At 43.1% G+C, this 59,877-nt stretch overlaps 1 protein-coding gene across 1 annotated transcript; it reads left to right on the top strand.

The window, feature by feature from the left end:
• The first annotated feature begins 274 nt into the window (after nt 1-274).
• On the top strand, nt 275-41,303 carry LOC142400777 (rap1 GTPase-GDP dissociation stimulator 1-B). The gene is made up of 14 exons (XM_075485987.1): nt 275-545; nt 13,723-13,827; nt 19,985-20,107; nt 24,047-24,172; nt 24,740-24,868; nt 28,157-28,282; nt 28,805-28,948; nt 33,432-33,563; nt 34,004-34,138; nt 37,724-37,849; nt 38,530-38,669; nt 38,774-38,900; nt 39,098-39,226; nt 40,586-41,303. Exons 1-14 carry the CDS (start codon nt 533-535, stop codon nt 40,699-40,701), a joined length of 1,671 nt encoding a protein of 556 aa, XP_075342102.1. The 5' UTR covers nt 275-532; the 3' UTR covers nt 40,702-41,303.
• Nucleotides 41,304-59,877: the final 18,574 nt, after the last annotated feature.

The raw sequence follows: 59,877 nt of genomic DNA, 5'->3' as shown, positions 1-59,877 counted from the left end.
ATTTTCAAACACTGTTCTCTCACTAAAAATTAATTACAATTGTGGCCTCAGTTATTTTCTAAAGTAAAATATTTACAAAAAAATCCATCCTCTGATTAATGGTAAATACTTGTGAATGTTTTTTTTTTCAATTTGTTGGTTATAATATTCTTATATAAAGTAGATGCTTTGACACAAAGCTTATCTGAATTTGTGATTTCAGGGAGAGCGTTACAGAGCAAGGAGGAAACAGAGCAACTGAGCAGAGAGACAGAACGCAAGCGCAGTGAGAGCAGGAAGGGGGGAGCGACAAAGATAAGTCGCAAGAAAAGGAGAGACGGTTGGATGATGGGATTAAACAAAGCTGAGCAGGAAGTAAAGAAAAACAGAGGCAAACTGAGACACACAATCAGAGTGCACTTAATTATAAGAGGGGACGGTCGCTCCTTTGGTAGCCACACTCCCAAACGAACCTGCATGCACACACACACACACCCTCACACACACACACACACATACCACGAGCCAGCAGAGAGCCAGTCAACCAGCAGCCATGACAGACATGGGTGAGTAGCATCATTGATAACATCCTCCTGTGTGTGAGGGTCAGTATGATATGGATGGATGAATGGATGGATGGATTTATGGCTGGATGGATTACTAAATGCAAGGTAACTGACAAGTCGCACACATTTTATACCGTAACCAGTGGTTGTCAAGCTAGTGTAAACCATTCCCCACAACCCAGCCTCATCTTAAGCTGCTGCCTGTTCTGACTACTGCTGACTGCTGTAGACATGAACCCAGAAACAGGCTTTCTGAAGCAGAGTAGAATATTTTAGTTTGTTTGCAAAGTTTGTTCTTAGACTGATTTAATAATATAAACACCATAATCATTTTTTCAGCTTTTAAAAGATTAGAAGTGAATCAACAGCTCTCTGAAACGAGCTAAACAGACTACCTCTCAACATGGATTAGACGGTACAGTTTTCCTGACAGTGTGTCCTGCCCCCGCATTCATAAATAGCTACATATGATTGTTTGTTTTTCTATGTGGGAACATGCAGCATGAACCCTGGGGACTCCCTGGAAGAGCACAGAGAGTGATTAGGAAATTGCTCGCCCACACTCTCTTGCACACACACAGACCCACACAGGTTTGGTTTGTATGCCTATGGGGACTCTCCATTGACACAATGTATTTCATAGCTCCTTACCCTATAATTACCTCAGTTATCTCAGTAAAATGTTTAACCCCAACCCCGAGCTCAGCACCAGGTCTTTACCCTCAAAAGTCCTTTTGTTCCCATTGGGACAAAACTTCTGTCCCCACGTTTACACAAAGTCCCCATAAGTTGGTGTGCAGTCACATTTTCATCCCTAACATGTTGGCAAAACAAAACAATAGCACCAATACCAACACACATGCATGCATTTGGTCACAAACTCACAAGGACATGGGGTTAGATCCTGACGTAACAGGGTGTGAATCAGTTGAATAGCCCCCTCTGCTCAGGCTATTTTGGTCTGACTCTCAAGGGATTAGCTGTGGTAATTACCATCGGCAAGACTCTTCTCACTCAGTGTGTATGTGTCTGCAATCTATTGTATTGTATGCATATAAGCAGCAGCTGAAGCTTTCAATTGAATTTCACTCCAAGTATGAAATCATGTCTCCAGTTTACTCTAGTTAGCCCTAATCAAGCTAATGTGAGCTATAATTATTCTATTCTGTCCAGCCTCCAAACAGTTTTACAAAACATTATTCTCACTTTCAGTTTTTACCCACCACAGGTAATATCTGGTTAAGATAACTTGAATGCTTTTTATTTATATAAATAAGTTATAGCCAGTTCATTGTTAAAGGAAAGCAATTAAAATGTTTAGTTAAGGTTGGGTGGCTGTTAATGAAAAGATAAAAGTTAACTGCAGGTCTTCTACAGAGGAAAACTCCTGTGAATCAAATGTGCTCCATGACAAAAATCCTTTAAACTTCTTTCTGATGTAAAGAACACACTTTCTCTGTACTCACGCTGTATGTTGGGTACAGGAATTTTAAAAACTTGCCACCGTGGCTACTACCGTGGTGGCCGTGGCTCAGTGGTTAGAGTGGTCCAATAACCGGATGGTGGTTAGATTCCCACTCTTGCCGCTCAAAAGAAAAAAGATTGGTGGACTGACAGCTGGAAGGGTGGCAGGCAACCTCCTTGCCATGGCCCTTGAGCAACCAGGCCCCCCATGCTCCCCGGGCGCTGTGATTGGCTGCCCACCGCTCTAGTGTATGGCATCTGTCTCCATGAGTGTGTGACCCTGAGCATGAGCATGTGTGTGTTCAACAACCTGCCAACCTGGATGTGGAGGAGTCATTTTGTGTGACTACGTGACAATAAAGTAATCTTAATCTTACCTGCCAAGTGATATGAATAGCCAACTCTTGCTCCTGCATGGTAATCAGGTGTACCTTGCCTGGCTACGGTCTTAGTAACACCTTCCACCTACAGGTTTAATGATTCTCCTTTCTTTTGTTTTGCCCACTTTAACCTTTGGTCTCAAGGCAGAGCAGCAGCAGCAGTCAGCAATGGGTAATGGTCATCAATCTAGACAGAAATGTGATGAGGGCATTGTTGTTGACATTGTTGTTGTTGACATTGTCTGTGCATGTTCTCCTGAGAAAATCTGAGCTCACAGAAGCCGGGCAAGGAGTGAAAGAATATCTGCAACAATTTAAGAACATCAGTTTGGGACCACAGTTAACGATGTCCAGTTGGCCCCAAACCTAACAATGAGATCTCAACTCAACTCAATTTTATTCATATAGCACATTTCAAACACAAGTGTAACCCAAAGGGCTTTAGAGAGCAAAAGCAAATTTTAGACAGAACAACGAAGGCAAAACGATGAGAGTAAAATTTTGAGAAAGCATTCTTAAAAGCAGTTGAAATGGCAATAAAAAGTTGAATAAATAAATGTAAGTTTACAAAAGACAAACAAAAGAGGTACATTAAAGCAAGTAGTTCACAGGCATATCAATGAATTCACTTAGAATAGGCTCTGCCTGAACAATCAACATGGGTTGAAAGTAAATAATTAAACATGGCCTGCTTCATCCTCCTCTGCACAGTAGGTACATGCCCTGTTTGAATTGACAAGAGTCGGCTTCCATCCCATTGAACAGAGGGGGAGCCATCTTTGTGCATCTCCAGTTTCCAGCCTTTGTCTATTGGGTGGTTCACACTCCCTCGTTATCATAGCAAACTACCGATTTGAAATTCTAGTCATATCTAACCATTTGGACCTTACCTGATTTTTGGGTATGGTTGCATTCCAGACTTCCCTAGTTCTGTTGTGCTCATCAATTCAATTCAATTCAATTCAATTCATTTTTATTTATATAGCGCCAAATACAACAAATGTCATCTCAAGGCACTTAGATAATAAAGTCCAATTCAAGCCAATTGGAATTCAATTAATTGTAATCATAATTATTCATAAAATAATCCAATTCGTTCATATAGAGCCAATTCAAAAACAATTTCCTAGCTAAGGAAACCAACAGATTGCACTGAAACTTTTTCTTTTTCGGTCCAATCTCCCGTCCTGAGCGTGCCTGAGGCGACTGTGGAGAGAAACGACTCCCTTTTAACAGGAAGAAACCTCTGGCAGAACCAGACTCAGGAAGGGTGGCCATCCGCCTCCACCAGCTGGGGTTTGAGAAGACAGAAAGGGGGGGCTATAGCAGCTTAACTATGGGATGTTTCAGGATCACCTGAGCCATCCCTAACTATAAGCTTTATCAGAAAGGAAAGTTTTAAGCCTGGTCTTAAAAGTGGAAAGGGTGTCTGCTTCCCGGACATTTACTGGCAGCTTATTCCACAGAGAGGGGCCTGATAACTGAAGGCTCTGCCTCCCAAACTGGCAGCTTATTCCACAGAGAGGGGCCTGATAACTGAAGGCTCTGCCTCCCAAACTGGCAGCTGGTTCCACAGAGAGGGGCCTGATAACTGAAGGCTCTGCCTCCCAAACTGGCAGCTGGTTCCACAGAGAGGGGCCTGATAACTGAAGGCTCTGCCTCCCAAACTGGCAGCTGGTTCTACAGAGAGGGGCCTGATAACTGAAGGCTCTGCCTCCCATTCTACTTTTAGAAACTCTGGGAACCTCAAGTAAACCTGCAGTTTGGGAACGAAGTGCTCTGTTAGGAAAATATCTTACAATGAGATCTTTAAGATATGATGGAGCTCGGTCATTAAGAGCTTTATATGTAAGGAGAAGAATCTTAAATTCTATTCTGAATTTAACAGGGAGCCAATGAAGAGAAGCTAAAACTGGAGAAATATGATCTCTCCTGTTAGTTCTCATGAGAACTCTGGCTGCAGCATTTTGGATCAGCTGGAGGCTTTTCAGAGAATATGTGGGACAGCCCAATAATAAAGAATTACAGTACAGTGGAAACCGCTTATAGTGGTCACGGATATAGTAATCAACCGCTTATATAGATCAAAAGGCTTGGGACAGAATCATTTCTGTACAAATGCTGTTTAAATAATTTGTTTATACTAATCAAGAAATCCGCTTATAATGTTCATTTTTGGTTATTTATGAATGTAAACATGTGCAAAAATAATTTTAAAACTACGTGTAGCTATTTTATTTTTTACTCCCTTTATTCCTTTCTGGACATTTGCTTCTGCCCTATGCTTCTGCCTCGCTAGCTAATGTAACGAGTTGACACCGGGCAGCAAGCGCGCGAATCATGGCTGGAAAAAGGAAGTCATTTTCTCTGAATGAAAAACGTAGTCTCCTCGAGGCGTATGACAAATTACCAAAAACGAGCCAACGAGATGCTGCGGCGAAGCTTGGCATTCCTCAGGCTACCTTGTGTAGTCTAATTAAGCAACAAGAGACAGTCATGAATGCTAACGACGGAGAAAGAAAACGACGGCGGACTGCGCAGTACTGTAATTAAACTTGCATGATAATAAAATTCAGTAAATGCTGAAGCTATCCGTTTCATTTCATTTTTCTCATTGAAAAACGATACAAATGGCATTTAGATGATATTCTGCATAAAAAAATAAGTGAAATACCTGTACTGTAATACAAATTCGGTTTTAGTAATCAACCGCTTATAGTGTTCAAATTGGCTCTGGACCAACGTGATCACTATAAGCGGTTTCCACTGTAGTCCAATCTTGAAGTAACAAATGCATGAATTAGTTTTTCTGCATCACTCTGAGACAAGATGTTCCTGATTTTAACAATATCACGAAGATGAAAGAAGGCAGTCCTAGAAACCTGTTTTATATGAGAGTCAAATGATAAGTTCTGGTCAAAAATAACTCCAAGGTTCCTCACTGTAGAACTAGAAGCCAAGGAAATACCATCTAGAGTAACTATATAGCTAGACAATTTCTCCCTGAAGCGCTCAGGTCCAAAGATAACGACTTCAGTTTTGTCTGAATTTAGAAGCAGACAGTTCTGAGTCATCCAGGTCTTTATGTCTTTAAGACATGCTTGTAGTCTGACCAACCTATTGGGTTCATCTGGTTTCATAGATAAGTACAACTGAGTATCATCAGCATAGCAATGGAAATTTATGCCATGCTGTCTAATAATGTTACCTAATGGAAGCATGTATAAAGTGAAAAGAATCGGTCCAAGCACAGAACCCTGGGGAACTCCATGACTTACTCTGGTGTGTGAGGAAGATTCTTCATTTACAAGAACAAACTGAAATCTATCAGATAAATATGACTTAAACCAGCCTAATGCAGTTCCTTTAATCCCAATAACATGTTCAAGTCTCTGTAATAAGATACTGTGATCGACCGTATCAAATGCAGCACTGAGATCCAACAGGACAAGCACAGACACAAGTCCGCTATCAGAGGCTAAGAGGAGATCATTGGTAACTTTCACCAGTGCAGTTTCTGTGCTATGATGCTCATAGCCACCAGACCCCCTTCATCCTGAAGTCCCTCAGTGTGTGGTGATGTTATGTTGTGCAGGAGAAAAGAACTAAAGTGCAACTGGTAGGTTGTTTCTCACTAAGTACACACAGTATATAACAGCAAACAAAAAGTGTTTGAAAAGTTACTCATTAAGTTCATGTATAACATGCAGAAAAAGGACCACTGGATTACCTGGAGGATCGTGTACTTCAACATTTCATTGAGTTCCAAATTTTTTTTTCAAATGCAACAAAAGCTACTTTTGTTGTGCTTTGTAAATTCTTTTTAACCTTTATTTTAAGGTATTTTTTCTGCTTTATTTTCTACTTGGGTTGTGTGCGGTCCTTGAATGAATAGTAGGTCTTACTCGCAGAAGACAACAGTCAGAATGCTGTAGACTTCCTGACATGCAAGCTAAAGTTAAGATACACTATATTGTCCTGAGCCTGCATGCAGTGAGTCTAAGGAGCTTAGTTCATGGTTTCATTCCACCTGTCTGACTGATTTGGACTCTGTAGCTCCAATAAAAAAAATCAGGCAGTCTAAAACTAAATCTGAGCCCTGGCTGAATGACATGACACGAGCACTCAGACGTGAGTGCGGCTGAGCTGAGCGTCAGAGGAAAAAGGACAAACTGCTCCTTATCAAACAACTGTGAAAAACGCCAAAAGAAAGCAATTTTCTGATATCATTCTGACTGTTACATTTTCGTTTTAGACTATTGACTGTGTTCTTAATGCTCTGCAGACTAATTTTATTGATTCATCTTCTGCACCTTGTGAAAACTTTCTTAATTTCTTTATTGATAAGATTGTATGAACTCAGGTCTCATTCTCACATGCTGGTTGTGAGCCATCAGTCTCTGTTACCTGCTGTGCTGTTTTTGACCAGTTTGAGCCTGTGACTCTTACAGCCTGCAGATTCCCCATATGATCCTATTCCTCCTCCATTTTTTAAAGATTAAAAAACCTCCTCTAGATCCCACAGTTACAAAAATCATTGAGAAGGTGGTTTATGATCAGTTGATGGCCTTTCTGGAAGAGCATAATATGTTATGATAATATTAATCGAAACAAAAACAAGGGTTTAAAAAAAAAAAAAAAAATCCAAAATTTTTACCGCACCGGTGGACGGGCGGTAGGTCCAGCGACGTGGGACGCCAGACGTCCAGCGACAAGGAAGCTGCAGCCGGAGCCAGTCTGGTGGGCGGCCAGATGTTCGGCGACATGGAAGCTGAGGCCGGAGCCAGTCTGGTGGGCGGCCAGATGTTTGGCGACAAGGGAGCTGGAGCTGGTCTGACGGACAATTAGACGTCCAGTGGATGGCCAGACGTCCGGCGGTGAGGAACCAGGCGCTGGAGCCGGAGCTGGTCTGGCAGACGGCCAGACATCCGGTGATGAGGATGCGAGCCCCCCTGGGTCCCCTCCAAAGCAGAACCAGAAAGATCCTGCTCTGGCTCGGCCCCCTCCGGAGCAGGATCCGGAAGTTGCGAAGCTGGAAGCAGGAGGTTGTGGTGCAGGAGACTGCGATGCTGGGGACTGTGGCTCTGGAGACTGTGACTCTGGAAAATGTGATGCTGGAGGCCAGTCAAGCACACACACTCTATATGAAGCCACGCTGTTGGAAGTCGTGAAGAATGAGGTCTGGCATCGTCCTGCTGAAACAACTACGGAAAGGACATCCCCTTGATGGTAGCATATCGGTCTCCAAAATTCCAGTACCGACCTCTGCATCAGATGGAGCCAAAGCCGAATATGTTATTCACACATATGAAGTCATCCATGCCATGGACACTGATATTTTGGCACCCTTCTCTGACAACAGGCTGGATGCTCTTTCTCATTTTTGGCATGTCAAAGCAGGTTCGGTGCTTGGTTCTGAATGGTGGAGTAAGGTTAGCATCAGATGAATGGAGGCTGCGGGATGGATTGTGGCGATGGAGAGCCTCAGTGAGGTAGGACGGGGCCTGGTTATAGAGGGCTTTGTGTGTGAGGAGGAGGATTTTGAACTGAATAAGCTGTGGAATTGGGAGCCAGTGGAGGTTCTGGAGGACAGGAGTGATGTGATCACGGGTGTGGGTGAGCAGACGTGCAGCTGAGTTTTGGATGTACTGTAGTTTATTTAAAGTTTTGGATGGTGTTCTGTAGAGGATGCTGTTGCAGTTGTCAATTCTGGAAGTGATGAAGGCGTGAATGAGGGTTTCAGCAGCAGAGAAGAAGAGTGAGGGGGTGGAGTCGGGCAATGTTCTTGAGATGAAAAAAGGCAGTTCTGGTTTTTTGGCTTATGTGATGGTCAAAGGAGAGGCTATTGTCAAAGATGACTCCAAGGTTGCAACTGTGGGAGGATGGAAACAGGGCATAGTTGGCATGGTGAGGCGGAAACTGGCTGTGGTTTTGGTGAGGGATTTGGGGCCGATAATGATCAGGTCAGAGATCAGATCAGAGTTTGAGGAAGTTGGTCTGCATCCAGGATTTGATGTCGGCGAGGCAGTTGGAGAGAGACGAGTGAGTGGCGGGGGTGATGGAGACGGTGGAGATGTATAGCTGGGCGTCATCGGCATAACAGTGGAAATAGAGACCATGGTGGCGAATGATGTTGCCAAGGGGGAGAAGATAAAGTATGAAGAGGAGAGGACCAAGTACCGAACCCTGGGGGACACCTTGGGACAGAGGAACAGTGGAGGAGGTGCAGTTGTTGATGTGGATGAATTGTTGTCGGTCTGTGAGGTATGATTTGAGCCAGGAGAGTGCAGTGCCAGTGATGCTGAGGGAGGACTCAAGGCGGGAGAGAAGAATGGTGTGGTGGATGGTGTCGAAAGCTGCAGTGAGGTCCAGGAGGATGAGGATGTCGTTGGTGACTTTTAGGAGGGCTGTTTCAGTGCTGTGTTGGGAACGGAAACCAGAAAGATGAGGAAGTGAGAGTGCAGGTCGTGGGAGCAGGAGAGGGGGACAAGTTGTTATACATGGTGTCAATTTTTGTTTGGAAGAATGAGAGAAAGGAGTTGCATTTGTCAGTGGTGAATGAGTTGGAGGTATTGTTGCTGGGCTTGAGGAGTTTATTTACTGTAGAAAACAGAGCCTTGGGGTTGGTGGAGCCAGAGTGTATGAGGTGAGAGTAGTAGGTGGACCGGGCAGTACTGAGGACATCCTTGTACTGCTGAACTGTATAGGCTTGTAGGTGGACAGTTAAACCGGTTTTCTTCTGAAGTCTTTCAAGCTGTCGTTTTCGTGATTTCATTTTGTGTAGTTCAGGAGTGTACCAGGGGGCAGAGTGGGTGCATGAGACAGTTTTAGTTTTGATGGGGGCCAGCTGATTGAGACAGGAGGAGAGTATTTAGTTGTAGAATTTGGTGAGGCCAGTTAACAGAGGAGGGGAGGCAGATATTTTACTTGCAAGAGGGGCAGAAAGAACTGAAGGGGAGATGGTTTTGAGGTTTCTGAAAGATATTGTCCGTTTATCCTCAGCGGTGGGAACGGGCATGTCAATGTCCATGATGTTTCCCAGGTGGTCGGAAATGTTGAAGTTGAAGATGGAAAGGTGATGTATGGTGAGGCCAGTGGAGCAGACCAGGGGCCTCATGTACAAAGCGTGCGTACGCACAAAATAGTGGCGTACGCACCTTTTCATGTCAACGATCAGATGTATCAAGAACGAAAAGACCGTGGAAATGTGCGGTGCCTCACGGCAACTTCAGGGCTGGCGTACGCACTTTTCTACAGCTGTTGATTCTTTGGCGACACCTAAGGTGATGTTGGGAAACTGTTATAATAAATAAATGTGAAAACAATTAGTCCTCAGACAGTGATGTGCACATTTGAGACACATGAACAATTAATACTGATAAACAATTAATACACCCATGTGTCTCCATTTACACGAGTGGATATAAAAGCATGCGCAAAGTAGTGCAATGCATACCATTAAAAACAATGGCTGCTTTAAAAGTATTAGAAGACTTTGCAAATGGTGCAATTCGAAGAGAGCGTGTGTTCACTACAACAGAGAGTATTAGCTGGCATATGATGGCGACTGATTACTCATTAGCCGTTTTGAGGGAAATCCTCCTAGAACTGTGCGCAAAGCTGCGGCCGGCGTTGGAGCGCAACACAGCGAGGAGCCATGCGCTGCCTGTGCCCACAGGTGATGTGCACACTGGGGTTCCAACCGGAGCATTCCAGGGGCAGGTGGCCAACCGATTGGGACTGTGCCAGCCGAGCCATGCCAGCCGTGTGGGACAGAATTATCCGCATCTCAGCCACGTGTATCAAATTCCCAACAGGCCAACATTAAAGCTCAATTTGAAGCGAGAGCCGGTTTTGTAATCGGAGCTATCGACTGCACACACATTGCTATAAAAGCGCCATCACATGATGAATTTGTATGTTAACAGGAAACATTTTCATTCATATGTGATGCGTAAATGCAATTAACCAACATTGTGGCGAGGTGGCCTGGTTCAACGCACGATTCATACATTCTGAGTAACAGCATGTTGGGAACAGACTACAGGCTGGCACTGTGCGCGATGGCTGGCTTCTTGGTGAGTAACTTTATTCTTGTAATGGTCCTAATATTATTCCCGTGACGCGCATTGAGTATGTGCGCCCCCAGTTTCTATCCCGTCTTCACAGCATCATTATTATATTATATATATTAGTCGGTGGTTAAAGTTAGTTTCTTGTTGTTTTTTGCTGGTTAAACTTCAGTTTAAGATCTTTCTAACAAGCCCCTGATCGTCTGTGTGGGCATATATTAATAACCCTGTGCGTAAAGTGTGAAATGTCTCAATCAGCCTCACCTTTCCCCCGGCGCTCTTCTGCACGTTACTGTATGAACACGTTGTTGTGAGTTACACAAAAACATGGGTATTTAGCTTGGGGGTAATCAGAGTCACCCACATGTGCTCCCACCACCCCAGAGAGAGCAGTGTCACCCATAGTTGCCCTGACTCTCTGTTCAAACAGGGTCGGTCACCCCCCCCCACCCGCCTGTTTTGGCCACACTGCAGTGGTGGGCAGCCAGTCTCCGCTTCACCTCCAACTTAATCTCGGACCACTTCTTCTTCACCTCTGCTTGTGAGGCTTCTCAGACCCCCCAGCATTGACAGCCTCAGGCTCTCCCACCCACTCCTCTTGCGTTTGCTGCTTATGCCGGAGGACAGCGTGCCAAAGAACACATTTTTGCGGGCCTTCACTTCAGAAAGTAGCACCGACATCTCGCTTTCCGTGAAGTTCTTTTGTGCCAGGTTTCAGTAATACATTCTAATTCTGAATGAATTAGACTTTTATTGTTGAGTGAGCGGGTGTTGAGCAAAGCCAGTTTCAGGGGACTGCTTCATGATCGGTTGTGATGACTGAGCAAGGAGATTTGATATTATTTGATAGATTTGATAGGTGCACATGTCGTCTGTTGTGATGACGTAATGAGGAAGTTGTGGTGCGTGAGCAGGACCAGATGGATGGGATAGAGTCAGGAGTCAGGAGTCAGGAGTCCGGGCGCAGATGGTTGTTGAGTGAGTGGAGGTCGGTGGTGAAGTACAGCGGGGGCATGATCCAGGTGTGGAGTGCTGGCACGGAGCTAGTGCTAGTTTGTGACCAGGAGCCGGGTGTCTGTGGAAGGAGAAGTGACGTGTACCCCAGGAGAATTCACGGGATAATCCACAACATAACCACAGCAGGCAAACAGTAGTCCAATGTTGAGGAGAGGAGCCACCGGCCTGCTAGCCCGGCAGTTCTGGTGAAGACACGAGGTTGTCAGCCCGATGTGGCCAGCGGAGGAAACCAGCCAATGGCCGACAGAACCGACCACACCTGGACGGAAAGATCCCGGGAGGACAGGCAGAAGGACTCGAGCTGGCAGGGGAAATTGCAGGGAGAGACCACAGGAATGGCCAGCCCGGTGGCGGGCGACGAAGCTGTGCCGAGAGTAAGTCCCGGGAGTCCTGAGGCTAGCAGGACATACTACAGTCTGCTACAGTAGCAAGTGTAGCAGGGTGGTGGATACTGGTACTGGTGAGAGACCGGTAGCGATTCTCTCCATCAAAGTTGCAATCACGTGATAGAAAAATGTGTCCAAAACAGACCGTGAAAGCTATAGAACCAGTAGAAACTGTAACGGTCGAGAAGTCTGCAAAAAGGCCAACAGAAAGTACAAAAACCCAAGATTTCCAGACAGAGAAGCGGGGAACAAACCACGCCAGCATCCACTCACATCCGGGTCATTATGAACCTTCTGGATGGAGTTACAATGGTTTTCCAAAATTCTTATTTTCTAATGTTTACTAATATATGATTTTATTTTATTTTTTTAAACTGCAGAAGAAGAAAAAATCCTTGTCTTGATATGTTCTGATAGCAGACACTATATTGTTGAAAACTGATTGTTGATTTTTAAGGCATATTTGAATTATTCAACACAGTATGTGCATATTTATTTTTCAGTACAATATAACGCTTGAGATTTATAGATGTGTTTATATATTTATACACATTAATATTATCCCATTGCTTTTTGTTTGCTTGAACAATTTGTTCTTTTTATTAACCCAACAGTCAAACATTGAAAGCCCACCAGAAGTGCAGGGGATCTATGCAAGGTTACTCAATACTTTCCAATAAATCCTAAACATATAAAAGCCATATAAAGTTCAGTGTGAACTTGTACAGGACTTTACCGTGAATTTCCAGGGAAGAGAGGGATTTTCATAAACTATAGAGCTAAGCATGAAAATTGCTAAACTGGGATAGATAATAGAATAGAACAATACTGGTAGTAGTACTACCAGTATTGTTCTATTAGGAGGTTTAATAATATTCTATTATTAGGAGGTGAACACTGTAGAGATGTGACAATAAAGCTGTGGGCATAGGCTGGACTTGAGATCTGTGTAGCTGGAGGCAGGGGAGACCTCTGTTAACGGTTGTTCTTAATTTACAACAGCACAACATTTTCAGATCACAGGCTTTGTCCAGGGAAGAGGTTATTACTCTCAGTAGATAGTACGGATGGAAACTCAGTTACCAGTTAAATATCTCGTTTGCTGATCTGTTCCTGTTAACAAGCACTACAATACCTTCTCCTTTTTTCTTGAGGAGAACAAGAAGAACTTAGAAACTAGTGAAAAATGTTCTTGTGCGCGCAAAATGATTAACCAGCCATTATTTATTATTTATTTATAAGAGTCTCAAAGCACGGAACCAGCATGTAATGGTGAAAACTCAGCTAAATCATTTTTATTTTCAAATTGCAATGTTGGCAATGTTGCTGTTGCACATGGACACAGGTACCAAGGCCCTGACAATAGATTATGTAACCATATAGGACATCAGGGCGTCTGACATACACATGTAAAACGTGTCTGATTTGATTCAACAAAGATCATAAATATATACCCAACTAATCTGTTTCAGCCTTCAAGACACTGAAAAGAAAAAGAAAAAAAAAACACATTTCTGTTGTTTTTCTTCACTGCATATTCATAATCATATTCAACCAATATTATACAATCAATTGCTTCTCAGCATTATTCTGCTGATGTACCCAAGCTAACCTAATTTACTCTCCTCCATGACCTTGCACTTCTTCCACTTTTGTTTTACTGTTTTACTGTTTACCTTTTGCCTACCGATGTTGAACGCACTTATTGTAAGTCGCTTTGGTTAAAAGCGTCTGCAAAATGACCGTAATGTAATGTAATGTTTGAACTAATATTTGAAATTCCTTGATTATTTGGAGATGGGATAATTAGGAATTTTTAATTTGGCATATCTTTTATTTTTTTGTGCTTATCTTACAGACTCTCTTAGTGAGGCATTGGAGGCCATCAGTGTGAGCACAGAGCTGATTGAAGAGGAACTGAAGCCTCATCTGGATACAGTGTTGGCTGTACTGCTGGAAAAGAGTAGGTCATGTAACATTCAAATACACACACGCACAGACTTACATTACTGGAATGTGACATATGAATGGGGGGGGCGGTCCCCCACTAACACTACCACCACAATTGATTCAAGTACACTGTTTGCAAAAGCAGAAGTAAATTTGAAAGAACAAAATTTTACTGAGATCTGAAAAGGTTTCATCAGCGAGTTACTCACAAATACTGTGTGATTAATAAGATTAGTGAACATGGAACAGGAGGTCGTTTTTATTTCTCCTCACTGTCCAAATTCCAAAGAGAACTTAAAAAAAAAACATTTAAGGCCTGCAAAATATGCTCTATTTGTTTATTATTTCACAAAAATGTGAAAGTGCACAGAGTAATACATCAAATGCAAATAAAAGTAACGAATCCTCAAGGACCTAACACGACAAAATAAAATAAAAAACGTAAAAAGTTTGGCCCAGTTCAAAAGCTTAGCTGTATGGATGGCATGTTTAACTATTTACCAATATGTTCTCCATATCCGCTCCACCATTTTGGTAATTTTATTAAATTGTTTTCTTAGCTTACCATTACTTGACATGTGATAATGTCCAATCTTGTCTATTTTAACTTAAATACAAGACATAACTTATGAAACCAGATGAATTCATCTGGTTTTTCATCTTTTTTTAACTTAATCTAAAGTTTGGTCAGTTTAGTATATTTTAACCAGCAAGCGTATAAGATTCTGGATTTTTTTTTATAGAATATTCAAATGACACAAAGATGGTCTTGAAATTTAATAAAGATACATTTACAGTTGTTAAAAATCCATATCAGAAAACATAATTTCATGGATCATTGAATTTTATGTTATATAGTTTTACAAACTAAATAGAAAAAGTTTTTTTTTAATAACTTTAAATGACCCTGTCTCATCAGATTGGTATTAATATAAAAAAAACCTCCAAACACTGTGACTTGTAGAAGCAACAGTTTGATCGTTGCCTAAGAGAAAATGTAAAAGTCCTCTGAAAATGTCAAGTGAAAGTTATGTTTGCCAAAGTCTGACAAAGCACTTTTTTGAAGTTACAGAAAAAGATATTTTGTAAATGTTACAAGGTGGAGGTTTTGGACCCAAGGAGGAGATCGACACTGAGAAGTAAGGCTTAACAGGTTTATTGCAGTTGGGGAAAGACAAAAAACAAAATAATACTTGATTTCCTATAGGAGGAATATCCAGAGAGTGAGAGTTGGCAGCGGTGAGTGGACAGTCAGGTGAGTGCAACAAGTGAGCGAGTCTCTCGGTTTGCGGGGTATGGAGGATTCCAGGAAGGTCTCTCCACAGGGTGTGTGTCCAAACAGGAGGAATCCAGGAGATTTCCGCAGGATTTCCAGGTCCGGGGGGTCCGCAGGATTCTGCTGGGAATCCTCAAGGTGGAGCCTCCGGGTTGGTGGTGAAGATCGCCAGGCAGGCAGCGACTTGGCAGCAGATAGGTTTGGGATCTCAAGGTCTCCCAGCACGATTTCCAGAATTGGATCTCACTTAGGAGTTACAACTGGCGATTAGTGAATGTCAGCCCAGGGAATATAAGTAGCAGGGTTGATGAAGTAGATGAGCATAAGCTGTGCCGAGATAGTCTGCCGAATAAGTAGGTACTCGCTATGCCCACACTCACACACACAGGTACACACTGCCAACTCTCAGCAGGGGGGGCAATACAATGCACACACGGGGAAAAAAGAAGGTGGACACAAGAAGGAGAACACCAAATGCCAGAGACAGTACCCCCACCAAGACAGTACCCCCACCCCCACCAGGAAAAAGCGGAGGCAGATAACTCAAGGATGCCTTCGAAGGTTCGGGTAAATCCGTTGGCAGAGGATGTGAGGGTGTATTCCACCCAGCACAGGTGATTACTAGATTAGCAGCAGCGACACACTACACAGCGGACTTGAGCTCCTGGTTAGTCCACTCCGCCTGGCTATTGGTCTCGATTGAACTCAAACTGATGGTCTACAGAAGGACCTCCAGACTTGTGAGATGAACTGCAGTCCACGATCCGAGAGGATGTTAGCAGGAATCCCATGAATGTGGAAGACGTGTTGAGTGAGGATGTCCGCTGTTTCAAAGGCTGTAGGAAACTTGAGAAGAGCCACAAAGTGAACTGCCTTAGAAAAGCGATCGATTATAGTAAGAATAACAGTGTTACCTTTAGAGGGTGGCAACCCGGTGATGAAATCCAGGCCTATGTGGGACCATGGTCTGCTTGGCACAGGGAGCAGGCAAAGGAGCCAGGTCAGAGGCTGGGTGGAAGTTTTCTCACGGGCACAAGTTGAACAGGCTTCCACATACTCTCTAACATCTTTGTCCATGGTTGGCCACCAGAAGCGCCTTCGGAGGTGTGACACGGTCCAGTCGGATCAACTGTGACAGGCTATACCAGAGGCGTGGCCCCATTGGATAACCTGTGAGCGCACATTCACTGGGACAAACAATTTGTTAGGTGGAACCGTACCTGAATCAGGATGAGTTCCAAAAGTCTTTGGAGAACAAACCAGACATGAGTAATGTGTTCAGCCAGGTTCTTAGAAAAGATGAGATATTGTCAAGGTAGACGAAAACTAACCTATTGAGAGAGTCTCAGAGAGCATCATTCACTAGGGCCTGGAAGACAGAGGGGTCATTGGTGAGGGCAAAAGGAATCACTAAATACCCAAAATGTCCCAAGGGAGTATTGAACGGCGTCTTCCACTCATCTCCATCCTTTATGCGGACCAGATGATAAGCATTCTAGAGGTCCAACTTAGTGAAGATGGTGGAGTCCTGGAGGGATTCAAAGGCTGAGACGATAAGGGGCAGAGGGTACTTATTCAGAACCGTTATCATGTTCAGACCCCAAAAATCAATGCAGGGCTAACAGGTCTTTTCCTTTTTTTAAACAAATAAGAAACCCACCCCTAAAGGAGACAACGAAGGTCTTATAATGCAAGAATGGAGTGACTCATTTATGTACCTTTCCATTGCTAATTTCTCTGGTCGAGAAAGATTGTCTAGGCGACTCCTGGGTAAAGATGTGCCAGGCAAAAGGTTAATTGCACAATTGTAGGGTCTGTTGGAAGTAAAAGACAGGGCTTTTGACTTACTAAACACCTCAGCTTGTTCACGATATTCTTCTGGAACAGAGGTTGAATCAGGAGTTTGACTCTCGCTGCTCTGAGTTTCAGTGAGGGTCAGGGCTGACTTTAAACAGGATTGTTGACACTTAGAACTCCAACTAAACACTGATACAGTCTCCCAGTTAATCAGTTAATATGTCTGTTTTGGAAAGACAGAGGCATGACCATGGACTAATGGTGATTCAGGGACAGAAATTAGTTTTTCTTTTGTTTTTTTTACATATTTTTATTGAGATTTTCTCATTGATTTAAACATTGACATTGAAACATTTTAAGTGACATGAATACATTATAACCCAATCTGACAAAAATGAAAAATAAATAAATATAATGAAACAAACAAAATGATACTAATACTAATACTACTATTACTAATACTACTACTACTACTACTAATAATAATAATAATAATAATAATAATGTAGATAAATGATGATAATTCAATAAAACAAAAATAAATTCCAGTACGATCACAGCAGTGCATAAATTGCAGAACTTGTACAATTGATCACATTTCAAAGTTGTGAGTTTCAAGAAAGTCTATATAAGGTATCCATAGGTGAGCAAAATTCTTTTTCTTTTTTACAATATATGTTGGTCTCTCCAAAGCAAAACATGACATCAGTTCATTTGTCCACATTCCAATACAAGGTGTGTCCATACTTTTCCACAATAGTGTGATTATCCTCCTGGCTTGAAATCCATGTCTATTTTTGACAAAGCAGTTTTGATTATTGCCAACAAGATGGGGAAGATACGACTCCAGTCTTCTGGCCAAGGCCTCGCAGAGTATTTTAATGTCACACCCCATCAAACTAATAGGCCTGAAAGAGGAGCATTCGTTTGGTGGTTTGCTTGGTTTCAGGATTAAAGTTATTATCGCAAGTCTCAAAGTCGGAGGGAGTATTCCCTTTATATAAGATTCCTTATACATGTCCAATAATGGGACCAGAAGTTTCTCCCCAAATCTCTTGTAAAATTCAATTGGAAAGCCGTCCGGCCCTGGTGCTTTTCCGCGCTGCATTTTTTGAATGGCTTCTGCTAATTCCTTTGTTATTAGACTGCAATCCAATTTGTTGTCCCCTCTTTTCTGTCGTCTCAAACCCCAGCTGGTGGAGGCGGATGGCCACCCTTCCTGAGTCTGGTTCTGCCAGAGGTTTCTTCCTGTTAAAAGGGAGTCGTTTCTGTCAACAGTCGCCTCGTGCACGCTCAGGACGGGAGATTGGACCGAAGAGGAGTTTCAAAGCAATCTGTTGGCTTCCTTAGTTAGGAAATTGTTTTGGAATTGGCTGTATATGAATTAATTGGATTATTTTGAAATTAATTAATTGGATTTTGATTACAATGAATTCAACTCCAATTGGCTTGAATTGAACTATATTATTTAAGTGCCTTGAGATGACATTTGTTATAATTTGGCGCAATCCATCCATTTTCTATACCGCTGTATCCGTCGGTCGGGTCGCGGGGGGGCTGGAGCCTATCCCAGCAGCCAATGGGCGAGAGGCGGGGTACACCCTGGACAGACCGCCAGTCTATTACGGGGCCACACAGAGACAAATGAGACAAACAACCATACACACTCACACTCACTCCTAAGGACAATTTTAGAGACACCAATTAACCTAACATGCATGTTTTTGGACAGTGGGAGGAAGCCGGAGTACCCGGAGAGAACCCACGCATACACGGGGAGAACATGCAGACTCCACACAGAAAGGCCCCAGCCGGGAGTTGAACCAGGGAACCTTCTTGCTGTGAGGCGACAGTGCTAACCACCACACCACCGTGCAGCCCTAATTTGGCGCTATATAAATAAAACTGAATTGAATTGAATTGAATTCCTTCCACGTCTGAAACCTCAATTGATCAAGAAAAGAATTTTGACTGTGTAAATCATCTAAACGCTCTGATGTATACAAGGCCTCATCGAAATCCCTAAAAATGTTATTAATCTCCACTGGTTCTGAAGTCATATCGCCTGGAGGCGTCTTGATGCTGTTGATTGCTCTTTCTCACTGCTTTTTCTTAAGTCTCCAAGCCAGCAGTTTACCGATTTTTTTCAATGGATAATTTGTTATATTAATTTCTTTGCTTGGTGCGGGCTGTAATTACACTCCTAAGTTCCTCCTCTGCCGCCATCTCTCGGTCCTCCGCTTCTCCGATGCTTTTAGTGTGCTCCGACACGTCCTGTTTAACTTCAGCCACTTTGCCTTCTAATGCAGTTATGGCATTGGTTACCTCTGAGGCGGTTGTTCGTGCCATCCAGTTTTAGTCCGAACTTTGGGCGGAGCGACTTTAGCTCTCTTGGGCCATCTGCTATGTCGGCCATGCTACTAGCATCTGCTTGTCCTGGTGAGGCCCCTTTCTTGTTTTAAGCTGTTTGTTTTCGAGCTCTGGTAAAAATGTCACATTCCTTAGCCGTGTGAGATGTCGACATAGTTGACGCTGAGTGGAAAATCTGAATTCCAAGCCACTGTCCGAGGAATAAAAAGATTTTTGTGCACGGTTGATCAGAGCCTCTCTTCTAAGCTGCCATCTTCATCGGGTCACGTGAATATCCGGGCGGAAATGAATGTCCTCATACTACTGGCTTTTAGTAAGCCATCCTAAATAAGTAGGTTTTTAGCCTGGATCTGAAGAGGCCCAAGTCAGAAATAAGACGCAGCTGGACGGGGGGCTTATTCCAGAGCCTGGGGGCAGCTTTGGGAAAAGGCTTGGTCACCCCATGGTTTGTATTCCGACCTGGGCACTTCCAGCAGAAATGTATTTTATTTGATTGATTGATTGAGTAGGTTCAAGGTTTCTGATCAAATACCAAAGAACATTGTAAAAGGAACCCTCAACATTTACCCAGCTCCCCAGAGAATGGTTTGAGAATCATGACAGTAAACCTAAAGCAGTCGACTAAAACTGACCTCACTTATTTCTGCTATTTTCTGTGATATGATGATATATTGCGGTTATCTTGATAAAGTTATCAGTTTCAACAAATCTATTTGTGTGTCCACAGAGAAAGATGCTGCTGTTGAGATCGCCAGAAGTGGGATTCTGCCCACCCTGGCTCAGACTTTACAGCGTAAGAGCAGCCTGAGTTGCCAGGTGGCTCTGGTGGTGGCAGAGATGGCACGAGAAGGTATAACACTCAGTTATTTTTATTTATTATTCTACCATAAATAAGCTTCCAATCTTTTAAGAATTCACTTATAATATAATGTCTTATTTGATAAATTAGAGGAAAACATTTTTTTCCTTTGCCCCTAAGATTTGTGTTGTTGTTGAAACTTTCAAAGAAGCTGTTCTTTTTTGAGCAGCCACACTTTAGCTGAATCTAATAGAATCTTTGTATAAGGATGAAGCATTCGGCAGAGGGTTAGTGCGCAACCATAATTTCAGTTTGAGTTCTTCCAATTTAAGAAAGACAAACTTCTACATATTTGAATGGTACTAGTTAAAAAACATGTTGAATATTTACTACAACGCTAAATGTGCTGCAGATGAAATTATATCCTAGTCAACATCATTACTAGCATTACTCTGATGAAGAATTGTAGCATACTGCAACAAAAGCTGGATGTGTTCTATATGATGCCATTTTGGATTACAGTACATCACAGTAGAATATTTCACGTGTAGGAGATGGCGAGGAAGGAGGACCCAGGTGCAGACACAGCTTGAGAGCCAGGAGGTAAAATGAAAAGAAACTATTTATTTTAAACAGAAGGCGCGGCAAAGCCAGATAACTATTTCCAAAAAGAACACTAAAAAACAAAACCCAAAAAGTGGGCCAAACTAGGAAAGCAGGAATAACACTGAACTGAAAAAAGACAGCAGCGACAACTTATGAGGACAACCTGAAGAAAACAGAGGATCTGACAAAGAGAGAATGAAACCAGGAGTTTAGATACAGAGGAGGGGGATTGGTGAGTGAAGACAGCTGAGGGAAATAACACAGGTGAAGGAAGACTGGACCGAAGAGAGACTGAGGAAGTGAGGAAGCCAACACAACTGAGACAAGACCCGAACAACAACAGAATAGAAATACACGACATGGAAAAACCAAAAACAAAAAAAGTACCAAAAGACACAGATTATGACAGAATAACAATGGTTTCTTTTCTTTTCTAACAATATGAGTGAGCATGTTACCATTTTCCTACATGGAATCATAAAAACTGCTTCTTTTATCTAATTTCATTTTTATAAACCCCTTTCAAATGAATAAAGGACAGAAAATAAAGGACAGTTTTAAAATCCTCCATCCTCCGTAAGAGGACTTTGTGGCTTGTCAAAGTGGATGTGGAAACACTCACATTTTTTATTACTATTATAACCTTTATTTAACCAGGAAGATCTCATTTTTCAAGGGAGACCTGGGCAAGATAGGCAGCAGCAAATACAAAACACAGTTACAAATTACACAGATAAAAACACAAACAATGAAAGAAAAAGTATTGAATATACAAGCAAATGATGAAAAACAAGTACATGTAGTGGAATCGGCCTCAAGTGTCGTCAGTTTGGATTTGAAGGCACTCAAAGAGATTAACCCTGTTAGTTTCCTGTCCTTCTGCAACATATTCCATGCTAGAGCTGCAGAGTAGCCAAAAGCCTTTTCACCCAGTTCAGTATGGGCATATGGAACAGAAAGCAACACGTAGTCTGGAGAACGGAAGGAGTAAGGACCAACACCTCTCTGTGCAATGAAGGAACAGATATAGGAAGGCAGTAGGCCAAGTGATGCCTTATATATAAAAGTATACCAATGAGTGAGTCTTCGGGTGGCCAGAGCAGCCGTTCCAACTCGAGTGTATATCACAGTGGTGTGTCAATGGTTGAAGTAATGAGTGCTGGACAACAACAGAGGCTTTCTGCAGGGATTCAATGGCCTGAACAGGAGTTGATCCGCAGCAGTAAATAACTGTGTCATCAGCATAGAAATGCAAATTAGCATCTGTCACATTTATACCCAGATCATTGATATAAATAAGGAATAAGAGGGGACCTAACACAGAACCCTGTGGCACCCCGTTGTGGACAGTAATAGAATCAGAACACAGGCCATCATATTTAATGCATTGAGTCCTATTACTAAGATAGTTGGTTAACCAAGTAACTGCTTGCTCCGAGAGTCCTGATTGCAAGAGTCTACATTTTTTAATGTATCAAACGCTTTCAACAAATCAATAAAAAGAGATGCACAATGTAGCGTCTTGTCAAATGCAACAAAAATGTCATTTACCACCTTCCTGTGATGGTACGATGCTTTTTCCTAAAACTACATTGATATTTCGATAAAATGGTATTAGAATGTTAAAACACCTTTACTTGCTCAGTCACAAGAGCTTCAGGAACCTTCGCCAGCACTGATGAATTTGATATTGGTCTATAATTAGTTAAAATGGCTGGGTCACCCCCTTTTAATAAAGGGAGAACAAAAGCTGATTTTCATACAGAGGGAATTTCATTCTTTTCTACATGGAAGATTTAAAATGAATGCCAAAGGTTCTGCTATAAAATCAGCTGCCAGTTTCTAAATCTTTAAGGGCTTTATGAACTTCTTGAACGGAGAAGGGTACAAAACTGAAAGGGTGACCACCATTGATTGGAAAGTTGGTGGGGGGTCTCTCTGAGTCAGATCCCAAAGAGTCAAATAGAGAAGCTATCTGTCATAGATGGGGACAGAATCCTTTAGAATATATAGGTGGAGCTTGAGTGCTTTTACTCACAGAAAGAGAATTTATAACTTTCCAAAATTTCCATGGATTATTTAGGTTCTCAGTGGTGACAGACAAATAATATTCAGATTTGGCTTTCTTGATAAAAGAAGAGCATTTGTTTCTCAGTTGTCTGAAAACAAGCCAGTCAATAGGAGAACCTGTTTCCCTTGCCTTGGCCCAACCAGGTTACGCTCATAAATATTTTCTACCAGCTCTGGAGAGAACCAAGGGTTTTCTCACCCTTTTACCCTAAATTCCCTGATAGGGGCATGCTTGTTTACAATTTGCATAAAACCATCCCTAAAGAATGTCCAAGCTAACTCTACATCAGGGATCAGACCTATTTTTTTTCCAATCAAAATTAGACAAATCATGATGATAGGCTTGCTCAATAAAAAGTTGAAATGATGCAAGACGTTAATTTGGGCATATTAGTGTTTCTAATAGCAGCAACAACACAGTGGTCACTTAAGTCATTGCAGAACACACCCAAAGAGGAGAATTTATGAGGAAAATTCGTCAAGCTCAGGGGCCAGTGTTAGGTTGCACATTGCCAGATAAAAGTAATAATAAGAGAATCAACAATCTCTGCTTAGTATTGAAGATGAACACAAGAAACTTGTGCTAAAGAAAAAAATGGACCAGACTCAGTGAATAATTCCCTATTATATAGATCAGTGAGCAGTGCTGACCAACATGTCATTGGGGTCATCAGGTGGGAACCTCCTTTCATCAGTGTTTCGTCGAGTTGGGCCCACGACACCTCCAGGAGGCTAGACAATGACCACTGGCATTCCAGAGTCACGGCATCGCGGGGGGGTAAAAAAAAAAAAAAAGATCCAAAGAAAAAACACCTGTCCAAAAAAAAGCGGCAGAGCGGCAGGGGCGGTCCTAGAGGCGGGCCGATCGCGGGGGGTGAAAAAAAAAACAACAAAATAACACCTATCAAAAAAAAAAAACTCTCATTCTACTCCTAGACCACAAGACTATATCAGGCCTTAGATTTGTAGAGGCTATTTCCTGGTGTAGATTCAGCGCACAGCACAAGCCAGTATAGCTAATGTAGCAGACTTGCTGCTGCAGTTCCAGGCTAGATGCACACCACAGTGCAGCAGGAGATGGGACTCTGTATAGCTGTAACAGTTCTAGGTTGAAAGCAAACCTCACTGCATGTCTTCCCCATCTATCTGCCCCCTGCTTCCTGTCTCTCTCAAACTGTCCTATCATTAAAGGCATAAAAAGCCCAAAAAAATACTTTAAAAAAAAGATGTAAATGTAACTTGCTATATTCATTTGATACGATTAGATTCTATTTCAATGAAAGAAGTTGAATCTTTTCCATGTGTGTGTTGCAGCTGCCGTAAGAGATCCATGCATTGAGGCAGGCCTGGTGAAGGTGTTGGTTCCCCACCTGAGCAGCAGTAATCAAGAAATGCTGCTGAACACTGGCAGGGCCATTGGACGGATCTGCTTTGACAACAGTGAGTCAGTCTGACAGCACTGACTGAGTCAGCAGGGTTTTCTGTCAACAGGGAGATTTTTAAACATGGTCCATGTTATTCTGTGGGGTCAGAGAGGGAAAGATTACATGTTAGCCTTAAGCTTTAAGTAGATATATCATTAGTTTATGATTCTCAGATCTTAAAATGATCACCGGGATTTGGTAAGTTGAAGCTTTTAAACCCTTTAAATCTTGTTAACAAGAAGGAGCAAACAATTCAACAAAGATCAAAATAATGCTCAGAGGACAGTCGTCTGAGCATTATTTTATAACATGTCATTTTGTCATGTGTATCTGAGCTCTTTAACTACATCACAAACTAATTTCTTCCTCTGATAACTAATGTAACATTTCCTCATGTCCATTCACTGAGAGTGCCACTGAATCTGAATGGAACCCCCCTGCTCTGAGGCAGTTTCAGAGATACTTAAACAGTCATGCTGATGTTGCTGAAATCACACTGATGTAAAAAAAAAAACAAAAAAAAACATGTTTCCACGTCTGTTCTGTCATCCCTGAACTCTTGCTCTCTCTCTTGTCTTACCAGCATACCAACAGGACCAGTTAGTCCAGAGTGGTGTAATCCCCAGACTGGTATCCATAATGAGAGAGTATCCAGATAATGACCCGCTGGTCAACGTCTGCCTGCTGGCCCTCTGTAACCTGGCTGACATGGGTGAGTATTTTCATCTGTTTATTCTAGTAAATAGTAGTTCAATCACAGAACCTCAATATTCCAACCTGTCATTCTTGATCATTTCTGTATTGTGTTCTATGTGCTCTTTGGAGTTGTTGGTGTAGATTCTCATTAATCCAGAGCTTGAATAAAGGCAACTGGAGTTCTCGTTTGGGTTCTTGAATAAGTTTCACCTCTCATCCGAAGGCTTCTTCAGTTCTAACCAGCTGTAGCTGGGACTTTATGAGAGTCATTAGGTCATGCAGGAGTCGCTCAAGTCACATGTATCTTACTGACCCTTACCTCTATCTTTTGGGTCTTTTAGGTTGTTCAGTGTGTGAGTTGGCCACAGGATCCAACGTGTGAATGGTTGTGAAACCAACTGGGAATGAGAGTCCGGTCTGCATTGTGAGTGCTGAGTAGGTGACCCCTGAGACCGCCTCTTCTGTTTAAAGCTGTTTTTTCCAATTAAATGGCTTCCTCAACTCTTCTTTTCCAAAGGAGCTATCTTCTCTGTCCACAATGTAGGCGTTACTGTACTCAGAAGAGTTTCCCTTTTCCTTGGCTTCATTTACACTGCAAGTCTTGATGCCCAGATCTGATTTTTTGCCTAAATCCGATTTTTTTTAACGTGTGGTTACACTAACTTTAATAATGTGACTCATATCTGATTCACGCGATTACACTTGCCTATCACCTGAAACATCGCACATGCCTACTTAAGTGTTTACCAAACTCTACTGCTGAGGCAAATGGACGATGTTGACATAGGTCCTACTCCTCCTCTCCCCAAAGACCGAGAAGACAGGTCACTTCCTCAACTGTCCACTGCGCCTCGTTGGTTTTGACCCCCTCCGACATGTTCCTTGTATGTTTATGCGTCTCGCATTCACTAGCTTACCACGTGCGACAAAAAATCTAAATCGTCGCGTATTTAATGACGTGTGGAACGCAGTGTGTAAGAATATCCGATCTGCCCGTTTACACGGCGGTCACATTGTCACATATCCGATTCGTATCTGATAAATTTCCACATATGAAGGAGGCCTGTATCTGATCTCAAAATATCCGAATGTATGCGTCCTTGTCCTATTTACATGGTCAAAAAACATATCCGATCTGTGTCACATGAGAGCAAAAAATCGGAATTGGGTAACATTTAACTGACAGTGTAAATGTAGCCTGAGTCTGGACCTGAGGAGCTGTCTCTCCTGTTGATCCATGTGCTTTTGTTGTGGTTGTTTAGTTTCTCCTTTATAAAGGTCTGCTCACTTCCAACTGCACCAGAATGTGTATGCAACACCACTAAGTTTGTGCTTGGATGTTCTATCCTTTGGGCGAACCACTTTCCATCTGAAGGTGTTGTTGACACTGTTGCCTAATCTTACTAATCTTACATCTGTCCTTCTTTTCCTCTCTGTTAGACGCTGTGTTGTTCCCAGATTTGTTAACTGAGTTGATCCAGTTTGGGTATCCACAGGACTGAGGTGCTTTCTTGATGTGTTTGTGTTCCTTTTCTTTTATCTCTGCCTAAGTAGAGACACTCTCAGTCTGATTGTGTTGAGTTCTGATATCAGTGGTGTGGGTCAGGGGCAGATATTGATCTGTTTCTGTAGGTTTCCCGTGTTCCTCAGTGTTGAGACCTCAACCCTCCTCAGTGGAAACAGTACAGTCCAAAAAAGACAGCTTGTTTTTCTCATCCTCCCTTGTGAACCTGCTGTTGCTTTCCACCAACTTGATGTTTTTAGTGCAGGCCTCTTCAACATGTATATTTCACTTGCTAACTAATCTACTCAAGAAATATTTAAATGTTTTTCATAGACTATCACTGGTGACCTGTCCAGGGCGTAGCCTGCCTCTGGCCCAATGACAGCTGGGAAAGACTCCAGCCCCCTCCGTATTGGACCCTGTATTGGATTAAGCAGGGATAGAAAAGATGATGGATAGATGGATGCACTTATCATCCTCCAAAATGTTTTTTTTATTCTTTAAGGTGTTGCCTTAGTAAGAATACCTTTTTGTGAACTGCTGGTTTTAAGTCTTGCATGTCCCTGTTGGCATCTTGTTTTTGTTTGTTTTTTGGAGCCATAGAAGTAGCCATGTTTGGACAGGAGGATGGAACTGAAGAGTCAGAAACAACTGTCTCTGTGCCCAAATCATAAAATGATAGCCAACACATCAGTCACAAGAAAAGTTAGGTAACAACATCACAATGGAAAAGATTGCTGGCCTCTCATGAGAGAGGTTAAAGCTTCATGTGTGGGAACCGGCTTGTTTTTGGACCCACACCCTTTCAGCCAACACTGTGAGGGTCACTGTCATTGGTTTCGTATCCGAGACTGATGACCACATCAATCTTCTAAATGCAATCTAAAAGTCATGCTCTGTGGTTCTGGTCATGTTTTTCTTTTTCTTCCTTTGACTTTGACTCTTGGATTTTGTATATCTTAGCTAGTTTACTCCCTTTTTTCCCTTTGTGCCCTCTGCTCAGAGTTCCTGCCTTTTACACTTGACTTCAGTTAGCTAACTCCCTACAGGGTTAAATTTCTCATCACCTCCCTGAGCATTCACACTCACTGCTATATTCTTTGCAAAATCCACATTATTGGCATTGTTTCCTTGCACGGCTATATTCTTACTATTAACCTAATTCTAGGTAAGACAATCTTCTGATAGAGGTGTTTACATAAGTTGCATATAAGTATTCATATAATACTTCTGTTTACATTATTACAAAGCAAAATCCAATAAATACTCATACCCACATTGCATCCCCCTACACCAACTTTTCACCCATCCGTAGCCTTAATTACAGCCAAATCCCTCAGATTGTGGTGCATTGCTTGGGCTTCTCCCTCTCCCACTTCCTGCTCTGACTCCGGAGCCCTGAGCATGAGTCATGAAGCAGCAGTGTGTGCGCTGAGATGCTGTGAACACTAACAGAGGGTAATATTGCAGTTAAGGGGTATACATGTCTACATAATGCAGCAAAGATAAGCATCCTTCACATAGTCTGTTGTGTTTTTTAAGATCAATTTAAGGCGACTATGACCCTAAGGTGATCAGGCAATGCTATTTCCATGGCAGTGTCTTATTCAGGATACTGCCCCCCCCCCCCCCCCCCCCCTGTCCTTTAGGTCTTGGACTGCTTTGACTTTCTGCATGTGCAGCTTTTAAAAAACAAATTTAAAAAAATCAATTAATTGTGATAATTAGTTGCCAAAAACACAGCCTATATCAGATATTAAGTCATCTGTCATATATGATAATAGCAGCTTATGTTTGCAGACTGTGCCAGAGAAGCACTGGCAGAGCTGAACGTGGCAGATGTTCTGATTCTTCAGCTGAAACGTGCTCCTGATGCTGAACGCCGACACGTCATCCTGGAAATCCTGAGTTCACTGGGCGAGAGTGGTAAGACTGTAGAATACTACACATAAATAAAATATATAATTCATAAAAATGAATTGAATTGAATACAGACTACACTTGCTACACTTGTTAAACCCAGAAAAGCACACTGAGGACCAATCACAGCCGCTTTTGTCTGCGCACTTCCGTTGGTGGTCTGCGTGCGTCTGTCGCGTAGTCAGGATTTTTTTGAGGTGCACAAGAACGCGCGCAGAGCCTCTGCGTGGGGGAGTGGTCAAGATTTTGACGCTCGCATAGGCTATGCGTCCAAGCGTCAGAGGCTTTGCGTCTGAAGCATAAATCAGGTTTAAGTCACTTTGTTTGATTCCTTTAAACACTATCCTCACATATCGTCGTCCCAAAGGGACATCCTTGAACACGCTAATGCAACAGGCCCGAAGAGTCCATGCCACCCAGGTCCAATATTACCATTGCTTGTTGATAAAATTACAAACGCAAAAATCAAGTTTTGTGCCAGAAACTCTGTAGTACATCCAGCTGTTAATGATGGTACTGTGCCACCAGATACACTGAAGCTGCAGTTTGCTGAGTCAGGAGTACCGGAGGCTTTATCAGACATGATCCGGGGTCTACAGGGACACTCAGACCCCCATGACCTCTGCAGCATGAAGATTGCCTCCAACCTTATAGTGTCCCTGCTTTTAGGAGGTGAGTCATGTGGGACATCTGAATGTGTTAAGATTTGCATTTTTTATTATCTTTTTTTTTTTTTAACAGACTGGACCCAGGAAAGCAGGCTAACAGGAAGTAAATTTATTCTAAAAACAATCAAATATAATGCTAAAGTCCTGATGGCAGACTCAGAGATGAAACCAAAAATCATTTTCAAATACCATCAACTTGTGTTTTAGACCCAATCCCAACCAGACTGTTCAAGGAGGTTTTCCCATAAATTGACACTTCCAAATTGGATTTGATCAATCTGTCTTTGTTGACAGGATATGTACCTCAGACTTTTAAGGTTGCTGTAATTAAACCTTTACTTAAAAAACCTACTCTTGATTCAGAAGTGTTGGCTCATTATAGACCTATATCCAATCTCCCTTTTATGTCTAAAGTTCTTGAAAAAATAGTTGCAGCTCAGCTTTGTGATCACTTACACAGAAATAATCTGTTTGAAGAGTTTCAGTCAGGATTCAGAGTGCATCATAGCACAGAAACAGCACTGCTGAAAGTTACCAATGATCTCCTCTTAGCCTCTGATAGCGAACTTGTGTCTGTGCTTGTCCTGTTGGATCTATTCAATTCAATTCATTTTTATTTATATAGCGCCAAATACAACAAATGTCATCTCAAGGCACTTAGATAGTAAGTCCAATTCAAGCCAATTGGAATTCAATTAATTAATAATAATCATAATTCATAAAATAATCCAATTCGTTCATATAGAGCCAATTCAAAAACAATTTCCTAGCTAAGAAAACCAACAGATTGCACTGAAAACTTTTTGTTTTTCGGTCCAATCTCCCGGCCTGAGCGTGCCTGAGGCGACTGTGGAGAGAAACGACTCCCTTTTAACAGGAAGAAACCTCTGGCAGAACCAGACTCAGGAAGGGTGGCCATCCGCCTCGACCAGCTGGGGTTTGAGAAGACAGAAAGGGGGGGAGGGGGGAGGGCCGCGGCCGCGGCGGCGGCACTGTAACACCATTCAAAGGATATCTGTTGGAACAGGGAAACACGAGTTAATGACCACAATAATATCACATATACATAAAGAGAGTAAAGTGAGGAAAGGTGTGACAGATGAGGCCCCCCAGCAGTCTAGGCCTATAGCAGCTTAACTATGGGATGTTTCAGGATCTCAGTGCTGCATTTGATACGGTCGATCACAGTATCTTATTACAGAGACTTGAACATGTTATTGGGATTAAAGGAACTGCATTAGGCTGGTTTAAGTCATATTTATCTGATAGATTTCAGTTTGTTCTTGTAAATGAAGAATCTTCCTCACACACCAGAGTAAGTCATGGAGTTCCTCAGGGTTCTGTGCTTGGACCGATTCTTTTCACTTTATACATGCTTCCATTAGGTAACATTATTAGACAGCATGGCATAAATTTCCATTGCTATGCTGATGATACCCAGCTGTACTTATCTATAAAACCAGATGAACCCAATAGGTTGGTCAGACTACAAGCATGTCTTAAAGACATAAAGACCTGGATGACTCAGAACTGTCTGCTTCTAAATTCAGACAAAACTGAAGTCGTTATCTTTGGACCTGAGCGTTTCAGGGAGAAATTGTCTAGCTATATAGTTACTCTAGATGGTATTTCCTTGGCTTCTAGTTCTACAGTGAGGAACCTTGGAGTTATTTTTGACCAGAACTTATCATTTGACTCGCATATAAAACAGGTTTCTAGGACTGCCTTCTTTCACCTTCGTAATATTGTTAAAATCAGGAACATCCTGTCTCAGAGTGATGCAGAAAAACTAGTCCATGCATTTGTTACTTCAAGATTGGACTACTGTAATTCTTTATTATTGGGCTGTCCCACATATTCTCTGAAAAGCCTTCAGCTGATCCAAAATGCTGCAGCCAGAGTTTTGATGAGAACTAACAGCAGAGATCATATTTCTCCAGTTTTAGCTTCTCTTCATTGGCTCCCTGTTAAATTCAGAATAGAATTTAAGATTCTTCTCCTTACATATAAAGCTCTTAATGACCGAGCTCCATCATATCTTAAAGATCTCATTGTAAGATATTTTCCTAACAGAGCACTTCGTTCCCAAACTGCAGGTTTACTTGAGGTTCCCAGAGTTTCTAAAAGTAGAATGGGAGGCAGAGCCTTCAGTTATCAGGCCCCTCTCTTGTGGAATAAGCTGCCAGTAAATGTTCGGGAAGCAGACACCCTTTCCACTTTTAAGACCAGGCTTAAAACTTTCCTTTTTTATAAAGCTTATAGTTAGGTCTGTTGAATCTGATAGTGTGTCTGCTAGTGTGTCTTGTTCTGCCTCCACCTCTGGCACCTTCTATACTTTCATTACCCCCTACCCGAACCAGGGTTTGAATCCCATTCCTGCCTATCTTACCTCTTTTATTTCTCCCCCTACCCGAACCAAGGTTTGCATCCCCACCCCGCTGTGACTGGTGTGCAGTTGGTGAGAGGCTGAGGTAGCTTGTGGCTGTAAAAAGATGGTTGTTGTGGTGTGAGGAGCAGATCTATATAGGGAGTATAGGGAATTACTTACTGAGTCTGGTCCTTTATTTTATTATTTATTTTTTCGTTAGCACAAGTTTCTTGTGTTTACCTTGAATAGGGATGGCTCAGGTAATCCTGAAACATCCCATAGTTAAGCTGCTATAGGCCTAGACTGATGGGGGGCCTCATCTGTCACACCTTTCCTCACTTTACTCTCTTTATGTATATGTGATATTATTGTGGGCATTAACTCGTGTTTCCCTGTTCCAACAGATATCCTTTGAATGGTGTTACAGTGCCGCCGCCGCCGCCGCGGCCCCCCCCCCCCCCTTTCTGTCGTCTCAAACCCCAGCTGGTCGAGGCGGATGGCCACCCTTCCTGAGTCTGGTTCTGCCAGAGGTTTCTTCCTGTTAAAAGGGAGTCGTTTCTCTCCACAGTCGCCTCAGGCACGCTCAGGCCGGGAGATTGGACCGAAAAACAAAAAGTTTTCAGTGCAATCTGTTGGTTTTCTTAGCTAGGAAATTGTTTTTGAATTGGCTCTATATGAACGAATTGGATTATTTTATGAATTATGATTATTATTAATTAATTGAATTCCAATTGGACTTACTATCTAAGTGCCTTGAGATGACATTTGTTGTATTTGGCGCAATATAAATAAAAATGAATTGAAATTGAATTGAAATAGGGTTTGTGAAGAGGTAAGACAGGTGAGTATCCAGCAGGTTCAGAGATCCAGAGATGTGAATGTCAGATAAGGGCTTGTACTGACCAGGCCGGAGTTAAATGGGAGCTGGGACAAAGCAGAAACTTAGAAACTAATTGGGTCCGTGACAGTGAGCCTTGTTAGGCATCCATCTCCAGATGGGGGGGGACAAGGCAAAAACATAGACTTAGTAATATTTAAAAAAAAACCTAGACAAGAGAACCATTAACCTTGACAAAAATAGTTGTCCGGTTGTTGTACTACTGCAGATTCCAAACAGGAGCCCGGAGCTTAGATGCACCGGAGCTTAGATGCACCGGAGCTTAGATGCACCGGAGCTTAGATGCACCGGAGCTTAGATGCACCGGAGCTTAGATGCACCGGAGCTTAGATGCACCGGAGCTTAGATGCACCGGAGCAGGCACTGCAGGTGGGTAGAATGAACAATCACCCCCACCAGGAAGCAGCACCAAGGAAAACCAGGGAAGAACTAAACGAAAGCATTCATCAAAAACAGCGCATCCTGACAGAATGTGTGTTTAGCAAGAACTCTTGGGTTATTCCTTTTTTTGTGTTACCGTTTATCTGTCTGGCACCCCATTCAACACCTTCCTTTGATAGTTTGGTATGAACAGACTGTCCAGCAAAAATGACACTGACAGGGGTCCTGCCTTGCCCTATATCAGAGGTCTTCAACAGGGGGTCCGCGACCCCCAGGGGGTCCGCGGAGGTACTGCAGGGGGGTCGCGAAATATTTGGTTGTTTAGACGATTAAAAAAAAAATAAAAAATATAAAAAAAAAAAAAAAAAATTTTTTTTTTTTTAAACAGCTTTTTCTCACAAATTGTGTGCAAACGTGTGCCATCCACACAGGGCCGGCCCAAGCATTTATGGGGCCTTAAGCAGAATTTCATTTGGGGCTGCCCTACCATCACCTCAGCTCCAGTCTGGAGCTGAGATTGTGGGTCCGTTACACACATAACAGTGTAGCCTATGGAATAATGAGGCATCTGGAGCCTGATAGCATTCCTACAGTATGTGCACATGCATGGTAAGGACTGACTACTCATCAACAGTTATCAGGTAAAGGAAGGGATCAGAGAGGTAAAATAGAAAGGACAGGGGCTGGAAATGGCATCACAAAAATACCAAGTCTTTTTTTTATTGCTTATTTTGCTTTTGTTTTGTCTTTGTACAGTATTATGAGCCCTCTCAGTCTCATTAATTTATTTGTTTTCATCCTTTCAAAGTGTGCATTGAGTGTTATGTGTGTGTTTGTCAGATGAGTCCATGCAGAAGTGCTTTGGAGAGGGATCAGGTCTGGTCTATCAGGACATTCTGTCCTGGCTGCAGAGCTCCAACACCCAGCTGCAGCTGTCAGGGGCTCTAGCTATCGCCAACTTTGCCAGGAATGGTGAGATAGTCCGAAGGGATGGTCTCCAATAAGTACACAACATTTTGACATCTTAAAACTTGCTTTCTTGTTTTTTCATTTTTTTCATTTTTCCCCTTTGATTTACTCTCATTGCTCATAAATCGTCATTTCAAGCCACAGCAGGCAGCTGTTTCCAAAGACAACAACTGTACGCTGTCTGCTCAGCACACAGCAATCACAAACAATCAGACAACATGTGGTGAACATAGTGAAGTATTTAACAGCTACATTTTTTTAGTAGAAAGCAAAAACGGTATTAAAAGCATTACAAAAGTATATTTCAGCATAACACATTGGTTGATTTTTTTTTTTGTTTGTCATAATATTGATATGTTGTGTTTCTGTGACATGTTGAATTATTTTGATAGAAAATAGTAACCAAGTTTTGAATGTGTCCTTGCCTTGTGGGTCTCTGTCAGACAGTAACTGTGTGAAGATGCTGGAGCTTGGTGTGGTTCCGCACATTCTCACCTTGTTGGAGCAGCATGTAGATGAAGGAGATGTGTCTGTTCAACATGCTGGACTGAGTGCACTCAGGAACCTGGCTATTCCAGGTACGGCTCAGAACATTACAGCTGCACCAACTGTTAAAGCGGTCCTTTAAAGGAGACATAATATGCCTTCTCATGTCTTTTTCTTTTTTTCTTTTACAATTTGACACAATTTTCTGAGGTCTTATTGAAATGTATGAGACAGGTTTCCTGTTGGTTTAAGCACAATGGCCCTCATTTCCTGCCCACATCCACACTCTGCCCTTCTGGTGAGCTACTACATATAGATTTAGATAGTTACTCTATTGTTCCCTCAAAAAAGTTGTGAATTAACAGATGCTTGTAAACAATGCTTTCTCATCAAGCGTAACTCGCAGTAATGCCGTAGTGTACCGTTAATTACTGCGTTTAAACATTTTGTATATATTATGTCATCAAATGATTGTACTCGGACACCGGTGTTGTGTTGGAAACACACCATATCCACACAGCTGCAGGTTGATGAGTTACAGAACGGAACCGTTCAGCTAGAAAGCTTCAGCAGACAAAGTAATGTGGGAACGATGATGTTCATCTTTCAGAAAGGAACAGCAATAACTCCTTAGAAGCTGGTGTACGTCATCTTCATTAGCTAAGCTGTTAGCATTAGCTGCTGCTAAAGGAACAGCAATAACTCCTTAGAAACTGGTGTACGTCACCTTCATTAGCTAAGCTGTTAGTGTTAGCTGCTCCTAAAGGAACAGCAATAACTCCTTAGAAGCTGGTGTACGTCACCTTCATTAGCTAAGCTGTTAGCGTTAGCTGCTGCTAAAGGAACAGCAATAAGTCCTTAGAAGCTGGTGTATGTCATCTTCATTAGCTAAGCTGTTAGCGTTAGCTGCTGCTAGAGGAACAGCAATAGCTCCTTAGAAGCTAGTGTACGTCATCTTCATTAGCTAAGCTGTTAGCGTTAGCTGCTGCAAAAGGAACAGCAATAAGTCCTTAGAAGCTGGTGTATGTCATCTTCATTAACTAAGCTGTTAGCGTTAGCTGCTGCTAGAGGAACAGCAATAACTCCTTAGAAGTTGGTGTATGTCATCTTCATTAGCTAAGCTGTTAGCGTTAGCTGCTGCTAAAGGAACAGCAATAAGTCCTTATAAGCTGGTGTACGTCACCTTCATTAGCTAAGCTGTTAGCGTTAGCTGCTGCTAAAGGAACAGCAATAACTCCTTAGAAGCTGGTGTACGTCATCATCATTAGCTAAGCTGTTAGCGTTAGCTGCTGCTAAAGGAACAGCAATAACTCCTCAGAAGCTGGTGTACGTCATCTTCATTAGCTAAGCTGTTAGCGTTAGCTGCTGCTAAAGGAACAGCAATAACTCCTTAGAAGCTGGTGTACGTCATCTTCATTAACTAAGCTGTTAGCGTTAGCTGCTGCTAAAGGAACAGCAATAAGTCCTTAGAAGCTGGTGTATGTCATCTTCATTAGCTAAGCTGTTAGCGTTAGCTGCTGCTAAAGGAACAGCAATAACTCCTTAGAAACTGGTGTACGTCACCTTCATTAGCTAAGCTGTTAGTGTTAGCTGCTCCTAAAGGAACAGCAATAACTCCTTAGAAGCTGGTGTACGTCACCTTCATTAGCTAAGCTGTTAGCGTTAGCTGCTGCTAAAGGAACAGCAATAAGTCCTTAGAAGCTGGTGTATGTCATCTTCATTAGCTAAGCTGTTAGCGTTAGCTGCTGCTAGAGGAACAGCAATAGCTCCTTAGAAGCTAGTGTACGTCATCTTCATTAGCTAAGCTGTTAGCGTTAGCTGCTGCAAAAGGAACAGCAATAAGTCCTTAGAAGCTGGTGTATGTCATCTTCATTAACTAAGCTGTTAGCGTTAGCTGCTGCTAGAGGAACAGCAATAACTCCTTAGAAGTTGGTGTATGTCATCTTCATTAGCTAAGCTGTTAGCGTTAGCTGCTGCTAAAGGAACAGCAATAAGTCCTTATAAGCTGGTGTACGTCACCTTCATTAGCTAAGCTGTTAGCGTTAGCTGCTGCTAAAGGAACAGCAATAACTCCTTAGAAGCTGGTGTACGTCATCATCATTAGCTAAGCTGTTAGCGTTAGCTGCTGCTAAAGGAACAGCAATAACTCCTCAGAAGCTGGTGTACGTCATCTTCATTAGCTAAGCTGTTAGCGTTAGCTGCTGCTAAAGGAACAGCAATAACTCCTTAGAAGCTGGTGTACGTCATCTTCATTAACTAAGCTGTTAGCGTTAGCTGCTGCTAGAGGAACAGCAATAAGTCCTTAGAAGTTGGTGTACGTCACCTTCATTAGCTAAGCTGTTAGCGTTAGCTGCTGCTAAAGGAACAGCAATAACTCCTTAGAAGTTGGTGTACGTCATCTTCATTAACTAAGCTGTTAGCGTTAGCTGCTGCTAGAGAAACAGCAATAACTCCTTAGAAGTTGGTGTACATCATCTTCATTAGCTAAGCTGTTAGTGTTACCTGCTGCTAGAGAAACAGCAATAACTCCTCAGAAGCTGGTGTACGTCATCTTCATTAGCTAAGCTGTTAGCGTTAGCTGCTGCTAAAGGAACAGCAATAACTCCTTAGAAGCTGGTGTACGTCATCTTCATTAGCTAAGCTGTTAGCGTTAGCTGCTGCTAAAGGAGAAAATAACTCAATAAATAAACCATGAGGAGTTATTTCTCAGATGCTTCCATTTCCCTGCTCTGGAGTTCAGGCTCTGGGAGTTGGAACTGATCCCTCTCTGTGGCTCAGCTTCTTCAGTCCAGCGTTGAACTGGACCAAGTTGTTAAAACAGTGGGATGAAAAGTGGCTGCTGCACATCCACAGTCTTTAGCTAACTCTGCTGGAACATTAGCCTCAGATAGAGTTCATCCACAGTCTTTAGCTAACTCTGCTGGAACATTAGCCTCAGATAGAGTTTATCCACTGGGCTCTGATATCCTCTGAGGCTGCTGCTGGATGAAAGATGCATGCTCCTCAGAGCAGCTGACAGCAGAACATTTCCACCAGAAGCTGGCTTCATCCGTCCAGCAGGGGTGATGCGAGTGGGCGGGGCTTAGCAGAGGAGGCGGAGTCAACTTAAAGAGTGACGTACTTTAGAAATGAAAATCAGAATGGCTCGTTAAATGAGGAACCTTCAACTAAAGGGGAACTAAATAAAAACCAGGGTTGTGTTTTGGGGGAGCTTTACATTTTTTACACCTAATGCACGTTAAGTCTTACCTTATGATTGAAGGATGACCTCTCTACACCTTGAACCACAGCTGCCCCTGAAATTATATTCGAAACATAATGGATGCCAAAATGATCCTGAATGTTTTGTGTTTACCTGACAAATATGACATCTTTAATGTCTTTTCTATCCTTTATGACCGTTTGAAGCCCTTACAATTCAAGTCAAACTTACCAAAAACTTCATACAGCACAAGGTTTTTCTGTATTTTTAGCACACAGACACACCACACACTGAGGACACCTTTTGTAGCAGCAGTGGATGAAGAACAGCTGTTGGTCAGTCCAGTAGTACTCATGTCTCAAACTGTGCAATCAGTGTGAACCCCACACACACACACACAGCAGAGGGCATGATATGAACACCCATACATACTGAAACACCGGTAAGTGCATTATATAGCATTTCTGTCTTTCAGCAACCAACAAAGTGCGGATGCTGGAGGATGGGGTGACTGAAAGGATAAAGACCCTGCTGCGTACTGACATGCCACCAGTTCAGTTTAAATTGCTGGGTACACTACGCATGATGGTGGATGGACAAGGTGAGAAAACTGTGAGAAAACTTTAAATACAGAACTAGTCCAAAGTTTGCACACAGCTACCAGTTCATTGTGAATCAGCAGGTATGTCCACACTGTAAGTCTTCTCATGTATGCAGCTTCACAGATGTCATTCCCCATTTTTCATGTGGGACAACAGTCACACAAGTTGTTAACAAATGGACAACAAATGGAATCAGATTGCTGAGAACTGCTGCTCAGATGAGTGCTTTTGGTTGGATTTGATAGAAGTGTCCATGAGACTCTGTTCTGCAGAGAGATCAGACACAAAGGTGGTTCTACGGGGGGGATTGATTGATCACCATTATCATAATTCTTTCTTTATTCCCACATTATTCCTCTTTTGACCTTTTATTTTCTTGATTAACTTTGAAAACTATGGTTTATAAATGGCCAAAAACTGATGAAAAGTTCCATCATGTTCATACATTTTAATCCATTCCAAGTTATTTTTAGCTTGGAATGTATACATAGCAAAGATTGGACATTTTGAACCCTGCCATTAAAAGTCCTATTACAGTATTATTTTCTCACTGTCAGTGTAGTTTAAAGGGCTATTGTATCAGTTGAAATTTGAGAGCATATTTTGTAGATTTAGTTTTTTGCATTACTTTTTATGTTTGGTAATGTATTTTCTCCCCTCTCCCTATGATGTGTTACAGAGGAGGCAGCCTTGATGCTGGGAAAAGATATTGTGCTACTAGCTAGGATCATGGAGTGGTGTGAAGCCAAAGACCATGCAGGAGTCCGGGGAGAAGCTAGTCGCCTTTTGGCTGCTCTCATCAGACACAGCCACAGTCCTGTACGTCTTTTTTATTATAATTTCAAAGTTATAGCTGGAGTTCAAATGAAACAGAAATGACTGGATGTTTAATCACTAATCATTCAAATTCCTTTCTCTGACAGGAAGTCGTCCGTGCTGTAGCCAGAGCAGATGGGATTCGACACCTTATCTCTATGGCAACAAGTGAGCATGTCATCATGCAGAATGAAGCCCTGGTTGCCTTGGCGATAGCATCTGCCACTGACATTGGTAAAGCAATCTCAGAGTTTCTATAAAGCCTAATTTAGTTAGCCCAATTGTATCAAACATTACCTTGAATGATTAGACTTATAAGTTCAGTCAGAAGTGTATTATTTACCAAAGACTAAAAAGAGATGGCATACACAACAGGTGGATTTTTTGTGATGTGTGTTTAATGTGTTTGTGGGTGTTTGTGAACACTCCAGAGTCTATGAAGAATCCATTTAGGGAGGCAGAGCTGTTACCCATGCTAAAGAAGATGCTGGAGGATCCTGATGGAGCGGTCGAGGTCCAGTTCAGTGCTTTAGGTCTCATCTGCACCCTGGCTAATTCCAGTATGTGCTTGCTTTTACAACACACAGAATTCCCCAAAATGTATGTTCCAAAGTTCATTTCAACATATTATAGAATGAGAAAAGAACTTAATGAGTGGGTCAGTGATGTAGGAACCAAGACAAAAAAAGAACAAAAAAACTAGGAGCCTTGCACCCCTCAGCGTCCAGCTCAAGGTATTATCAGCTATTATTCCCAAATAATAAAGAAATGTGTCACTAAAAACCACTCAGTCATCTCATATGGTATATTTATGTGCTGAGCCTGAGACCATGCCTTCTGCCTCTGTCTGCTTTGTTTGTGTTCAGGAGGTTTTTGGGCTGCAACCCTTGAGCAGTGGGGCTGTAGTGAAATCAGTTCAAATCTTTTTCACTCTGCTGCACACACTGGGTGATGTGGAAACAGCCACAGCTGAGCGGTGATTCAAGTGTTTGAAACTGCAGCATGTTTAATGCCCACTGACTCCAGACATCCAAGTTTAAACTCTGGATATACTGAAGCCGCTTGATAAAGCTAACTGTTATAACTCAGCAGTCAGGGAGGATAAAAAAAAACGGACTTCAGTCTTATGAGTTATCTTGTCATCAGTGTGGAGCATCTACACTATATTGCCAAACTTATTCACTCACCCATCAAAATAATTAAATCAGCTGTTCCAACCACTTCCATGGCCACAGGTGTATGAATCCAAGCACATATGAGCTTCTGGAAGAATGGTCAAAAACTCCCATAAACACTCCTAAGGCTTGTGGAAAGCTTGCCCAGAAGAGTTGAAGCTGTTGTAGCTGCAGAGGGTGGGCCGAGGTCATATTAAACCCTCTGGGTTAAGAATGGGATGTTACTGAAGTTCATATGCGTGTAAAGGCAGATGAGCCAATACGTTTGGCAATATAGTGTATGTTATTCTGTTTATACCAGTGGTTAAAAAAAAATCTAGATTGTTAACTCCTACTTTAGCCTTATTTAGTTTTTTTTTCGGATTATCAAATGGTTTAATTTTCTTATGGGCATAAATTAAGTTCTCTGTCTTTCTGTCAGATTTTGCAAAGTTCTAGAAACTTAATAGGAAATGTTGAAAAGAAAAGAAATAACCATGACACAGAGGGGAAATGAGCTGATGGGAAATAATCCTTATATATTGAACATTAGTCCTGATAGCACATCTATTTCAACACGTTCCTTTTCTTAAAAAACTGGTGGAGTAGCATATAATCTGCATCATTATGTAGAATAAACCCATTTATTCATACACTCGTACAGTATATGTTGAAAGGATACAGTACTGCTGTATATTTTAACGAGCCCACAGTCCATCTTATACTTGTATCTCTTTTTTATATATATTTTCTTTTGTACTTCAGGTGTCACAAGGGAGGAACTCAACTCTGTGAATATGAAGGAAAGCCTCAGTAAACTGACAGATCACAGCAGCAGTAAACTTGCCTCGCAGGCCAGCTCCATATTGGCTATTCTGTGACACCAGCTGATCCAACACTGTGCTGCAGCAAAGGAGTTCATCATCTGTGTGAATCTATCCAGCTTATTAAATGACTAAATTTAACCCAAATGATCTTAAATGTACCTGTACATTTCCAAGTGGCTGTTTTGCAGAAGGAGCCCGGTTTGTTGCAGGCATGATGTGTGCTGTTCATGTGGGAGACATCAGGTGCTCATCAGTTCTGTGAAGTTTTGCTTCCTTGTTTTCTTCTTATGGGGTGTGGGGGAAGAGGAATTTAATGTTTAATTCTTGAGATGCATTATGGTGTAAGTACTGATGAATCATATTTCATGACAGGCTGTGAGCATTTATGGCATGAGCTGACCTGAAGTAGCTGAAACTGATGCTGGAGAGTTTTTATTAATCTGAAGTATGTGAGCAGTGCTGTTTGTATGTCACTTTGTCCATTAGTCTGTTTATCAGTAAGATTACAATAAAATACTTCATGAAATTTGGTGGAAATGTTGAGCACACTTTGAGGAACCAGTTTATGTGCAGATCCAGTAAGTTTGCTCTCTTATTCTTCCTGTAGTTCACTTCTAATCACTGTACTACTTGAATAAAACCCCATCCTGTCTGCCTTTGGCCTCGCATTCATGGTGCTGTGTCTTCACACTGTGCTGTTAAGCATGATCCAGACAGTCTGTTCTATCATCACGCACGACCTGTTAGGGAATCAGTGATGAGCTCTACACAAAACATGCTGAAGTGGCATTTGTTCAGGCAGATGGATTCAGCCAATAATGGCTTGTGTGTCTGAGGGAAACTATGAATATTTTCTAACCCTATCCAGGTGATCGTACTGTCTACACTTAAGCAGGAAGTGACAAAAAGCTTTTGGTGAGGTGTTATTGTATTATTTCTGGAACAAATGTTGGTCTCCATTTCACTCCACACAGAGTTTTAACTGCTGTGTTTAACTGCTCCATCCTCCCCTCTCCTCCCCTCTCCTCCCCTCTCCTCCCCTTTCCTCCCCTCTCCTCCTGAGGACTTTGAGGCTTCTTAAATGAAATACTCGAGAATGACGTCTGCTCTGATGTGGAAACGCTGAGGTGTATTTCTCTTCTGCCATTTAGAGGGGATTTTTACAGTTATTACAGTTATTTACAGTGTCATGTATTGAAGATTCCCTGCAACCCTGAGTTGGATTAAGTGGGTATAGAAAATGGAAGGATGGATGAATGGAATTTGCTAAAACTGAGCAAACATTTTTACCTGAGAATAACTTATTTTCATGTTGGTCTGAAACAGAACTGAGGAGCTAACTGAGGCTTCATCTGTGACACAGAGATGCTTCAATCTCTGATAAATAACATAATAGAGATGAACATGCTGCTGTTGTATATTTCCTGTTAGTCATGATACAGAGCACTGCAGTAAATGTCTGTAGCATATGAGCATGTTTTGCCACCGAGGGTCTGTTGGCCGAACCTTGGCTCCTGGGGTTGTTGGAGTTAAAATGATTACCAGGATTGGGTGAGTTGAAACTTTTAAGCCTGTAGTGGCTAAATGTCCGTTTTGAATTCTTGACCATTTATTTCTTGAGATTCATGCAAATAACCACTCAGTCAGACGGAATGAACAAGTCTACTCGTGTTAAAGTTTGAACGACGGTAGAAAACAGTGTGTTCGCCCCGTCTTTACTGAAGATCTCAAACATAACAAACACACAGGAGTTTTTTACATTCAACAGATGCGCGAGCTCCAAAACGTCATTGCTCAGCGTCAGTTCCTATTGGATATACATTCTAGACATTCTAAGTATTAAACTGAATGCAGATTATACTAAGGGCAAATTATATAGTAATGCAGATATAATGCCAACATAAATATGCTGTAATACACAAATACTAAATATACCCAAAGAATAATAACTAAATATGAACATAAATTATTGAATAGAAAATGGCACCAACATTTCCGGCCCCTAATTGCTCATCATGGGGATGACAATTACACTAAACTAAATAAAGAGTCCTTTTCTATACTCAAATCCCCATTACTTAAACGCAGGGCTGTAAATTAACTGAATAGATGTCTTTCATTGTCCATGAGATTCTTCCATCTCCAGCAAGAGACACAGCTTGTCGATGGGTCTCACAAGTGTGTTGGTCTTCGTTTTCACGATGACCCGACGAACAAACCCTTGGGCATCGGGGATGGTCTTCTCCACCTTTCCCATCAACCAGGACCCTCTTGGAGCCCTTTCATCCACTATGAGTACGACGTCACCCCCTTTCACGTTTCTCTTCTTTTCCAGCCACTTCTGCCGTTCTTGTAAGAGGGGCAAGTATTCTCCTGACCAACGCTTCCAAAAGACGTCAGAGATGTACTGCACCTGCCTCCATCTTCTTTTGCAGTACAGATCTTCTTTCTGAAACTTGCCCGGAGGGAGTGCTGGCTTTCCCTTGAGCAGAAAAAGATGATTCGGCGTTAGTGGTTCGAGATCGTTGACATCATCTGATGACTTAGTAAGGGGTCTGCTGTTAATCACTGCTTCCACTTCACACATCACAGTGTGCAGACATTCGTCGTCAAGAGACTGGAGCTTCAGGACACTGGTAAGTACTTTGAGCACTGTTCTTATTTGACGCTCCCAGATCCCGCCGTGGTGCGACCCAGCAGGCGGGTTGAAGATCCAGGTAACTCCCCTTTGCAGCAGAGCTTCAGAGATCTGGGACTGATTCCATTCCTTCATGGCCTTGCGGAGCTCATGCTCTGCAGCTACCAGATTCGTACCGTTATCAGATCAGAATCAGAATCAGAATCGCTTTTTATTGCCAGGTATGTGGACACACACGAGGAATTTGACTCCGGTTACACCTCACTCTCTTTAGTGCAACAATTACAAAAAAATAGACAAAAAAATAGACATAGAACAAGATTAAATCAGAAGTGCAAATTGGTGCATGGTGCAAGGATGAAACACTGAAGTCCGGTTTTAGCTGTTTAACACAGAGACAGCCTGAGGGAAGAAACTGTTCCTGTGTCTTGTTGTTTTGGCGTACAGAGTTCTGTAGCGCCTTGCAGAAGGGAGGAGTTTAAACAGTTTGTGTCCAGGGTGTGATGGGTCTGCAGAGATGTAACCTGCCCGTTTCCTGACTCTGGACAGGTACAGATCCTGGATGGAGGGCAGGCTGACACCAATAATCTTCTCTGCAGATCTTATTGTCCGTTGCAGTCTGTTTTTTTCCTGTTTGGTGGTTGATCCGAACCAAACGGTGATGGATGAACAGAGAACAGACTGAACAATGGCGGTGTAAAACTGGATCAGCAGCTCCTTAGGTAGGTTGAGCTTCCTGAGCTGCCGCAGGAAGTACAACCTCTGCTGGGCCTTTTTGATGGTAGTGACTGTGTTGGTCTCCCACTTCAGGTCCTGAGAGATTGTGGGGCCCAGAAACCTGAAGGATTCCACAGCAGACACTGCGTTGTTGGTGATGGTGATGGGTGGCAGAGTGGGGGGGCTTCTCCTAAAGTCCACTGTCATCTCCACTGTTTTTAGCGTGTTCAGCTCCAGATTGTTCTGACCACACCAGCAGACCAGCCGTTCAACCTCCCGTCTGTATGCAGACTCATCACCGTCCTGGATGAGGCCGATGACTGTTGTGTCATCTGCAAACTTCAGGAGTTTAACAGACGGGTCTCTTGAGGTGCAGTCGTTGGTGTAAAGGGAGAAGAGCAGTGGGGAGAGTACACACCCCTGGGGGGCACCTGTGCTGATGGTCTGGGTGCTGGATGTGATGCTCCTCAGCCTCACCTGCTGCTTCCTGTCAGTCAGGAAGTTTGTAATCCACTGACAGGTGGAGGAGGGCACAGTGAGCTGGGTGAGTTTGTTGCGGAGGATGGCTGGGACGATGGTGTTGAACGCCGAACTGAAGTCGACAAACAGGATCCTGGCGTACGTCCCTGCAGAGTCGAGGTGTTGCAGGATGTAGTGCAGTCCCATGTTAACGGCATCATCCGCTGACCTGTTCGCTCGGTAGGCGAACTGCAGGGGGTCCAGCAGGGGGTCTGTAATGTCCTTTAGGTACCCCAACACCAGTCTCTCGAAGGACTTCATGACTACAGATGTGAGGGCAACAGGCCTGTAGTCGTTCAGTCCTGTGATGGTGATCTCATAACTTCCACTTGTCCTCGTCTTGCAATGAAACGTCTCACCGCATTTATACAAGAGTCTGTGTCTAGTGAGTGTGCGATTTCAATGTGGATGGCTCTGACTGTAAGGCAAGTAAACAAGACTCCGTAGCGCTTGACTCGTGCTCGTCCACGCTTGGCTTCAAAGGGGCCAAAATAGTCTACGCCGACGTTGGTGAACGGTGGGTGGTTTGGCTGAAGACGATCTGGTGGTAGATTCGCCATCTTCTGTTCACCAACCGCAGCTTGACTCTTCTGGCATTTCACACACCTTGAAAGCACACTTCTCACCGCTGCATTCCCTTTGCATATCCAAACTCTCTGTCTCAGCCGAGTGAGGGTGTGGTTCCTCCCTCCATGTCCGGTCTCCTCATGTGCGTTCCTGATGATCAGAGTTGTGACATGGTGGTTCTTGGCTAGAATAGCTGGATGCTTTGTGTGTTCCGGCAAGGCTGCCTGGTGCAGTCTTCCACCAACCCGGAGGACACCATCTTGGAGGAAAGGATCCAATCTGACGATAAAACTGCTTCTCCTGATCGTATCACCCTTCTGCAGCGCACAAAGCTCCTCAAGGAAGGTTTGCCTTTGGCTGAACTGGATGATAGCAGTTTCTGCTCTCCTGATGTGCTTGATAGTCAGATGGGTTCCTTTTAGACCAGATCTCCACTTCTGCATGTGGTCTTCAATGATCTTGAGTTTCACATCTTGACTGTCTTGAGACTGGGTTTGAGACTCAAAGATCTTCCTTCTTTCGCACAGATTTTTAAGCAACTCTTTCAGCCTCAACATCCAGGCGATGGCCTTCCTCAAACTGTGCCAGTTGGAGTAATGATGAATCATTATTGAAACATTTCTTGAGAACTCTGAGAGGACCGGCCAGTGAGACTCATCCTTGGAAAGGAAGTCAGGTCCTTCTATCCAACTCTGACACTTCATGAAGTGCTCTGCCTTCATTCCCCGTGATGCATGGTCGGCTGGATTAGAAGACGTGCTGACATATCTCCACTGTGCTGGCCTTGTGTTCTCTCTGATTGTCGACACTCTATTCGCCACAAAGGTTTTAAAACGAGCGCCGTCATTGTCAATGTATCGGAGGACAGTGGTGCTATCTGTCCATAGCACAGACTCTTTGAGGTCCATCCGAAGTTCTTGCTTCAGGAGCTTGTCCATTTTTACCGCAATGGTAGCCGCGGTCAACTCGAGACGTGGCACGGTGACTGGCTTGAGCGGCGTCACTCTTGATTTTCCAAGAAGAAACGAGCAATGGACTTGTCCGTGGCTGTTCTTGATGCGAATGTAGCTGACAACACCGTAGCCCTTCTCGCTAGCGTCAGAGAAATGGTGCAGCTGTGCTGACGCTACTGGACCAAATCCCTCTGGTTTGATGCACCTCTTGACAGAGAAGCTGGTGAACCGGCTCAAGTCAGACAGCCAGGCAAACCATCTGTTTGCTAAGTCTTCAGGAACCTCATCATCCCAAGTAAGTTTCATTCGGCAGAGATTCTGCACAATGGTCTTGGCGAGAAGAATGAACGGCGACAGGAAGCCAAGGGGGTCGTAAATTGAGCTTACGACTGATAGGATACCCCTTCTGGTGACAGGCATGTTCTTCACAAGGATCCGGAACTTGAAGGAATCTGATTCGATGCACCAGTCCACTCCAAGTGCCCTCTCCATGGGTAACTCATCCCTGTCCAGATCTAGATTCTTGATCTCCTTCGCACGCTCATGTTCGGGAAGTGATGACAATACTTCACGGCTGTTGCTAGACCATTTTGCCAAATGAAATCCTCCACTCGCACAGAGTGCAATGAGGTCTTTGGTCAAAGAAGTAGCCTTCTTCTCGTCGGACACTGAGACAAGACAGTCGTCACGTAGAAGTGCTTGAGAACTGTGGTTACTGCCTCAGGTGATGACCTATCTTTTCCATCCTCTGCAGTCCGCCGCAAAGCGTAGTTGGCACAGCTCGGGCTGGACTTGGCCCCAAACAAGTGGACAACCATCTTGTACTCACGCAGAGGCTGGTTCAGATCTCCCTTTGACCACCAGAGGAATCGCAAAAGATTGGAATCTTCCTCAGGGACTCTCACCTGGTGGTACATCGCCTCAATGTCTGAGATGAGTGCGACGTGGTCGTGGCGAAATCTTGTCAGGACTCCAACCAAACTATTTGTGAGGTCCGGCCCCTGTAACAACTCCTCGTTCAGCGACCTCCCTTGGAACGAGGAGGCACAATCAAAAACAACCCGCAATTTCCCTTTCTGCGGATGGATCACGCCATGATGGGGAATATACCATACTCGACCATCGTTGCGGTTGTGCTCGTTGGCAGGGACTTCCACTGTGCAGCCTTTGCTCAGCAGGTCTGCCACGAAGGCTGTGTAGTCATTGTGGAAGCTGGGGTTCTTAGCGAGTTTCCTTTTCAGGCTCGATGCTCGTTGCTCAGCAACACACCTGTTGTTAGGCATCACAACGTCTTTGTTCCTAAGAGGCATACCGATGCAGTAGTGTCCATCAATTTTCTTAGTGGTCTCAGTCACACACTGCATGAATTGGATGTCCTCTCGCGACATTTCAGACTTCTCTTCGCAGGCTTGCTCTGGAAAGTCGTGATTGTACTGCCGCAACAGCATGCTGTCCACACTCCTGACAGACACTCTGTTGACTGAAGCACCATGACTGAAGTGACTTGGCTTGTGGTCATTGTCTTTCTTCAAAGGGCCATTTACTACCCAGCCAAGGATTGTCTTTATGGCATAAGGCCCGTCGTTTTGACTGTGGATTATCTTCCACGGCTCCATTGCAGAGTGAGCATTCATTCCAATGAGCATCTCCACATCTGCGTCGATCTGTGGTAGCCGCACTTCTTTCCGCAGATACGGCCATCTTTCCAGGTCTTTCTTCACAGTAACATTCTCCTTTGTAACAGGTATGTCCGTGTGGGTGTAAACATCTGGCAGGCTGATGTACTTGCTCTCTGTCAGACCGCACACCTCCAGATCTGAGAGGACGAAGCAGGACACAGGTTTCTCCTGGCCCATGGTACGGAGTAGCACTTGAGTCCTCTTACCATTGACACCAAGTCGCCTCATCAATCATTCGGAACAAAACGTTGCTGAACTGCCTGAGTCCATGAACGCATACGTTTCTATGGTGTTGTTGCTCTTCTTGGATTTAATGCACACTGGCACAATGGAAAGGATACAGTCGCTGCCTCCGGCCCCAGTGACTGCTGAGAGTTCACTGGTGGAGCCTTCACTTGGCTTCTCAGGCTTGGCAGTTGCTTGGTTGCCATCTTCCTCTCTTTTCGTGTGGAGCAGAGTAGGGTGTTTCTTGCTGCAAACTTCACACGTGGCTTTCTTTTTGCAATCTTTTCCCATGTGCCCTTGTGTCAGACACCCGAAACAAAGACCTTTTCCTTTAAGGAACTCGATTCTTTCTTTATTCGGCAGACTTCTGATTTTGTAGCATGCACTCAGAGTGTGTCCCTTGTTGCAGTACAGACATGGCTCTTGAAATAAATTGCTAGTCTGCTTGGTCTTTCTTGATTCAGAGGAATCGTCAGCTGGCGTTACACTTGTAGCTAGGCCAGTGGTTCTTTTCAGTCGGCTCATAGCAGGTTTGGCGCTGAACTTACTCCTTTCTTTGACGTCAGAAGGGTCTTTGACATCACCGAACAGTGGGTCTGAAGCTATCTTAGCTTGTCTGTTGATGTACCCCACAAGATCTGCGAAGTCGGCTCTTCTTCGTTCTTTCTCTTGGATGTCAAAAGCTACGACTCTCCATCTTTCGCGAAGCCTGAAGGGCAACTTGTGGACAACAAGCCGAAGATTGCTCGGGCTGTTCATTTCCTCTTGGTACTCCAAGTCGTTTATGACATTGTTGCACCCAGTAAGAAAGATAGAGAAGCTATGTAGTGACTTTGCATCTTCTGCTTTGATTTGAGGCCTTTTGACAGCCTTGTCGACATAGGCCGCAGCTATTCTCTGTTCGTTGCCATAGTGATAAGTCAAGCGCTTTCTTGCCTCCTTGTAGCCTTGTTGTGCGTTCATGTGTTGGCAACTTCTCACCAATTCTCTCGGCTCACCTATGGTGAATTGTTCTAAATTATACAGACGATCTGCATCGTTGTCTGTTCGATTGTGAATGATGAGCTCGAACGCCCTCAGGAACGGCAGGAACTCAAGGGGATCGCCACTGAATTCAGGAACTTTGCGTTGAGGTAAGTTGGCTAGCCTTTGTTGTGTAACTAACATCTCAGTGATATCCTTCTGTTTCAATATCACTTCACCGAGTTCAACTTGCCTTGCACCAGGACGTGTGTCTGCAACATCGTCGTTTTCTTTTTTCACATGCACACGAGCCGTGTGCCTAGCTGGAACATGAAACGCACTGTTATCTGGGATAACTCGAGGAAAGCTAGTCGATTTTGGCCTGACATCTGGACCATGACGTGGGATGGTCGTAGCTGCATGCATGTTCTTGTTGAGGTATGAATTCATCCCATCTTCCATGTTCTCGTATTCTTCCAGAACCTGTAGCTTTGCTGAGGACTCTGCGAGAGCAGTCTCGAATTCAAGCTTCTCCATTTGAGTTTTCATCTGAATTCTCTGTAACTTCAGCTGTGCTTCCATTTGAGCCTCTTGCAACTGCAGTGCTTCTTTCTTCTCAAGTGCGGCTGCACGCGCCAGTAAAGCTGCTCTGTGAGCTTCCTCTTTCTTACGCACAGACGATGCATGAGATGACGCATTGGACACCCTTGAGTGTCTACTGCATACACTTCGTGCTGGGACTGAAGCATGCTTTTGGTGCACCATAGACGCACTGTCATCCGGCTGCACCTCTTCAATAGCAGGCTCTTCACCATCAGACTCACCCTGCTGTGTTATTGCGCCATTCTTTGGAGCATCATATTCAGTCACAGCCTGTTCATGAGCGGCCTTGGCTTGCTGTTTCACTTCTATTATCCACTGCTCCAACGTGGTCAAAAAGTTCTCATACTTGGCGATATTAGGCTCACCACAATACTGCTGGTCAGCTTTTCTTTCTTCTTCTGGCAACAGGTCATTTACTGTTCTATTCACTTCAATAAACTCATTCAGTAATTTTGAGTATTCTCGAAGATGATCCTTTTCTACTGCAAGTGCATTGGAATCATTACTCATTAGATTCTCAATTTCCTCTGCTTTGGAGACAAGGCGTGCTAAAACACGTTTTCTTAGAGTCATTTGCTTATCAAGTTTCTCTTCTAAGGCCTTTGGAGTTAACTTGATCCTTCTTTTAGTGTCTAGCTCGACATTGCCGTCCATCTTTTTTCCATCTTCAGACATTTTGAATGGCTATTTCTGTTAGATACGTCTCAGCAAACTCTTATGAACTTCTGAAATCCAAATAAGGTTTCCTTTAATCTTAAAACATGCAGTTTTCCAAAGTAAGATTGAAGGCTTTATTTCCAGAGACAAACGTGAGCTTCTTCTGAGCTTATATGACCTGCTAACAATAGCACGTTTCACAAACTGTCATGAATGGCTTCTTAACTAGCAGATTAGCACTTCTTGAAACTTTAAATATGATGACTCAGCCACGTTATCTTGGCGTCAGCATTACAGTGAAACAATCGTCCGTTTTTCGACATTGCTTGCAAGTCTGAAGCATTTCTTATTTGTTCATTCAAGTGTGACATTTTTGTACTCATCCGTCATCATTGAAGTTGTCTTGAAATCCGATTGTGCACCGCGCTTGGCTCCTCCTCAAGCCGCGCTCACTGCTTATCTGTGCACTGCGCTCAGTCCTTCTTTGTGCACTGCGCTCAGTGCTTCTCCTTTCTTCATGAACGCGTGACCAACGCATGCGAAGCTTTCCTCCGTTTTCCACGATTCTTCTCTCGCCCTCGGCGACTGTTTTCTACTTAATGTAATGGCTAAATGTCCGTTTTGAATTCTTGACCATTTATTTCTTGAGATTCATGCAAATAACCACTCAGTCAGACGGAATGAACGAGTCTACTCGTGTTAAAGTTTGAACGACGGTAGAAAACAGTGTGTTCGCCCCGTCTTTACTGAAGATCACAAACATAACAAACACACAGGAGTTTTTTACATTCAACAGATGCGCGAGCTCCAAAACGTCATTGCTCAGCGTCAGTTCCTATTGGATATACATTCTAGACATTCTAAGTATTAAACTGAATGCAGATTATACTAAGGGCAAATTATATAGTAATGCAGATATAATGCCAACATAAATATGCTGTAATACACAAATACTAAATATACCCAAAGAATAATAACTAAATATGAACATAAATTATTGAATAGAAAATGGCACCAACAAAGCCCTTTCTTTCTTTTTAACAAGAAGGAGCATAAAATTCAACAAAGATCAAAATATGCTCAGAAGGTAGTTCTCTGATACAATTTTTATAACATAACATGAACACAGGAGTTCGAGCAGTATTTTTCCACCTGATTGTTATCTACTGTTGAAGCTGAAAGCATTCCTCTTATCTCAGAACTGATTTGTATCGACTGTATCCACATTTGTTCTTGGTTTTACACAAATGATCACATTCCTTATTACCACAGAGGGTCAGGGAACTAACAAGTTGGTGAATTTCTCATGAAGTTAATAACATCTTACTCGTACAATGACAAACTTCTAACTGGGGCAAGACATTCTATATTATGATATTAACACATATGATACAATAAAATCACAATTTTCCCTAAAGGCTCAGCTGGGCTCAGCCCGAAAAAGCAACAATAAGTAAGGTCCACCAATTTACAGAGTGAACTCAGTCTGGCAGGACAGTGGGATAAGTTGAAGGCCTCAGTATTTGAGGAATACACAACCAAGACAGCAAAAGAGGTTGGGTCAGAAGATGCTGAAGATGAGGTGGAGACGGTCAACACAAAGTGCTCATCTTGCAAAGACTGCCCATTGTGTTGCTACCGTATGCTGAGGAAGTACAACCTCCTGACAGATGCAGACCACATAATCGGCCTTGCCTACAAGTTGCTGTTTACTCTATGGGTCACACAGGTAGCATGTGAGCGCAGCTTTTCAACACTTAAATTCATTAAGGACAGGCTCAGGAGCACTCTCTCTCAGCAGCACCTGGAGGCGTTTCTGCTCATGGCCACTCAGCAAGATGTTCTGAAGATGCTGGATAGCAAGGACATCATAGATGGTGTTGCAGAGAAAAGTGTGCTGCTGCAGTAAGGTGATGATATAATAATTATTATATTATGATCATTATCAGTGTGAGTTACATGTTCACCAGTATTCACACTATTAAGCAACTATTCCAGATTATTCTAAGTAACTATGAAAACTATTATATATTAAAAATTCAAATTCAAAAATACTTTATTCATCCCAGAGGGAAATTAAATGTTGATGTAACTAAATTAAATCAAGGAGTTATTATAGATGCTGATGGCTGTGGGCAGGAAAGATTTCCTGTAGCGGTCCGTTTTGCATCCAAACTGAAGAAGCCTTTGAGTGAAGAGACTCTGTTTTCCGATAACAGTCTCATGGAGAGGATGTTCAGGGTTGTCCATAATTCTCTTGATTTTATGCAAAATCCTTCTTTGCATTATTGTCTCCAGAGGTTCCACATTCGTCCCCAGAACAGAACCAGCCTTCCTTATCAGGTTGTTGAGTCTTTTTAGGTCCCTGGTTCTGATGCTGCTGCCCCAACAGATGACGCAAGAGGAAATGACGCTCTCAACAACAGACTTGTAGAATATCTGCAACATCTTGTTGCAAACCTTGAAGGACCTTAGCTTCCTCAAGAAGTACAGTCTGCTCTGTCCTTTCTTGTAGATGGCTTCACTGTTGTGTCTCCAGTCCAGTCTGTTGTCCACATGAACACCAAGGTATTTATATTCCTCAACCACCTCCACTTCTTCTCCCATGATGGAAACAGGGTTTGATCTGACCCTGTTTCTCCTGAAATCTACAATCATCTCCTTTGTTTTGTTAACATTCAAGATGAGATGATTGTTCCCACACCATGCCACAAAGCGGTCCACCAGCTCTCTGTACTCAGCTTCTTGTCCATCTCTGATACACCCGACAACTGCAGAGTCATCTGAATATTTCTGTAGATGACAGGAGTCTGACTTGTACTGGAAGTCTGAAGTGTACAGAGTGAAAAGGAATGGTGAGAGTACAGTCCCCTGTGGTGCTCCTGTGCTGCTGATCACCTGGTTAGACACACAATTCTTCAGTCTGACAAACTGTGGTCTGTTTGTCAGGTAGTCATTAATCCAGGTGATTGTTGAGGCCTCCACCTGAGTCTTCTGGAGTTTCAGACGAAGCAGATCAGGCTGGATTGTGTTAAATGCACTGGAGAAATCAAAGAACATGATCCTCACAGTGCTGCCTGCTTTGTCCAGATGACAGTGGGTTTGTTGAAGCAGATGTATGATAGCGTCTTCAACTCCAACTCCATGGCGATAAGCAAACTGCAGGGGGTCCTGATACGTGCTGGTTTGCTTACACAGGTGGGTCAACAGGAGTCTCTCCAGGACCTTCATGATGTGGGATGTCAGGGCAACAGGTCTGTAGTCATTGATGACTGAAGGGTGAGTTTTCTTTGGTACCGGAACCAGACAGGATGTCTTCCACAACAGTGGTACCTTCTCTTGGGTCAAGCTAAGGTTGAAAAGGTGTTGCAGAATCCCACAGAGCTGCTCTGCACAGGCCTTCAGGACTCGGGGGCTGACACCATCTGGACCTGCAGCCTTGTTCCGGTTCAGTCTCTCCAACTGCCTCTTCACCTGACTTCTAGAAACAGAAAAGTGGGAGGGGGAGGCAAAGGGGACAGCAGCATCTCCTGATTTGGTTGAAGACAAACTAGTGGAAGCAGAAGAATCCATGACTGAGGTGGAGGTGGAGATATTACAGGAAAGCTGTGGGTCAGAGGAGGGTGGGATGTCTCTTTGGCTGGGAACAGGAGGGGAGGATGGTGAGCTTGTTCCTGAACTGAACCTGTTGAAGAATGTGTTCAGCTCATTTGCTCTGTCCAGACTTCCATCCATCCGATCCTCCCTCTGCTTGAGGCCTGTGATCTTCTTCATTCCTGACCACACATCTCTGATATTGTTCCTCTGCAGTTTACTCTCAAGCTTCTTTCTATACACCTCCTTGCTCTCTCTGATCTTGACTTTGAGCTGCTTCTGTATACTCTTCAGTAACTCCCTGTCTCGCTCCCCAAAGGCTCTTTTTTTCTTGTTCAATAGTTCCTTAAGCTCACTGGTGATCCAGGGTTTCAATTCAATTCAAATTCAAATTCAAAAATACTTTATTTATCCCAGAGGGAAATTAAATAACATTTATTGCCGTTTGTTATTAGGGAAGCATCTCACTGTTCTGGTGGGGATGGTGTTGTCCACACAGAAGTTTATATGGTCAGTCACACACTCAGTCATGGAATTAATGTCCTCTCCATGTGGCTTACAAAGAGAAATCCAATAGGTTGCATCAAAACAACCCTGTAAGGCTTCTTCAGCTTCCTGTGACCACTTTCTAACAGTCCTTTTTGTGACAGGTAGTCTCTGAACAATGGGGTTTATATGCTGAACAGAGAAAAACAAGGATGTGATCTGATTTACCCAGGGGAGGTCTTGATTTGGAAATGTATGAATCCTTGACATTTGTGTATAACAAATCCAATGTCTTGTTTTCTCTGGTAGAGCAGCTGACAAACTGTTGAAAAGTTGGCAGTGTAGCAGAGAGTGAGGCATGATTAAAATCACCAGATATCGCCACAAAAGAATTGGGGTGTTGTGTCTGTATCTTAGCAACAACGGAACTGATGACATCACATGCAGTGTCGGCAACAGCTGAGGGTGGAATGTAAACAGCCACCAAAACAACACTGGTGAACTCTCTTGGCGAATAATATGGACGAAAACTTACTGCCAATAGTTCAATGTCAGGACTGCCAGTGGGATTTCTGGCTTCAGTTGTCGAATTATTTCTGCTTTTCCAATGTTAATCAGCTGCTCCCTGTTGTAAACCACCTTGTTGCTATGGTTATGCATCATGACAAAAGAGCAAAATATACAAAAGTATTGGGAAAAATCAATCCAGCTGCAAAGCATCCAAGGCAGGAAGGAACAGTTGTCCAAAAAATGCAATTTCTTCCAAGAAAAAACAGGAATGAAATTTAGAAAAAAAGGAAAATCTCAATGTGAGGTACAGAGCTACTCCAACGTGCTGCCACCCTCAGCGGCGCATTCAACAGGGGTCAGAACAAGAAATACAGAATAAGGACAGGCTCAGGAGCACTCTCTCTCAGCAGCACAAGGCCTCAGATGAAATTATGTGTCATTATCTCTTCAATAATGTTTACCTGCAAATTTTTTTGTCTCCCACAATCAACATATTTGTTCCACCGCCATCATCCACCTTCCATCATCCGCCTCCAGTATTCGCCACCATCATCTGCCCCTGGCCCCGGCCCCTGAGTGGGCCAGTCAGGTAGTAAATTCCCAGGCCACTTTTTCCCCCAGTCCGCCCCTGGTCTCAATACACTTTTCACACATATAATGGGAGCAAAAAGTAGCTGAACAATCTCAATCAAGTCCAAAACAAACTGAACATATTCATTTTTCTCTATACTGTTCAACAGAAAAGGTATGATCTTCAACAATATCAGCATTTGCCCAGAGGACTGTTTAAGTTCGTTATCATTAGATGCTAAGGTACTGACACTGATGGGACAGGGTTTGCCACACACATCTATTGATGAAAAAGGGAAACTCTGCATGGCTGAATTGAACATTTCTAACTCCATGTGTCCAGAGAGAACAAGGTATTTTAACACACGCTTCATTTCCATGGATGCAACACCCTCAAGAATGATGCGCATGATATCCTGCGGAGTTTGTTCAATGAGGTCAAAGGCTGGAAATCCACCAGCTTGAGACCCTCTGTCTCCTGTGTCCCCCCCACCGCGCCTGTTTTGGCCACACTTGGGTGGTGGGCAGCCCGTCTCCGCACTTCTCAGACCCCACAGCATTGACAGCATTAACAGCCTCAGGCTCTCCCACCCACTCCTCTTGCGTTTGCTGCTTATGCCGGAGGACAGCGTGCCAAAGAACACATTTTTGCAAGCCTTCACTTCAGAAAGTAGCACCGACATCTCGCTTTCCGTGAAGTTTTTCTTACTAATTCTTTTTTCTTTATTTTCTGATCGTACAGAGAGGGGAATCGCAGGTGCAGGGCTCATTTAAATATGATTTGCATATTTAAGTAGGAGCGTGTACAGGGAGGAGTCGGGTACTCCGACGTGCGCTCAATTCCACGTTGATCGGGATGTACAAAGGAAATGTGCTTGGATTCATGTGTGCGCACAGATTCATACATCCGGATATTTTTGTGCGTAGGAGGGCATTTGGGTTTGAGCGTACGCCATGTTTCAGTAGGAAATCCACACAAGTCTTTGTACACGAGGCCCCTGGTCTCTGGATCACTTGAACTTAGAACAACTCCAGCAAGAAAGCATAGTGTTCTGCTGTTTGTCTACAAACAAAGGAATCAATTCTTTTTTTTTTTTATTAAGCTTAAATTCTAAAACAGTGATGAGTTAGACCCTGTATGCATTGTTATGAAACGGATTGAAACGTGAACGGTTCATTTACTTTCTTGAAATAGTACGTTTAACTTATTGGAACATCATTTCAAATTTTCGGATGGATTCTCTGACGAATGTTGCTGGCACTGGAAGCAGATTAGAGCAGATGCTAAATACTTGTACGACTACTACTAAAACTTTCACAGTTCATCCTTCCTGTCTCCCCTCTTATCCCTCTGCTTCAGTTTTTTTCCACTCACCTGCCAGCTAGTCCAACCCAATCAGCCAAACTCACCTGCAAGCTCAGTTGCAGCTCATCAGCCCTGCATATAAGCCTAAAGTCATATACTCATATAATTCTTGATTAGCCAAAGAAAAGGCAAACTCTGGAAGGACTCTATCTATCCCTGGCTGTTCCGGTGTACATTATGTGTGAGGAAGTCAGAATGCAAATGGGTGTGATGGAAGGATGGAGCAGCAGTTGTTTTTCTCCTTCTGTAATATCTTTGTAATCACAGATTGACACCACAATGATTTCATGGATAACCAGACTGTCTGGCTACATCCCAACATATGGCTAACGGATCGCTGCAAGACGGTTCTACTTGGAAAACAATGGGGCAAGTGCAAAGGAATTTAAGAAAATGTCACGTCTGAGTTTTTGTCATGTTTTTAGTTCCTGTTTGGTTTTAAGTTTTGCCATGTTTTCGGTTTATCTCATGTGTGTTTTAAAGTTCAGGTCTAGTCTTTAGTTTTTCCATGTTCCCCATAGTTTGTGTTGCCCTGCCATCACCTTCACTCACAACACTTGCACTCACTCCCTCAGTATTTATTTTTCAGGTTTCCCATGAATTAATGCCAGATCCTCACCGTCCCCGTCACCCAGGCTTCCTGGTTTGTCCATACCAAGTCAAGTTTTGTCAAGTCAGGTTTATCCTTTAGTTTAGTCATGTTTTTGTTTTTGACAAGTTGTTTCATAGTTTAATTTTTGTGTTCCGGCTTAGCCATGCTTTTTTGTTGCTCCTTAAAATGAACCAAGTTTTGTTTTTGGAATCTGCATCCGTGTCCTATCTCCACGCCACGACAACCAAACATGACAGAAAACACTCATTCCTTGAAAAAATGGGCATAGATGAAAATGAGAAGAAATCCGATCATGAAGAAACTGCAAAAAAACATGAAATGGGCTGAAAAAAAAAAAAAGTGTGGGGTGGATCCATGAAGGTAAGAAAATACAGAGGAGGAGGAAGAAGGACCTTTGATGTTCCAAAAGATTTTTAAAAGGCCAACATATTACAGCACGCTAAAGATCTTTTCTTTCCAAATGGAAGAAGTAAATTTTCTAAGATGGGAGGGACTCATGACATATTAGACTATCAGGAAGAGGCTGTGTTTGATGAAGATATCACAATTGGGGAACTTTATTCAGTGCCTAAAATGGGAATGAAAGTCTTCTAGTGCACAAGTGAAATCTTAGCAGATGATGATAGAGAGGAAACACAATGTTGCACAACCACATGAGGAAGCTACTAGGGCCCGTCACGCCCAGGGACTCATTTTTAGTTTTATGTTTTAGGTTACGTTTTTGTGTTCAGTTGTTCATGTCTTGGTTTTGAGTTTTTAGTTTTGCCATTGTTTTTCCCCTCACTTCCCTCACTCAGGTAATTAGTTAATTCCCCTCACCTGTCCATTGTCTCCAGCTGCACTCACTCTCCAATCACTCCCAGCCCTCTATTTAGTCTCCTGTCTCCCCTGTCTTGTCGTTGGATCTTTGTTTTTGTCTCCCTACATGACCTGTTGCCATTGATGTCTGTTCACTCATGCTACCAGTTTTTCCAAGCTAAGTATTTATATATTTATTCCATGCCAAGTCTTTTTTTTTGTTTTTCCACAGTTTGATTTTTGTATCCGGCCTAGCCGCGCTTTGTGTTACTTTGTTTTTTGGAGAATAAATCCAGTTTTCTTTTTTGAAATCCGCATCCGTGTCCTCCCTCCTCACACAATCCTGACAGGGCCAAGCGATTGTGAGGTCTGACTTTTTCCTGGAGAACGATTTTGTGATTCAAATATATTACTCTTTTGAACGCATATTGTTCTGAGAAGCGAAACGCTTTATTTTTGTGGCCCAGCCAGAGATGGGACCAAGTCACACCTTTTCAACCTTAGCTTGACCCAAGAGAAGGTACCACTGTTGTGGAAGACATCCTGTCTGGTTCCGGTACCAAAGAAAACTCATCCTTCAGTCATCAATGACTACAGACCTGTTGCCCTGACGTCCCACATCATGAAGGTCCTGGAGAGACTCCTGTTGACCCACCTGTGTAAGCAAACCAGCACGTATCAGGACCCCCTGCAGTTTGCTTATCGCCATGGAGTTGGAGTTGAAGACGCTATCATACACCTGCTACAACAAACCCACTGTCATCTGGACAAAGCAGGCAGCACTGTGAGGATCATGTTCTTTGATTTCTCCAGTGCATTTAACACAATCCAGCCTGATCTGCTTCGTCTGAAACTCCAGAAGACTCAGGTGGAGGCCTCAACAATCACCTGGATTAATGACTACCTGACAAACAGACCACAGTTTGTCAGACTAAAGAATTGTGTGTCTAACCAGGTGATCAGCAGCACAGGAGCACCACAGCCGGAGCCATCCCGTCGTGTTCAGCTCCCTGCGGTGCGGACGCTCAGGGGGAATCCACCTGGCGGAGAGCGGACACACCGCAGGATGGTTGCCCTGAAATCAGCCGGCAGAGCGATCATCAAGACCCCCGACGTGTGTCCACGTGTGTCGGGCTCTTGATGATCGCTCTGCCGGCTGATTTCCACTCTCCACCTGGCGGAGAGTGTGTCCGCTCTCCGCCAGGTGGATTCCTGTTCGCACCGCAGGGAGCTGAACACGGCGGGATGGCTCCGGCTGATTTCACCAGAGAGGAGGCAGGCGGACAGGGAGACACAGACACAAGACCGCGGGTCTCTCTGCTTCCTCTGTCCCCGGTGGTGTGAGCTGCTGAGGGCAACACACGCACTTCGTACATCTACTCGCAATAAAAATTGCACTGAATCCAACGTTTTATATTTCCAAGCGACGTCCCGCGACACACATCGAAATTTGCCGTGAAGAAGCTGTCCAGGTCTGGCAAACTGCTGGCTTCGCTACTAGAACTACTGGGGGTTGTTCCAGCAGCTGGCACTCGCAACGTCACGCACCTGTCGTTCCAGTTTGCCAAATTCGAGTCAAATGTGGTGATAGTTTATTGGGCCTAATCAGGACTATCCAGGGGCCTAAAATTATTTTAAAATCATAAAAAAAATCCATGGTATATAAGGAATCGATCTGCTATTTCAGTTTTGTGCAAAAAAATCACCTTTCTGTAGGTCTTTAATTGAGTTACATCAACATTTAATTTCCCTCTGGGATAAATAAAGTATTT

Source organism: Odontesthes bonariensis, chromosome 2 (assembly GCF_027942865.1).
Source record: "Odontesthes bonariensis isolate fOdoBon6 chromosome 2, fOdoBon6.hap1, whole genome shotgun sequence".
Classification (NCBI taxonomy): Eukaryota; Metazoa; Chordata; class Actinopteri; order Atheriniformes; family Atherinopsidae; genus Odontesthes; species Odontesthes bonariensis.
Note: the sequence above shows the minus strand (reverse complement) of the source record. Positions and strands in the feature narration are given on the sequence as shown.

Bases quoted from the DNA above. Each gene is read 5' to 3' on its own strand.
- LOC142400777 (XM_075485987.1), top strand. The intron at 33,564-34,003 runs GTGAGATAGTCC...GGTCTCTGTCAG, and splicing joins CGCCAACTTTGCCAGGAATG to ACAGTAACTGTGTGAAGATG. The intron at 37,850-38,529 runs GTGAGAAAACTG...GATGTGTTACAG, and splicing joins CATGATGGTGGATGGACAAG to AGGAGGCAGCCTTGATGCTG.